The 57,158-nt window shown below is 39.8% G+C and overlaps 1 protein-coding gene across 1 annotated transcript; it reads left to right on the top strand.

Moving 5' to 3' along the window:
- Positions 1-9,550: 9,550 nt before the first annotated feature.
- On the top strand, positions 9,551-54,018 carry LOC136831219 (E3 ubiquitin-protein ligase RNF170-like). The gene is made up of 7 exons (XM_067091235.1): positions 9,551-9,664; positions 22,460-22,656; positions 25,369-25,412; positions 41,565-41,669; positions 44,681-44,754; positions 46,138-46,269; positions 49,333-54,018. Exons 2-7 carry the CDS (start codon positions 22,562-22,564, stop codon positions 49,597-49,599), a joined length of 717 nt encoding a protein of 238 aa, XP_066947336.1. The 5' UTR covers positions 9,551-9,664; positions 22,460-22,561; the 3' UTR covers positions 49,600-54,018.
- The last annotated feature ends 3,140 nt before the right edge of the window (positions 54,019-57,158 follow it).

Genomic DNA, 57,158 nt, shown 5'->3' with positions numbered 1-57,158 from the left:
TAGAGTACCAAAGCTCTAGTATACCTTGTACTTTAAATAATCTTTCATTTTGAGAAAATGTTGTATTTGACTTTGAGAAAATGTTGTATTTGACTTTCGGGTGTTTATTTTGTTCTTGCATAACTTTGTGACCAATCAGTTGACTTTAAGTCCCTAAACAAGTGGGGTTACTACTACTACTACTACTACTAGCGGTAGAAGTAGCAGTAGTAGTAGTAGTAGTAGTAGTAGGAATTTTGTCTGAAACAGCTCCCTTGTTCGTTCTATTTCGCTTTTGTTTGTGCGTGTTTAACCATATCTCCTGAGGTGTGCCTTGAGCAGTGCATTGTAGACAGCACTGGAAAATCTAGCTGTCCAGTGACTTGACCTCCACCTGCTTCAACAGTCTCCACTAATCTAAGGACAAATCCTAAAGGGATGGGCCTAGAAAATGTGACTCATTGCTTTGGTAATGACCACCAGAATGATACCTTTGGAATGTAACAGTATATAGCGCGATGATTATCATCCACGAGGAGGTGTTCCCTCAGATGATGGTCTTTGATGAGCAACATCCTCAGCGTCTCCGACTTCTCACTTCTGTTGCAGAAGCTCCTTAGTGTCTCCCTCCTCCCCTGTTGCTTCAGCTCCCACTTTTCTGTTATAAAGATGATGGAATGGTTATTGAGTATTGGCTATTGATAAAATAAGACCTTTATTGTGGGTAAGTCGTGGTACAGTATATTGTTAGAAATGCGTTTAAATTTGGAAATGCACTTAAAATTTGGAAATGCACTTACAATTTGGAAATGCACTTACAATTTGGAAATGCACTTAAAATCCTCACGCTTCCTAGGACGACTGTTCTTATCGGTAGAGGAAATTCCTGGATTTACACACGATATAGGGTCTTATTTTATCTTTGTCTTTAAGAACGTGGCTGTTCTTTATGGTTTTCATAATGAATATTCTTTGATGCAGAATCATTTTTCACATATGTCTTTATTAGTGACGTCAGTTTTCAATTTATAATCTTACAACGAACATCATCAAAACCAGATCTAATTTTTTTTAACGTGAAGGCTTATGGGGCTGTCATCTGAACTATCCATTTCAGGGACCGCAAGTCATCGTTTTTCTCAAATATCTTTCAAACTAACTATTTGATCGAAATGGTACTCTGACACAGTGCACAAGACGCCTCCAGCTAATTTTTGGTAATATGTTACATTGTCAAATGGTGTTTGCTCTTGACTTTTAAAGGCAAATTCGCATGAGTCAGCAGGCCTAAACTACCTAATCGAACGTCTGCTATCCCCCATAAACAGGAAAGGGGGGGCGGAGATGGGGAGGCCAGGAAAGTGGGTTGATGGAGGGATGGGGAGGGAGGGACGGGATGGGGATAAAGGACGTTCGAATGCATAGTATGGCGGTGCTTGGCAACACCATTTAAGTCAAGAGTAAACGCCTTAAATAAAACCATTTGACAATGCACTCTATTACCAAAAATTAGCGGGAGGTGTTTTGTACACAGTGTCAAAGTACCATTTTCATCAAATAATTAGTTTGAAAGATATTTGAGAAAAACAATGACTCGCGGTCTCTGCAATGGATAGTAGTACTGGCCCATCGTTTGAAACAGAGTCATTAGGAATTATTAAAAAACTTTGTTCAGAAATGCCTCAAATGCCGAGGTTCACATTTGTTTTTCAAGAGAATTGATGCACAAACACATCAGTTTTAAAAATGATAAATTACCATCTGTTGAGGATTCCTCGTGCTCTGCATATCCACTGGGCTGACTGAAACTAGAGGAGGAATAGATTATAGAAATGGTAAGTCATGCCTTTATTAATTACTTAAAGAGTTATCAAGACACACCAAGATAAAAAAAAAGTTTTTTTATAGACCAGTGTTTGTTACTTCTGATGGGATAAATCTTGAACTTTTGCTTTGCATAAACAATCTCTGTTCTGATATCTGAACTCATTCGCTAATGAAGAGTCAATGATTTGTTTTGAAACATCCAGATTCCAGACTAACAAACTACTTTGAAGTAAAATGGTGCTCTTCTAAAAGATTGGACCCAAATAAATGAATAAACCAATTATATATATTATATATGTATACAGTATATTGTATAATATATATACATTTGAATGTATGTGCGTGCATAGTCTTTGCAACCAAAACTGTGGAACAAAAGTGTTGGCAGAAAGGAGAGGAAAAAACAGGGAGAGAGGGAATATGAAAAACGAATTTAATGGCAAGTAAATGAGATAGAAAAGAAACGATATGATGAAAAAATATAATCGCTAAAATAAATCTCTGCAGAAATAAGTAAGCAAAGGAGTTGCGTATGAAAGGAAAAGGAGACTGAAGTTTTCAGGATAAGTTGCTATAGCAACGAATACCTTTGTTCTTTAAATGAATGATATTTCCGGGCTAGAAGTCACTGAAATTACCAAACTTTACTGAGGATATTTAGGTGTAAGTTAATCCTGATGTACGTAGGACAGTCTTAGCCCAAGCTTGATTTTTTCTTTACTAAAAAGAAAAGTTTTCCCTTAATTTTAAGAAACTGACACAACGACTAGTTTACGTTCTTGGAAATTCTAAGGAATACTGGTCACTAAGCCTAAAGTCATAGTAGGATGTGCGCCTGCGCTCGTGCACCTTACCTGAACAAATACACACACGAAAGCAGAAGCCATCCACTCAGAACAATCCATGCCAGTTTCATCACGAAACAAGTTTCCGTCATGAACTGTCCCAGTGAGTGAATATTTGAGTCCTCTATGCCTGTGGAGAGCAAGAATTATGGGTAAGTAGGCGGTCTACCCAGGGGATCAAATGTGTTTCGCCGTGTTTAGTACTAGCCCCTCGAGGATGAAGTGCGCTTAGGGACATTTGGTCCACTAGGGGCTAGTACTAAACATGGCGAAACAGTGTAGAAACACGCAGGTAGACCGCCTACCACAGTAGCACCGAATTATGATTAAAAGTTTTTCTTTCTAATCGTTTGGTGTTGGTTGACTAATAGGCCTACAGTATCAGAGGAAAAGTATATGAAATCCCATGGAAATCGTGTGACGATCTGTACGTAGGTCAGACTGGAAAATCGCTGGAAAAGGGAATAAAATAGCATAGAATGTGTAAGACATGCACAGAACAGCTGTAATTCTCACTCATGTAAGTGAAAACAAACATGCCATCAGCTGGACAGATTGACAGATGCTGGTTTTTTCATACCATATGCTGTAAAAATTATAAAAGAATCTAGTCTTGTAAAATAAAGCTTTTGTAAGAAGGTAAATATCATCCTAGGAATGTACAAAGTTGATCCATCTTCAGGAAAAGACAGGATTTGTTAATGGAGCCCTGACCTCTGTCCCTTTCCCAGTCAGGGGGGAACATTTTCTGTGTGTAACCATCTGCGTGTTCATTTGTTCAGTCACTCTCACGTATACATGATTTAGAATTTTACCTCCTTGCATCAGTCCTCTGGAATATATTTTAAAAACTAAAGGCGAGACTGGTCAGGATTTTACCTAGAGTTTGATTTTTCTCTGTGGTACATCTGTGGGTGAGCGCGTGCACACACACACACACATATACTTATAATACAATCTACTGGTCACTTTTTACCCGGTACATGTGACTGTGATAGCCACAATACCTTCTTAGCTGTACGAATTCTTCACACTTTTTGGATAAGCTTGTCATTACAAAGGCTGATATAAATGCAAGAAATATGAAGTAATTCTGACGTCCAGTAGGGAATCGAACCCGCATCCTGAGTAATCAGAATGACGTCATGTGGTCAGGTCGGCAACGTGACCTCGTTCGGGTTACTCGGGACACAGGCTCAATTCCCCCTACCGGCCCATCAGAATGACTTCATATTGCTTGCATTTAAATCTATATCTTCTTAGTGACAAGCATATCCAAAATGTGTGGAGAATACGAGAAGTTAAGAGGGCATTGTGGTTATCACAATTACACACACACACAGTATATGTATGTGTGTGTAATTGTGATAACCACACACACACGCACACAGTATATATATAACACTTACTTTCCCTTATTTTCACAACTCATCTTTCTTTGAATCAGACTCTGCATGAATTTCAAAAACACCACCTGCTACTGTAGCCTTCCCACCGGACAAGTGCCGGAAAAGAAGAAGAAGAAAGCTTTGCGCCATGGCGCACCAAAGAACTGTAAGGGTGCGGACCATGGAATGTCAATATCATGGAGTGGTGGTCTCTCTGCCAACCGCATTGAAAGATCGGTCCATTGAAAAAACAAGTCATCATTTTGATTTTTGCCCTTTCATTTAATTATCATACAGCTATTATCTTTTACAAGCACGTCAAACATTATGCTAATGTGTTGCAACAAGTTTCCGATGTCATTTAAAGTGGATGGATTTCCTCCTGTTTAATAGTTTTGAGAGAGTTGAATTTTCCACAATGGGGCCACTCTTCTTCCGGTACCATAATTTCTGTGAATATTCTAAAAGGAAAAATGTACCATTGACCTCCGGTACTTTTTTTCATGGAATGAATGTCTGTAAATTGGAGATATTACCAGAATTGCTTCATTTTTGAAATCTCCTTCTTCTTCTTATTATTATTATTATTATTAGTAGAAGTAGTAGTGCATAGGAAGTATTTACTGAAATATATACAGTGTAAAATCACTCCACATATTCGACCCATAGCATTCAAACGTAGGCGCTCATGACACATCCGTAACGGATACTAGGCATATTTGTAAAAAAAAAAAAAAAAAGAGCAGTACGTGACAAACATAAGTCTAAAATAAGTCTATGTCAGAACTGACAGAGATGGCAATTATCGGAATAAAACTGAACACATCGCTAATAACTGGTATGGACATCAATAAGGCATCGCTAATATAGGGGTTATTGTTAAAACAGCTTCTTTGATACGTTTTCTATTATATTCAATGGGCTGAATTTATCTGTCCAGTCTGTTGCAGCAAGTTTTGGTGGTTCCTGGTTTGTTTACCAGTGATTCGCCTCTTCTGGTTTTCTTTGTAGCCCTTCGTCTACTTCTTCTATCTTTCCTTTGTTGAACGCAGGGGCAAGCGAGTATGCAATCAATCCCACTTCTCGAGCAAGACTCACGAGCGAATCTGTGAATGGTTTAATGAGCTTTGCAGCAGATGTTTTTAATGATATGAGCTCAGTTCTATTTTTGGGGGTGGGGATGATCTGAAGAAATATAGGCCTATATATATATTTTAAATTTTCATGAGTGTTTCTCAGTCTAGTATCGTCATGAACATCTTGATTATCAGTTAAATCAACGTCGCATTAAAACATTTGCAGTCAATTAGAATAGCCTGTACGAGACTATAATCTAAAGTGTAAACACCTGTATTTTGCTTTTCAATCTAAATCAACACCTGTGCCTGCGGATTTTTTCAGTCATTTGATATATTCATTTCATGACGCTTTGGGATCTAATACCTGGGTTAGATTTAATAGCCGTTGTAGCTGTTCGTTTCCAAGAATATTCAGACTCTGATAAGTGACTACCGAGTTCAAGTCATTATATTTCCATTTGCTATCAATTATTTGTTATCTTTACACCGTTTTGTAGTTTTCTGTAAAAGAAAACTATTGTGCCGGCTTTGTCTATCCGTCCGCACTTTTTCTGTCCTCCCTCAGATCTTAAAAACTACTGAGGCTAGAGGGCTGCAAATTGGGATGGTGATCATCCACCCTCCAATCATTAAACATACCAAATTGCAGCCATCTAGCCTTAGTAGGTTTTATTTTGTTTAAGGTTAAAGTTAGCCATAATCGTGCATCTGGCAACGATATAGGCCAGGCCACCGCCGGGCCGTGGTTAAAGTTTCATGGGCCGCGGCTCATACGGCATTATACCGAGACCACCGAAAGATAGATCTATTTTCGGTGGCCTTGATTATACGCTGTACAGAAAACTCGATTGCGCCGAAGAAACTTCGGCGCATTTAAAATTTTTTTTCTTCTTATATCACCAAAGCCCTGTCCATGTATAGTCTCCATAGGGGTGCTAATGCTGTCAGTGCAACTCATGTGGTACACTGTAGTTTTTGCTAAAGGAGGTTTGCCGGTCCCGTCGGCACCTAGCTACGCCAACTTTTAAACAGGGTACTCTGTTTAAACATCTGGTATTTTTTTTTTTTTTTTACCGTAAAAACTTCGATATTTTAACTGCTATTTTTGATCCTGGAGAGCTTCGGACGGTTAAAACTTTCCTTCCTCATGTGTTTCTAGAAAATTAAAACCTCAGCCAGAAATATTCTCATATATTCAGATATATTTGACAGCTGCTTCGAACTTTCTGGTGGCATTTGCGCGTAAACGAACATAGGATAGACGCATAAACAGCTTAACAGGCAGACACCTGGACGCCAATCGCACAACCCTCTTGAAAGAAAAAAATTATACTTGGCGCTGTCGACGAAAATCGTTCTCATAAAGAAAAAGTATAATAAAAGAAGAAGAAATCAAAGATATGATAAAAAGTCTCGACAGAGTTCGGTGATGCAACGTTTTTCTCTTAAAATCTCTAGTAGCACACATGTACACACACCATGAAGAGAAAATTAGTTTCTATTTGGAGCGTGAGTGAAGATTACCTTTCGATTAAGGGTCACACTTGCATATATTAATGTTTAATTATCTCGATATCAAACCAGAGTTTTATAAAAATGAGAAATTAATATGTCACGAGTGCGAGATCGTGGCAAGAAGAGTGACACTAGTTCCGGGTTTGAGTCAAGTACGAAATCTCTCTCTCTCTCTTGATCACTGTTACAATCACCCAACTGGTGAATCATAGACGAACCTCTAGTGCAGAAAACCTCTACAACAATGGCAGCTTCATGTACCTACACAGAAGACTCACCAGCAGCATATCGAGGACATGACTCTACATACACATTGCAACACACTTCTATCTTGCCCTTGCCCTTAGGATGCCGAGGCTCTTCGTTTCCAGTACCTCCACCCCTTCCTCCCCTGTTACTCTCCATTCTTTCCACACGACCGAACCATCTCAAAATACTGACTCATTCTTTTACCTTCTTATACCACAAGTACTACACTTTTCTTTTATTCACATTTGAGAATGTACTGCTTCTGTTATATATATATATATATATATATATATATATATATATATATATATATATATACACACACACACACACTTTGTGCTTGTGTGCGTAAACTTAATGAACTTACGTATGTGTAAATTATTATTAATAGAAATTTTAATTCAATGGTTAAATGTTAACTGTCGTAATGTAAAACATTAATTGGTATTCATGACACTTTACTGTCGACAGGTAATTTACGTAATCGTCACGGTTGCTATACGTCTGTCTTTTGATTTTCAAGTAGAGTGGTGAAAATACAACATGTCTCTGTTCAAGTCCTATTTTCTTTAATTGAACTTAGGAGAGTTTCAAAGGATCAAAGGATAAGTCAAGTATCTCTCCGTTAAGTCTGATTTTTCATGGCTTTTGGATTCTTCATTGTCTCATTTTCACTTTCTTCTTCTTGTGACTTGCCTTTGTTAATGCTGGCATAGTCTATCGTTAGTGCATTTGCAACAGACCTTGGGAATCTGGTGTGGACAGCGATGTGTCTCAGTGAGCACGAGAGAGAGAGAGAGAGAGAGAGAGAGAGAGAGAGAGAGAGAGAGAGAGAGAGAGAAAGGGTTTATAAAACATGCTCAGTTTTTCTAGACCGTGGTAACATGGTTGCTTGATGTTGATTCCACAGGTGGCGATGACGCTGAATCAATAACTGCTTCCGAATCTAATGTCGTATTCATCGCATTCCTTAGTCTTGATGGTTATCTGGATATCTTCATCCGTTATCCTTCAGGAACCTCAGTAGGTTTAGGATGAAGGATTCCGGGCTGGAAGGGAAATATGGCCGAACCGCTAGGCCTAGGGTGGAGAATGATGCAATTCATTTTCTCTCGAATTTAACGGATTGCAGTATCATTCAAAAGTGTTGTGTGCCCATTACCTTGATTTTTTTTTTTGCTGTTTATTTATGTTATATATTCCATCTGTCTTTATTACTGTAGTTTGTTTTATTTTTCATTTTCGTCTCCCACCTTTTTTTTCCACTTACTTGATGTGAACATTCTATGATAGCCTTGTAGGTTCGTTCTGTATGGATATTTAAAAATAGGTGACAAACTGATGGACAAGACAAGTGTGGAAGAGGTAAATAATAACTAACACAAGTTCGGTAGGAAATCAATACGTGCAAATAATATCGTTCAAGCAAACAGGAAAAAATCATGAAATGCATAGGTCCAATATCATAAAAAAGATGATTAGAGTATTTTCTTACTTATTGAATGGTCCTGTAATTATAGATAATGTGAGTAAAATATTCAAGTGAAGGATAGGTAACCAATAGTATATACCATACCTTGTAGGCTAAACGCTTTTTTCCCCTAACAACAGGAAGCTGACGTTTATTTTGAAAAAAAAAAACACCACTTGCAATAACATGAACGAAGCTTTTGAGAATATCTGGAATCTAAATTCAAACTTTGACCAGCACCGTAATCTAGTAAATTATTCCCTGGAAAATAATGAAATATAACGATGGTAATAAGTCCTCGTTAGATTCTACGTAATACAGCTATAACCGACAGTTAGACCAAAACTAACCAAAAATTTAATAGGTAAGCATTTTCTGGTTTCAAATAAAAAAAAAAATTATCCAAAGCATGGCAACAATAACGATGAACCAAACGCTTCCAGTTGCAGGTCATCTGACCTGACAATTCATATAAAATAAAACATTACAAGTTTTACTGCTTGATGCTAAGATAGTTTATTTGGACAAGTGCATCCGAGTTGTAAGAGAAATGAAAATTCACATCTTATTCATTGGATCATTCCTTCTTGCAGAGGATGCAAGCAGTGCACTCTTAGTATTTTATTTATAAAAAAAGAAAGTTTTGTTTTCCGAGGTGGTGTAGGGAACGATGACATAGTCATTTTGTCTGATCCGTGGTTATTAAAATAAATAATGAATAATAATGATCTCTGGACCTTCTGAATGATACTTGATAGAGAAGGAAAATGATCCATATTCACTACGAATGGTAGGATTTCTGGCAACCATATAAATGTACTAGAACAAAGATGGACCCTGGGGACAGAGGGGTGATGCAATTGTTGCCACTTTTTGCAGTTATTGCGTTTGCCTCTTTTTTCCCCCCCCTGATGAAATGATGTCGGGATAGCTGTGTTTTTTAAAACAAAAATTGCATTTTTTACTTCAAATACATGACCACACATACCTTATGACACATTTCCTTATTTTAAAATAAGCGGCATAATGGAAACAGACATTAGGGAAATATTGTGAGGTTAAGCATATTTAATATATAAAGAAGTAGTTGATGAAATATAAGCAAATAATTTAGATATTAATAAATTAATTCATAAGTTATAGTAAGCTAATACCTTATCTCTTAGTTTTAATGAAAAAATAAATAGTATTACTAACGTCCTAATGTCTACGATATACAAAGCGGGCAAGGTGAGCAAGGGTTATTTTTACACATCTTTATCATCTCTTCAGTTATTTTGTGTTAAAAAGCGGTCTTGACATCTCAGACACGTAAGTGAACCCGAATTAATCTATTTTTCTGTACGCTTTAAGTTACTTGTAGAATAAGAACCTTAATTAAGAACAAAGATAAGCTGTGAGCTTGGTAAGCTACGTAGGCTATAGGCCTAGGACTTAGGGTACCGTAACCAAACTAACATGGCTAAAAAAGATTTTTTAATGTAATTGTCTGTTTAAGAAAGTGATTGTAGCGTTATAATTTAGTAAACTAACGTAGAATAAGATGTAAGACTTGTTACGATAAGGTTGACGCCTGGGGTATTATCGTGGAACTTGAGGAGAATTGATAGGCCTAGGTCAGGTAATCGTCCCTAGGCCTAGGTGTGATTACGGGTACGGTAGAATGAATCCATAAAAATTTAAAGGAAAGTAAATAAAATGGTATAAAAAATGCCGCATTTCATCCCGACTACCCTAGATTACCCTAGATTATCTTACTCGGTACATTTATATGATAGGCCTAGGAGCAGGCTCAGTAGGCCGAATATTCAAGTAATTTTTTGACTGACGGTGCAGGTCCTGTGAACACTTAATAACAGTGTATATAAATACCATATATTAATTAACGAGAAATTAATGGGCAGAACTAAGAATTATCTCCGCGTCGAGTATTTCCTTAATGATTGGCTTTTCGGTAATTCTAAGCCGGCCGTCCGCGGTGAGCTAGACTATGGCATTTGATGTTTTCCTATGTTATTTTACTTGCTTTACAGGAATTTAAATTAATATTTTGTCGGCAGTTACGCTTTACAAGAATTTAAAGTAATATTTTGTCGGCAGTTACGCTTTACAGGAATTTAAAGTAATATTTTGTCGGCAGTTACGCTTTATAAGAATTTAAAGTAATAGTTTGTCGGCAGTTACGCTTTACAGGAATTTAAAGTAATATTTTGTCGGCAGTTACGCTTTACAAGAATTTAAAGTAATATTTTGTCGGCAGTTACGCTTTACAGGAATTTAAAGTAATATTTTGTCGGCAGTTACGCTTTACAAGAATTTAAAGTAATGTTTTGTCGACAGTTACACTTTACAAGAATTTAAAGTAATATTTTGTCGGCAGTTACGCTTTACAAGAATTTAAAGTAATATTTTGTCGGCAGTTACACTTTACAAGAATTTAAAGTAATATTTTGTCGGCAGTTACACTTTACAAGAATTTAAAGTAATATTTTGTCGGCAGTTACACTTTACAAGAATTTAAAGTAATATTTTGTCGGCAGTTACGCTTTACAAGAATTTAAAGTAATATTTTGTCGGCAGTTACACTTTACAAGAATTTAAAGTAATATTTTGTCGGCAGTTACGCTTTACAAGAATTTAAAGTAATATTTTGTCGGCAGTTACACTTTACAAGAATTTAAAGTAATATTTTTTTGGCAGTTACGCTTCACAAGAATTTAAAGTAATATTTTGTCGGCAGTTACACTTTACAAGAATTTAAAGTAATATTTTTTCGGCAGTTACACTTTACAAGAATTTAAAGTAATATTTTGTCGGCAGTTACGCTTTACAAGAATTTAAAGTAATATTTTGTCGGCAGTTACACTTTACAAGAATTTAAAGTAATATTTTTTTGGCAGTTACGCTTCACAAGAATTTAAAGTAATATTTTGTCGGCAGTTACACTTTACAAGAATTTAAAGTAATATTTTTTCGGCAGTTACGCTTTACAAGAATTTAAAGTAATATTTTTTCGGCAGTTACGCTTTACAAGAATTTAAAGTAATATTTTTTCGGCAGTTACGCTTCACAAGAATTTAAAGTAATATCTTGTTGGCCGGCTGTAACTAAACTGTAATTGACCTTTGAAGACTACACTACCGACAGGGTAGATCTAAGCCGGCATTCCACGGCAAGGCCCCCCCACCCCCCTCCATAGCTAATACGGCAAAGTTGTAACCAGTAAACACCTCTAAAAATACCAACCTAAAGTACCGTAAGGGTGTTTACTGGTTACAATTTTGCCATATTAGCTATGGAGGGGGGTGGTGGGCTCCCCGCGGAATGCTGGCGTAGACCTACCCCGCGTTAGGTAATTCAAGTTGTGTAGTCTTCAAAGGTCAATTACAGTTTAGTTACAGCCACCCGACAAAATATTACTTTAAATTCTTGTAAAGCAAGTAAAATAACATAGGAAAACGTCAAATGCCATAGTCTAGCTCACTGCGGACAGCCGGCTTAGAATTACCGACTCTTCCTATAGTATTGTAGTTGCGTATTAACAATTTACTGTTATTTTTTGTCGGTCAACTGTAATTAACCTGTAATTAACATCAGAACTGATATGTTATTGTATGCTGGCCATCGTGGAATGGTATCGCGCATGCGCAGTGTTATAGGGAAGCTTTTGGTAAAAAGTGGAGTTCCCTTCGCTGGGGGGTCTGGGGTGGGTGCTTAAATAACACGGCCTGCTAGGTTAGGTTAGGTTAGGGTATGTTATGTTAGTATAGTTCCTTTTATAATAGGTTTCCTTAGCCAATCCCTTCTTGAACATATCGCTCCCTGATGACTTGCGCCCTCACAGAACCATTCCATAACAACATTCCAGTTCCTCATTGGAGGGTGGGTACTGTACTCAGCTAGCACTCTGCTGGCCCTGCGTTCAAATCTCCGACCAGCCAATGAAGAATTAGAGGAATTTATTTCTAGTGATAGAAATTCATTTCTGTATGTAATGTGGTTCGGATTCCACAATGAGTTGTAGGTAACCAGGTGGTCTTAGCCTCGTAAAATAAATTTAATCCTTCGGGCCAGCCCTAGGAGAGCTGTTAATCAGCTCAGTGGTCTGGTTAAACTAAGGTATACTTAACAACATGGAACTCCGGTCTTTCTCCCAACGATTTCCCCCACCCAAAACCCCGCGTTCCCAAAGGGTCCTCAACCATGTTGGGTACATATATGGTTAATAATAATTGACCGACAATAAACAACACCACCTCCTCCGTCAGCAACACCAAAAGTATAGGAGAAATCAATTTCCAAGGCAATAGTCCGTGCAGAGTTCCTCTGTAGTTTTACTGGTTATCGTACTGGGTACATTGATACGTTAGTACTAAAAGCTGCAGGCCTGGTAGGCCGAATATTCAGGTAATTTTTGACTGACAGTGCATGTCCTGTAAACACTGATAACAGGTGTATAAATACCATCTATAAATTAAGGGTAAATTAATGTTTAACCTTTACCCACTTACATCAAACCATATGGCTTAGGCTATTGTAAGTTGATATTGGCTTCTTTTGCTTTCTGGAATAGGCCTAGGCTAGACCTTGTAACATATGTTACCTAACACACCAATATGAGGCAAGGCCGGAAAATGTTAGTGTACGGGTGAAAATGGTTGTGGAAGAGATTGTTAAGGACATAAGGAGTGTAAAAGAGATTGTTAAGGACATAAGGAGTGTAAAAGATTGTTAAGGACATAAGGAGTGTAAAAGAGATTGTTAAGGACATAAGGAGTGTAAAAGAGATTGTTAAGGACATAAGGAGTGTAAAAGAGATTGTTAAGGACATAAGGAGTGTAAAAGAGATTGTTAAGGACATAAGGAGTGTAAAAGATTGTTAAGGACATAAGGAGTGTAAAAGAGATTGTTAAGGACATAAGGAGTGTAAAAGAGATTGTTAAGGACATAAGGAGTGTAAAAGAGATTGTTAAGGACAGAAGGAGTGTAGAGAGATTGTTAAGGACATAAGGCATGTAAAAGAGATTGTTAAGGACAGAAGGAGTATAAAAGGTTGTTAAGGACAGAAGGAGTGTAAAAGAGATTGTTAAGGACATATGGAGTGTAAAAGAGATTGTTAAGGACATAAGGAGTATAAAAGAGATTGTTAAGGACATAAGGAGTGTAAAAGAGATTCTTAAGGACATGAGAGTAATTGAGATGTGAAGTGTAAGATTCATTGCTGACCAAATACTTATAAATTTACTTTAAACCATTATTTGATACTAGATTTTTTATGCTGTGACCTTAAGTCTCCCTAACATGTTTAGGCGTTGCTGTTTTACCATTCATTCCAGTGAGGCGGGTACTGAACATGTTGCTCATGGGAGTGGTCTGGTATTATGCAAAACTGTAGAGCATAAGAAATAAGTGTCAGAATTCAAAGCATATATTAAAACATTGGCAAATGATATTTTCAAATTCAAAATTTGATAATGGTTTTAAGTAAAATTTTACCAACATGACACATTTGTCATCTTGTCTTCTTATTTCATGTCTTAGGCAATTTTAACCATTATCATTTGTGCATACCATTTGTTTTTATGGCACTCCCCATATCTATAAGAGTTACCAGGGGACCCCAATGGTAAATTGACATTTTTGGGTTAGGAAAACAAAAAGTGGGGTGGGGCCCTCACCTGCTACTCCACCCTGGACCCCCCTCCCCCTTAATTCATGCTGACCAAGAATGCCGTTAATTATAGAGTAAAATACTTGAATGCATCCTGACCTTACCTAGGATGCTGTTGTTAGGTGAAAAAATCATATTGTGCAAGGAAGTATGTGGCTCAAATCGTGCCTGTGTTTGGTACACTGGCCACTGTGTGGTGTTTTTGTTATTCCTCAGGCCACTTTTAGCAAGAGGAGATAAGGTTTGCTTGACACATTCTCTTTCTAATTACAAATATACATTTATACATTGACATACAACTACAAACATGCTGTATATGCACTTACAAACAAAAACACTGTTCCATTCAATATTGCTACTTTCAGAGTTTACTCAGCAATAATTCGCTGTCTCTTTTTTTCAGTTTTACAGGTTGCCTCATGGTAATACAGTAGTAGTGCATTTATTATTAAACAGGCATTTTCAACACTAGACCATCACAAACAGATGCATTAGGGAGCCCATATTTTAAAGCATCACTACTAAATAAATACTTATTTGTGATTTCCCAACGCTACAATTACTACAAATTGCTGAATACTAAATCATTGTTACCCTGTTATTTCTGAATATCAAATCCAGTGATACCTGTTAACTTCTGAAAACCAGACTTTCACAAACTAACTTCCTAAAATGTTGTCTGTCCATAAGGACTCATGAACCAAACTTTTTTGTATTCCACAAAAACAAAAACAAAATTGAGTCACAGGATTTGACTTCTGTGCAGTGGAAGGTTCAGCATTATTCATCAATCTGGAGAAGACGACAGTATTACAGTAGTGGAGAATAATGAGATGGAACACATACAAACGAAAAATAAAAGCTATTAAGACGGCCATGTTTTTATACTGTATAAGTAAAATACAGTGTATGGCCTGAGTGTGATGTGTCCCTCATCCTCTGTGTCCTAACTCAGGCACCAAATGAGCCCCTATGGGAGACCTCATGTGTCTTTTTGGTAGTTTTAGTGTTGGCAAAGTGTGTTGGCGAGTTACATGGCCTTTACTTTATTGTTTGGTACTCGGTGTGTTGGGAATCACTCCTGTTCTTGTTCGTTCCAGGTTTTTGGGTGAAAACTCAAAACCCATAAATATATGGTGAGAGATTCAAGAATTTTTCTATTCCTCCCCTCCCACCCCCACCCCCTTCCAGAACATTGATGATGCTGATCCACGTGAGCTGCTTTGGTGACCGCCCTATAGTCCGAAGGCCTGATAGTCCGAAGGTCTGATAGTCCGAAAGTCAGCAGGTCCGATAGTCCAAAGGTCCGAAAGTCAGAAGGCCCGATAGTCCGACGGACTGTAATCAGCCCCCCACCCCTCCATAGCTAATACGGCAAAATTGTAACCAGTAAACACCCATAAAAATACCAACATAACGTACCCTAGGGGTGTTTACTGGTTACAATTTTGCCGTATTATCCATGGAGGCGGGGGTGGCGGGCGCTTGCCTCGGAATGCCGGCTTAGACCTACGACTATCGGACCTTCGGACTATCGGGCCTTCGGACTAACGGACTGTAATCGCTGCTTTTGTGTCCTCTGCGAGTTGTATGTTGCTAAGATGGACCCAACCTTATAGGCCAGTGTCCCGATGCCTCTTTGTCAGTACGTGCACATTCAAGACTGTCTAGAACACCCTTTCTTTCTGTCTTGATGATGCAATTGAATTGGCCTATGACTTGTCTGGCAAAGAGGTCAGCATACAATTTGGGCAAGAGCTTATGAAGCAGAGTATTGACCATCCCTAGTATTTTTGAGGAACTTTTTGGGTTCACAGGTTGTGAGGGCATGTGTCTGGAGATGCCAGATCACTTTTCACTCTCTCTGAGGGAAGTTACCCATAAGTCCCAGATACTTTCTCTGTAGGTGATGGCTACTCAACTGGTTGCATAGTCATCCAAGCTCTTTGTGGACAAAAAACATCCTGTCCAAGGAGACATAAGGCTAAAAGAGGAATGGTTGAGTGGCTGGTTCCCTCTCTTCCTTCCTTTCTCAGAAATAGGGGCAAGGGAAAGAGGAGAATGAAAGTTTGGCAACAACAGTAATGGCCAAAATTGCTTAAAATTCAAGATTAGTGGTCAAAAAAATATATGGTTCATGTGTTAGGCTTTACGCATGAACATGGACCGGATTAGTGAATGGTGTAGTTGCTGGGGTATGAGGCTGAACTCCAGTAAAACAAAAGCACTGTTGATTAGCAGATCGTGTATCTTCTCCTCTCCATCTTTCCCCTTTGGGTGGATGGGACTTTACTGAATGAGTCTGAAGCTTTAACTATTCTGGGTGTAACTTTTGACTCACATCTTACTTTTGAGAAACATCTAATGAAAGTGTCAGCAGAAGCTGCATGAAATTTAGGGATTTTACGTAACACTGATAAAATCACTGCAACCTGTTTTAGGTCATTTGTCCTTTGTGTACGAGAATACTGTTCTCTGGTGTGGATGTGTGCTTCTGCCAGAGATTTATCTCATTTAGATAGAGTGGATCATGGTGGTAGGTTTGTGTTTCCTAATACTGCATTAGCAGTAATGACTTGCACCATGGATGGGTGGTCTGTTGTTTGTCAGTTTTTCACAAGTTGTATTTTAACAGAGATCTTTCACATTTACAGTTGCTCTCTGATCCCCTTTTTCTGCTGAGAGCAACCAGATTTACTGAACAGCAGCACCAGTATGCAATAAATATGCCTCGCTGTTGAACCTCTTGAGTTCCAGAGGTCCTTTATCTCTCACACTGTTGGACAGTGGAACAGACTTCCTGAGGATGTTGTGCAGTTGGAACTTCAAAAATTCAAGTGAAGATACAATGCATTACTATCTAAATACAATTTACTTACATTTTTATGTATGTATTTATTCATTAATTTGTAATTCATTTTTTGTTTTGTTAATAAATCATCTCTTTTGTCTTATTTCCTATTACCTTCTGTAACTTCTTTGTAATGACACCATATTCTCTGGAGGCTTGAATTTCAAGTCAGTGGCCCCTGTGGGCTTGCATCATATGAATAGGGTTCATTATCTGAATAATAATAATAATAATAATGATAATTAAGATTAATTTATTGATAGTACCTCTTATTGTGGGGACAAATTGTTCAATTTAGGTATTCCCCTTTCCCTATATTTTAGGATTAATTTGGGTGTCATGGTGGAAACCTGGGTGTTTTGGGTGAAGCAAACCAGAAGTTAGTGAACAGCACCTGCACAAGTGAGAAAAATATGCTCAAAACAAGATATTTCTGAGAAAGTGTGGTTCATGTGTGGTAGTGGTACTTAAAGATTACATCCTAATCTAGCTTAAACTAACCCAGGGCATTGTTTCTTACCTGAGCTTAAACTAACTTAGGGCTTTTTTTCCTACCTGAATGGTAGGATCATGGACCTCCTTTAACTTACTTTGTTACTAGTTGATTACCTTAATTTTGTTCCTACAAGATTACAGACCTTCGTCTTGTATGTGGATATACTGTACTTTAGGTGAAAGCTGGTCTAGTCCTTTAAACTTGGTAACAAGGTAGTTAATTAGTGACGTGAGTGACGAGTGGTTGGGCACTCAATAAACAATAAACGATGTCACATGTCCTCCCATTCTCCCCTTGCTTGGCCTGAGGAAAGCACAAATGGATCGGACAGTTTTGGAGTGACTTGCCTGGCTGGTGATGTTGCTAGTGTAATGTCAGTTCCTGCAACCTCCAGTGATTTGCTTCAGTCACCACTTCTCCTGCATCTTCTATATTGACTCCTAGGCTTTCTCATGAAACGAAGGAGCTGTTTGAGGCACTGTGGCCTCTTGGCATTCTGGGAAAGCCTTCCTTTATGCCTTTGAACACCTGGCTTTGATTAAAGTTCCCTGCCTGTGCTGATCTTAGTGGACCCCATTGCATTGGTGCATTCCGGTTGTTACTGTCCTTTTTGTTGTTCCTGCCATAGGTGCTCTGGCAGGTCCCCTTGGGGATGCCTGCTAAGACTCTTCTTTGTGGGCAAGGTCAGTGGAGAGACTGTGGTTGTAGGGGTTGAAGAAATGCCACTGTGCTCCCTCCTCCACCTCTTCCTTTGTGTCTTCCTCCTCCTCCTCACCTTTCCTCATGTCCTCCTTGTCTCTTGGTTGGTGGAAGTGTAGGAGGAGGACCCAGAAAATTGCCCTCTGCAAATGGGGTAAGAAGTGTTGTTGTAGCCATTGTTTTTGGGAGTGGCTATGTCATCAACATTAGGCTTTGAGATGGGCAAGATCTCTTACAAAGCCCAATCAGGTTTCCAGGTTTATCTTCATTGGGAAAGGAGGGTCAGAAGTCCTCCTGGCCCTTTCAGTCTTCCATCTGGGAGTTTTTTTCTGTAAAGGAGGCAAGGCGAATTTGGGAGGGGGATGCTGTAGCATGTAATCTTCCTCTCCTGCTGCCATGAGTAGGGAAATACCTGTTACACCGTTAAGCAATATGGCAGTGACAGGGCAGAGCTTTGGGTAGTCTGTGTCATTCAGGATGGTTAAAGACTTCTCTTAAAGGGCTGACACCTTCCTTTTTCTCTATGACAGATCCTATATCTTTCTTACTCTCCTGGATTGTCTAAGCTTCATGCCTTTTCAGTGGTAATACAGATATTGATAGAGGACATGCTAGAAGTCATAGGCAGCTACTCTCCAGGTTTCTACAGTTGTCACTTTTTTTCCTCTTTTTGGTGGAATATTCAACTGCTGGCTTGAGATTGGTCATCACTCTGTCAGAGAGGATGACTTCATGCTTTTAATAGATCTGAAGAATGTCCATTTTCATATACGCTTCCATCAGAACTAATGGAAGTGCCTTGTGCTTTGTCTGCAATGGGATAGTCTTAGCAGTTCAAAGCTCTTTGCTAGGGATTGTTGATTGCCCCACAGGTGTTCACAGGAGTATTCCTGCTGGTGTTGGTTTTGGCCCATTCACTTGGAATACATCTGTTATGGTACCTTTATGGTTGGCCTCATGTGGCATCTTCTGGGAATGTTGATCTACATGGTTGTGGTGATAACCCATACCATGGAAATTTAAAATAACAAACTCAGGAAGGTATCAGCATAGTTCCTGTTCTGACAGGAACAACAAACTCATCTGTGGCCAGGCCATCTTGGTCACCTGTTGTCTATGGAGAAATTTGTGTCTTACAGGTATACCCACTTGTGATCACTTGCATGGTGTTTGAAGCAGCACTGGTCATCCACATTCAATTGTACAGCACTCCCTGTTCCTTTAAGCTGGAAAGTGGAGTATTGCTTGGTAGTTAGATGATAGTTGATGGGACACTGATTTGTTTGTGAGTAACGACAGAACTGCAGTGTCAATCAAGGGTGGATACTCTCTCTCTTTCTCTCCAGAAACCCCGATGAGTAACTTTTATGCTAAACAGGAAGTTGCTGGTGTTCTGCTTACCATTGCCAGACCCTGGGCTTCACTGGAAGATACCTTCCAACATCCTAGGGACAACCTTGACATTTATGTTTTCCACCTTTCTGCCAGATCTTAAGCAATCAATCAATAGCTGGTAAATCCTGGTCTCAGAATGACCCTGGTGTCTCTTCACTGGTCACAAACTGATTGTTATCTAAATCTTCAGAGATGGCCTACATTGCTTTGGCAGCCCTGGTGGCTTGCGTTGCTATGGCAGCCACATCTGCTGAGTTAGTGCTAGTCTGAGAAGTTTGTTCTTCACAGCATCTCAGCATCCCTTATATGATAAAGACTTTTCTTGCAGCATTTCATTGGAAATATCAAATAGAGTTAGGAGATCTATGGCTGATATCTACCAGGCAAAGGAGGCAATCATCTGAGGTTAGTGTCATTAGAGTTATCTCTCCAGTTGGAGTAGCTGTCAGTAGATTGTCAAGTTTGTAGACTACCTCTGCCAACATAAGCTCCTCTCCATTTCAGCAGAAGGGGCTCCCACTCAGCCCTTTCTGTGGTCTTCTAGTAAAAAGACTTATACTGTACCTCTCTGTCTTGGTAGAGGTTTTTATGCTCGAGGTTATACTGTGATGATTAGGAACATGCTATCCAATAAAGGTTAGTGATGTCAGTGCTCCTCAAGTGGCACACTGTAGGCATTATTAAAAGTGTTTGCAGCAAACTTTCAGACCCTAGTTGCACCCACTTTTTAGCCCCTTATTAACCTCCCTTCCCACTTCTTTTCTTTATTATTGCTGTCCAATGTCTGCCTATTATGTACTTATAAATGCAGCTGTGGAGTTTTCCCCCAGTCCACCTTTAGAATCATGTGCTTCTTTATCCTGCTGTCCAACAACTCAAACTCCCACTGAATGGCCAAAAGTGCCCCAGTGCTTGGCTTGACAGCCTAAATTTCTTACAGTCAAAGAATGAGAACCTTCCTTGTCTAGGGATTAATGAAGCAGAATAAAACTCCCTTGCAGTTTTTCTTAGGTTTGGGTTTGAGCTATCTCAGGTTGTTAAGGAGGCATGCAGAATTCTCATAGAGCCTCAAGGAGTTGAGGCCAAATCCCAGGTCTGTGATGTGAACCAAATTTGCTGTATTAATGATGGCAACCTATAAGCTGTTTTGTGAAATAAGTGTTCTTAGCCTGCTTAATGCAGTTTGTCACAGGTAATAAAATACCAGACTAAGTCTGTGTGCTCCATGAGGATGTCCTCATGTACTCATAATGTAAATGGACAGACACTGTTTTTTATGAGGCTGGATTTGTAAGAGAATCCAAGAAAATCCAAGAATGAAGGTGCTCTAGGGTCTTTGTGTGAAGAGAAAAATCAGTGTTTTTTCCACTCTTTGTGTTAGTTTTTATTTCTGGTTAGTTGTCACATGCTTCCTTTCCACACAATTTCTAATTAGTTGTCATATGCTTCCTTTCCACCCAATCAGAAACTAGTACAGTAATGAACAAACTAACTGGCAGTTCATAGCTAAATTTTCCTTAAGTGACCCGCAGATCTACTCTACCCCTACCTGTTTATATGAAGATAATTTATCTTTCCTTAAATCGTCTTTCTTATTTTTTCAACCCTCTGCAGAAGCTTATTCTCAATCACACTTAATTTTGGGTTACTAGGTATTGTGTGAATATAGTTAGTTACTGAGTGGTGCAGATGACCAAATATGGTTTTGTTTTAATGTTGCAAGATCAGTTTCCCTCTCATATGTCTTTCTGTTACTCATGTTTTCTTAATAATATGTAAAATGTGAACAATAAACTTTTTGCTGATCAATCAGTATTTGTAATGCAGAAATAGTAAATAACATTGTCTTGTGTGAGTCAAATCATGGGAGTAGCTAAATCTTTAATAAATTGAGTCCACTGTTTAAGCTCTGCATATACTGACTTCTTGAGTAGCTCCTCCAGATTTATGTGGTACTTACTCCTCCAGATTTATGTGGTACTTACCTCTCCTTGAGTAGAGTAATTATCCCATATCGGGTGAGTTCCTTATCATGATATGGTTTTTGATAAGAATTGAATTAGTCATCTTCAGACACTTACACCCAACTTTGATTTGCTTCATAACTGGTGTAAAGCCACTGTTCTCTGTTCTATCTCTGGATGTTACTGTGGGTACTACTATCAGGAGCTTTCTGATTACATGTCACCTCTTGTCATTGTTGTAAGTGTTAAGCTTCATAGTCTCACTGACACAATGCAAAGTTGCAAAATTAAGGGTCAATCTGTTTACTATTGACGTATAATGTACAGTGCTGTTAATTTCCATAATTTGTAATTCTTTGTCCTCTGTTATAATTTTCTTTTTTGAGATGTACAGGTTTCCCACCACTTGACAGTTGTATTTGATGAAACTGTTATATAAAAAAAATGAGCAAGGGTCTTTATGGGGGTCTGTTGGTCTAGTTTGCTTTGCTATGCTGAAGCTGCAGTATTGTAAAGAAAGATTAACATTAAGCAGATATGCAGCTCTAAATGTTCCCTTCCCACCTCCTACTAGGTGACTGATTATTGCCAGAGTTAACAGTGTCTTCTTTGTTACCAAGTTTGATATTTGAAATTTGACAGAGGCAAATAACTGATGGAAAGAAAATGCCAGTTAAATTTGTATATAATATTAATACCACTTAACAGTGTTGTAACTGTTGCAGGTCATTCTGATAATACTCTTTGGATATTTATTCTAATGCATGTTTGGTTCTTGCACTTGTGAACATGTGATTTTGAATGCAACCCTGTAGGTGATTTGGTTTATGAAATCTGTTCTGTAATAACGAGCTTTCTGTCTAAGCATGTAATCATTGCCTTGATGTTGGTGGTCATAAAGGGGTACAAAGATTCATACAATTTACGTAAATGTTTGATTGACGCTTGCATTGTTTGTCTGTAGTTAGAAGATTTTATTTCCTCATGATCCTGCTATGCTGTTGTCCATTCACCAAACACAATGTTTCAGGGTGGCCTCTTCCCTTCCTCCTTGCTATTCCTTCTTCAAATGAGTGTTAAGGGCAACACCTAACCATTCAGTATTCATAAGATTTGTGATCATAAAACCTAGATGGAAGCAGCTGATGTTAGGAGTGACAGTTGGGTAGCAAGTTTGCTGCTCTTTTTGGGGACTCCCACAGCCATCATTTTTGCCATAATAGCAGGGTAAGTAAGTGTTTCTAAGTCCCGTATTCTGATAGGTTTCTTTAGAAAACACTTTCATGTTACATATTGTGAAACTCTTTAAGTTTATATATGTATTGGAAAACTTGTAATGTGATGTAGTAATTGTGTGTTCCACTGATGTCAGTATCTGCTGCATTATCAGATAGTGTTTTATTGACTGTGATATGGTCTAATGGTTTCATTTGACTGCAGACTCAAATGGTGTTTCTGAATTAGATCTGGTAAGTTAGAAATTATGCTCAATGGTGTTGTAATTATCCTATAGTCGTGTGAAAGTTGGAAAAAACTTTTTGAAACTTGTCATTCATGAATACTGATAGTTTTGAAATTAAATGTAGTTTCAAAGCTATTTTGTGGATTGAACAGAGTCGTTTTCTTGAATACTGTTATTGGTGTAAAGAAACTTCTACGTAGAAACAGTTGGGACACTTAAAATAGAAATTGGTCAGGAATACATATTTTAGTTTTATTGTGGTTATGACTATTTCTGTACTTTGAGTTTGAATGAAGCAAGCTTTAACAGAGCCAGTGTGATTAAACAATTGATAATCTGGTAAATAAGAAAATACACTGTAAACATTTGTTTGCCATATTAGGTTGCTTTAATATGCTGCTACAAACAGTGTGTCATTTTTCAGTATCAGGTTTAATGCTACTCAGCTTGTTAGGAGTTTTATCTTGGCTACAGCTAAAATGTGAAAGTTTGCTGGATAGTACCATGTTGTAAATCCCTGGCCATCCAGATTGAAAAGAGTTTTGATCTATGACCACAGCAGTTGACCCATAATGTTTTCCAGGTGTGCAGAAAAGAATTTTGAAGCAAGCACAACCAAGAAGAGACTGTTTAAAAGTTGGGTGACCAATTCCTTGAGTTTCAGTGAACTTATCAGATTTGTACTTCAGTTACTTAGCACATTGGAAAAGTTGGTCCCAGGAGGATGCTGAAAGCAACCATGCCATTCCAACTTTCCCTCACGTGGCTTGCACTACTTGAGATAAGTTTAAAAACAGTATACCTCACATAAAGCTACCTAGATCTATTATTGGCATCGGTAAGTGGTTTATCGGCGTCGGTAAGCAGTTTTCTGGCACTGTTAACCGGTTTATCAGCGCTTACGGCTTCGTAAATGCCATTTATTACCATAATTATTGTGATGGTCCAGTTAATGACGATTTTTGGTTATTGGCGCTCAGCCGAAAATTGAACCTCCGCCGTTAAGTGGGGACTACCTTTACATAGCATTTTTAGAGGGGGTGTTACCAATATATCACGGATTTTTGGTATTCATGGGTGGTTGTGGTCCCTAACCTCCGTGAATACGGGGTGTCGACTGTATTGTTAGTGTACCAGAGGAACCAAGAAGGGACTAAGTTAATATGAGTAATCTACCTTACTCATTATTATTAAATGTTTACTATTAAAAATCCAAAATACTATTAAAAATCCAAAAACTTTTCCTGTAGATCTTGGACTAAGCTATGAGCTTGAAATTTGTAGAAAATCCTTGAGCTTGTTGTACATACAGTGCAAGTCTGGGAATATCATCTATGCTTTCTCCTGAGACTAAAGTTTTAGCTTTCTCTTCTGGCCTGTGCTGTTGCCAAGGAAATATATGAAGCTGCCTTATTGTCATCCGAAACTTGGCCAATAGTCCTATTCTTTCCTTTCAATGCTATTAGACACTAAATGTTTAGACAAGCTGCTTATGAAATTATTTATTACGCACTTTTCTGTTTCAAAATTTTTTTAAGCATAACAATTATCATACCTTGGACAGTGTATTGAGACTTTAATCACATTTTTACTCTTGGAGGGCTCAGCTTGAGGATGTATTCTAAAGTGACAAGTGACAATTGGAGCAAAGGAAAGTGTAGCAGTTTGACAATCAGGAGAGAGGAGACCAAAGAATAAGTGAAGAGCAGATAGTGATGTAGTTGTGCACCAAAAGGATACTACAGAGAACCTTTAGCTTGTGTTACGCAAAATCTTCTGTAAGCAGTTCTCCCTACTTGGAACACAATTTGTTTATGAAAGACAGATTTGAGTTTGCAGAAAAGCTCTTTTTATTAGTTGTGGATGCTATTGTCCTTGATGACAACAGCCACTCTTAAGTATTCTAGGCAAATGGCAGCACCGTTTGTTGGGCTGTTATGGTTGAGGGTTGGGTTTCTATAGATTCTTGTTTACTGGCTGTGAAGGAACATTCTGTTGATTGAGAGAAGTGGGAAGGAGGCAGAGGATATATTTTACAGTGCTGAAACACTTTCATCTTACCTTTTATAATAAATTGGATGTTCATATATCTGTCATGCAGATGGACTAGCCATGTGCTGTATGAATACAAAAGAAATTGGGAGGTCTTGTACTGCGTATAGTACTTGTATTGGTTTCTTGCACCTTGAATTATGAGGTTATTGAGTTACTCTGGATACTTGTACTCAAGATTATTGCACACTTACATGTTTTCTCCATAGCTAAATTTAATTTGCATAACGAAGACTACTTAACTGAGAAATGCATGTAAAATGTAAATACTTTACCTAAAATCAAATTTGTAAATAGTTAAAATTTAAAATTAAAATACCTGTGTATTGTCTAAATGCTATGGCTACTGTTGTTCACATAGGTTACGGCATGAATTTACATTGTACTGTATATGTTATTACTAATAATGATTTTTCTTGTTGCAGATATCTTTTGGCAAGATTTCTTTCTAGAAGTCCAACCACGGAAGGTAATTTCTGTTACCTTTTCCATACATCACTGGTTTTTCTTGAAGATTATTTGTCCATTACAAACCTATAAATCATATATGATCCTGTTCTGTGCAGTGGTGTTCCAGTCACTGAAGCTTGGCAATTCATGAAAGACAAAAGATCATACTGCCCACGCCCAGACCATACTACTGCCTCTCGCACTCACAGAAGATTGTACCGCCCATGCCCAGACCATACTACTGCTTGAGAGAGAGAGAGGAGGCGGCAAATTAAGATCATTTTGAATCACAAGAGGACATTCTTCCTTCTGACTGTTGGGTGGTACAAATGAGAGAGAGAGAGAGAGACAAATTAAGATCAGTTTGAATCACAAGAGGACATTCTTCCTTCCAACTGTGAGAGAGAGAGAGAGAGAGAGAGAGAGAGAGAGAGAGAGAGAGAGAGAGAGAGAGAGAGAACTGTTTGGTGCAAATGTGCATCAAGCTCTCCCCTGCTTTATCATTCATTTTCCTTCATGTATGTCTTTACTGTGTTTGCCACACTCTGAGGTGTTGCAATAGTGATCGGTAAATTTTTGCTTTGTAATTGTTTTCGTATGCCTTGTGACTGTTGGCATCACTTTCTGCTATCACTTTCTGTTATTTGGATATATGGAATAATATCATGACAGTAAATAATTTTTATCCTTTTTTCCACCAGGGGACTGCATGTTCATCTTTTTTTGGGGCTTTAGTCCTGTCACAGAAGTTTAGTCATGGGATTTTCTTCAGTGATTATGAATTTCTTATGTATCAAATTTCAGAATCTGTCAGTGATGTGATATTTGTATTATTGTTGGTTCCATAGCAGTGGGTTACATTTAGTCCTCTATTTTTTGTTCTTGCCTTCTTTTTTCTTCAGTGAAGCAATTTCCCTTTTTCATGTTATTAATTTATGGTTAAATTTGAATTTTTGTGATATGTTACATTTTATTTTTTACTCTTTTGTTATTTGTAATTATCACTTGTTTATTTTTTCGGAATTATATTTGTGGGGTAGGGCTGATGGACATTCTTATTGCTGCATGCCCTACTTGGGTAAGGATCCTGATTTAAAGTGACCTTTGCATTGAGGGCTGCAGTTCTCTGCTGAAAACTGTGTACAGTGTGTGTGAACCGGACTGTAGATCAATGGAGCTCTGCCATCATTTGTTCAGTCAAGGATGGGGGTCTCTTTAGATGAACTTCCTATATCCTTCTCCTTATGCTAAGATTGTTAAGGTTGGGAAGGGTAGGTCTTTACTCAGTGTGTCTACTCATGTTTTGTGCCCGATGGAGGCTCACCACCTTGGAAATCCCCTTTCCAGCAAGCCTACCCTGCCACCCTGCAAGGGATTTGCTGATGGTCCACTGATTCATCCTTTGTTGAGTGTCTTAGGAAGGGGGAAATCTGTTTTTCAATATCAGTTTTTTTGCTATTACAGTATTGGCCCATGTAGACAAGTTGATTGTGATCTCTTAGACTTTGGAATTATCTCCAGTGTTGCCCCTTCTGCCTTCACGGATGCCTACTATATAAATATATGCCCTACACCTTTGATAGTGACCACTGTGGCTGATTTAACTCTTGTGAGACCATGTTATCCATGCCACCTTCAGGCTTTACTGCATGTGGCCACAACCATGGCTGTGTCTCTGGCTGCAACCTTAACTGTTTTTTGGTTGTGGTCTTTTGCTGCAGACCCCAAGATGCAGTTGCAAAGATTCGTCTTCTGAACCTGTTAGTAGCGAAACCAGTGCTGAATTTTCTGGTCATGGCCTCAATCCTTGTGTTGAGTCACAAAAAAATTAGTGTTAGTAGCATATCTGCGAGGGTACAGGAGTTGGCTGTGCATGCATACTGTAACTGTTGTCTTTGAAACGTTTCTCTTCATGCACCTGCAGAAGTATGTGATGTAATGCAACCCCTCACTTGGTATAACTGTACAAATCTTTTCTTTGTTACAGCATTCCTTTGATTATTGGCAATAATACATTCTAGGTCCTTGAGAATATTGGAAATTTGTGGATATGGTAAAAACATATGGATGTAAAAAGGGATTTTGACAAAGGAAAAATCTATTTCTGGGGGAAGACCTGTGTCACCCAGTGAAATGGTTCCATTTAGCACTCATTTCTAGGTATAAGAATTGCTACATATACCAGAGAAAAAGCTATCTAGAATGCCGGGGTTACCACCCCCGGGTCGAACACCTATAACCAGTGTCAGTATACACTAGGGGTGAGCGAATACCACTATCACAGGCCTTCGTCCAATAGATCTCTCTATTCTCAAAATCCCAAATTGGATGTGCCGTTACAAACCTGTAACCGAGGATACCCTCTCGCTCGGCCACTAAGCGTCATCACGAGATTGCAACGCCATCCCAATAATAGCACCCACCAAGCGCAGTATATCACCCGGGTGGGAAAGAAGTGTAGGGATGGGTCACTGGGTGACACAGGTCTTTCCCCAGAAATAGATTTTTCCTTTGTCAAAATCCCTTTTCTGGGCTCGACCTGTGTCACCCAGTGAAATCGTGACAGAGAATCAGCCATACAAGAGCTTGGTGGCACATCTCAAAGATTACACAATGGAGCTAAATAAAACTTAGAGAAAACTTCACTGAGAAAACTTCACTGTGTTTTAATACTGACAATTTATAAGATCAACCACAAACTCAAAACTAAGAGGCACACAGTTAAAAATTTAAAAATTAACCAAACCAAGACACTTAAGGCTAACAAAATATGACTAACAACAAGGTAACTGCGGAATGTGAATGGGTCAGGCTGTGAAGCAGAGCTGACCAAAGGCTAGACGCAGGGCAAGCAGGCGAGACAGGAAGGCTAGAGACTATACTAACAGGCAAAAGAGGGCAAGGAACAGTCATAAATTAAACTTGAGCTGGACCAGGAGGGACAATACTTCCTGCAGCAACTGTGGAATATTTAAGAGCCTCTAGAGACTTAAGATAGTGGCGTTTAAATACTGTTGGTGATTTCCAGCCTGTATATTTTTTAAGGTCATCAAAACTCATGGAAATAGTTAGTTGAGGTGGCCACCGCACGAACATCATGAACCTGAGGTACTGATTCCGGGTTTGGTTGTTTAATGAAATAAAGAATTTGTTGCCTGATGGCTTTTAGGGAAATATTACCTCCATTTTCCCTAACAAAAAGGGGGCCTGAAGTTCTTTTAGATGTTCTATTTAAATAAGCCCTTAAGGCATTGACTGGACACAAAGACAGATCCTGTGGAAGAGGAATAATCTTCCAAGGAGACCATCTATTCTGTGGATCTTCGTTCTTTGCTAGAAAACTGGGGTCCGGAGATAACAGAACTTCACCTGACGGGAGGAAATCAACATGATTGGGCTCTCTAGAAAGAGCAGACAGTTCAGAAATTCTAGCTCCTGAGGCTAGACTTACTAAGAATAATGTTTTTCTTAACAGACTCAGGTATGAACATAAACCGTTATCAGTGTCTGATGTCAATTTAAGTACGTCATTTAAGTACCAGGAGACCGTGTGTGGACGGGTTGTTGGTCTAAGACGAGCACATGCTCTAGGAATTGACGAAAAATAGGAGTCTGTAAGATTAATATTAAAACCATGTAAAAATATTCTTCTTAAGGCAGATTTTGTTGTAGTAACAGTACTAGTGGCCAATCCTTTCTCGAATAGTGATCTGAAGAAAGAGATCGCTAGGTTCGTGGTCATTTCATGCGCTTTGGATTCCCTCAAAAACAATGCTAACTTTCTAACTGCTGAGTCATACTGTCTGAGGGTAGATTCTCTCTTATCTGATTCTATGAATAAAGTATTAAGAGGGTCAATGTTAGCATCTTTTTGTGCTGCAAATTTCATGAAGTCCTTAAAGCTAGGGCAATCAGAATTCTTGAGGAAGCTGACACAGTCCGAGTTTGTACTACTTGTGTCAACTGTGGGTTGGGGATATGTTTGGGAGTGAGCTTCAACTCTAGTAGTAAAGGAAACCAACTGCTCTTCGGCCAGTTGGGTGCCACTAGTGCTACTTGACCTTTGAAAGATCTCAGTTTGTGTAAAACTTTCATTAACAAATTTATTGGAGGGAATAGATAGATCCTTTGCCACCTGTTCCAGTCGATTGACATTGCGTCTGTTGAATAAGCTAGAGGGTCCAGATTGGGAGCCACGTAACACGGAAGTTTGTGGTTGCTCTCTGTGGCAAACAGGTCTACCTGGAGACCCGGTACCTGAAGGCAAATCCACCCGAACGACTCCTTGTCCAAGGACCACTGCGACTCCAGCGGGGTTGTCCTGGACAGTGAATCTGCAATGACATTCCGAACACCTGCCAGGTGGGTGACTGACAGGTGCCAACAATGTTTCCTTGCTAGGGAGAAAATTGCGATCATCACTTGATTGATATGGCTCGATTTGGAGCCTCCCCTGTTCAGGCAATGTACTACTACTGTATTGTCCAGTACCAACCTGATGTGAACCTGTCTGGCTGGCCGTAGTTTCTTTAATGGTAGGAACACTGCCATTGCCTCTAAGATGTTGATATGGAACTGGCGGAACACTGTCGACCACGTTCCTTGAACTTTCTTGTGTTGGGAATACCCTCCCCAGCCGCTCAGGGAGGTGTCTGTATTGATCACAAGTGAAGGAGGGGGAAACTGGAGAGGTACTGATCTCGACAAACTCTTGACTGTCGACCATGGTCGAAGCCTTTTCCTCAATACCTGCGGGATCAGAGACAGCTTGTCTCTGTTCCTCCTGTTGGCTCGTTTCCGCCATACTCTGTTTATGTCCTTTAGTTGGGCTTTCAGCAGCAAGTCTGTTACTGAAGCGAACTGAAGAGAGCCGAGAATCCTCTCCTGGGTACGACGAGAGGCATGTTTGTTTTTGAGGAACTGTCTGGTAGCTTTGGCTATTTCTTTCCTTTTTGCTGGTGGCAGTGACAGTTTATGTGTGCTTAGGTCCCAATGAATTCCTAACCACTGAAATTGAGCTGCTGGAACTAGGCGTGATTTCTTTCTGTTTATTTGGAAACCCAGGTACTCTAAGAAGTTGATTACTATATAAGTTGCTCTTTGACATTCTTTGGCATTGGATGCCCAAATTATCCAGTCGTCCAGATACGCGGCCAGCATGATCCCTTGAGTCCGCAGCTCTTGGACTACTGTCTCTGCCAGCTTGGTAAATATTCTGGGCACTATGTTGAGCCCAAATGGCATGACTCTGAATGAGTATGCTTGTTTTCCTAGTCTGAACCCCAGTTAAGGGGAGAAGTTTCTCGCAATCGGGACATGATAATATTCGTCTGTAAGATCTATAGAGGTGGTGACGGCCCCACGAGAAAGTAGGGTCCGTACCTGCGAGATTGTAAGCATGCGAAATTTGTCGCATTGAATGAATGAATTGAGACGGGACAGATCCAGAATTATTCTTCGTTTGTGTGAGTCCTTCTTCGGAACACTGAACAGACGGCCTTGAAATTTCAAGTGTCTGACTTTCTTTATTGCATTCTTTTGCAGGAGTTCTGTTGCAAAGTCCTGTAAGTCTTGGGATGGGTGTTGATGGAATCTGACTGGTGGAGGAGGCCCTTTGCTCCAGCTCCATCCCAGACCTTTTGAGATTATGCTGTTGGCCCACGGGCTGAAGGTCCAATGGTCCCTGAAGAGATACAATCTCCCTCCTACCTGGGGTGTCTCATTGATTGGGGGAGGTCCTACTTCCTCTGATTCCACGGCCTCCTCTTCCACGTGAGAGGGGCCTGGATGCTACCCTACCTCTGAAGGCGGCTCTAGCCCTGCTACCCTTCGCATGTCTATTGTAGCCTCGAAATGTCCCAGAGCTCTCAAACGAGGCGTTGAAAGCTGGGGACGTCACGAAAGTTGGCGCAGCGGAAGCATGCTGAGTCGGCTGCATCAGTACGAACTGCTGAGGTTGCGCCTTAGATATAGAAGGCTGGCCGACCTGCGAGACTGGTACTGCTTGAAGCACGGTTGGGGCTTGAGGTCTCTTAAAGCCCTGGAACCTCCTGAACCTTTTCTTTTCCTTAGGTTGAGGTCCGGAGGTCTCAGAGAATTTCCTCTTGAAAGGAAGGCCCCAACGAGAGCGGAGACTCTGGTTCGCTCTAGTACCCTCCGCCATAACAATATTGACCTCATCCTCTGGAAAGAGGTTAGGTCCCCAGATAGAACTTCTCACCAGTCTATTGGGCTCATGCCTGATGGTGGCCTCTGCGAAGATGTGTTTCCTGCAGTTCTGTCTGGCTATCACAAAGTCATAAAGGTCCGATTGGAAGGAAGCCAATAATGACTTCGTAAGGACCTGAAACAAAGGCTCATCATGTAGGCTAATGCCGATACCTCTGAGATGGTGACTGAGTGCAGGGAGCGACTCAACCTGCACTTGGCCTCAAATTCTGCTTTGAGCAGAGCTTCCGGAATTTTGGGAAGTTACTCACTAAACAGGGTGGAGGCACACTCGGGGTCGAGTTTCCCCACCGTAAAGGTTGCCGGAGCTCCCAACCAACACTCCGAATCTCCGGGGAAGAGAAGAGAAGTAGAATCCGTTTCCCGGAGTTGAGGCATAGGCTTGCCATCTAGCCCCGCTTGAAGGGTCAACTCCGTAATCTTAGTAGTGCAAGGGGTAGGAATGGCGTCACCAACAGAGAACATCGTAAAACTTCCCTTGAAAGGGGTGAGCTTCGTGTTCTCGCACTCCCAACTTGTGAGAGCACGCAACAGGGTGGATTGAGCTTGGTCCCTTGGGAAGATAACTGTCTCTTTAGGGACCTTATCAGACCTAACCCAGGCTTCTTCTGTTAACCTAGCAAAACCTGGATAGGGGGGTACTAAGTCGGCTGGAAAGAACTCCAGTTCCTCCAGACGACGAGTGCCTAAACCTTCGATGGTCAGTGTGCCGTTATGCAGGGGGGCATGTAAGGCCAGTTGCCACGGGTTTCCCTTATCAAAGGGGGTTAGTTTGGAGGCATCCGGGACAACATGGGACTGATGTGCTGCTCCGGATTGAATGAACCCGGAGAGCAAGCTTTCCTGGGCCTGCACCCATTTTTGCCAATGATTGCATTGACTCTCCAGAAGGCTGTAAGGTTGTAACCAGATCCTTTAGCCTAGCTTCCACTTTTGAGTCGATCTTCTGCATTAGCAGATCGACAAAGGCCTCAGAATCAAAACCAGGCTGTGGAGACTTAGATTTTGAATTTCTGGACCTCGACCCCTTATAAGAGGGAGTAGCCTTACTTGTGGACGCCACCGGTTTGGGAGCCAGAGACGGCTTAGAGGGAGCTGGCGGGTTAGACCTTTGAGGTTTAGAGGACTTTGGTAAGTCCTTCTTTTTCTGAGATTTCACCTTGGGTATAACAGACCGAAATCTGCCCCCAAGGTTAGCTGGATCCGGAAATCCCTGGAAGGAAGAGGAAGAAGAAGAAGGTGAATTAATAAAAGAACTATCCAAACTAACCTCGCCTGCCTCACTTACCACCCTACCTTCTACCTGATGGTCATCAACACTCATGGGCTCCAGATGGATGTTAATAGCCGCCACCTCTCCGCACAGGGTGTCGTCTTGGGAGGGTTGCGTTTCAAGTCTGATCTTTTCAATGATCGGGGCGGCTAATTCCCTCGGTAATGCGGCGGAGATTCGGGCACCAAGGTAGAGGAGATTACAGATCTCCTCCGAGAGCACGTAAGGTTTGCCGGACGCAACATTCCTCCCGAATCCGCCGACCCAGATCTTCAGGGACGACAGCGCCGAGGCACGGATTACCGGGCTAGACTGGAAAAGAAGGTAGAATTAACTGAAAACATTCTTCTCATTTGTATGTTTCTATATGAGGCATCAATACCGAAAGGGGCTAAAGGTTAGCAGGCTCTCATTCCTTACCGACTCATCGGACGCCAGTCCGTAAAGAGCGTAACAGATTTCACAGCCGTCTGGGTGCCAAACGATCACATCCCCAACATGCACTGCACAGCTGGAGTGCAAGTGGCACACTACGTGTCCGCATGATTGCTGGAGAACGGCCGAGCACCCAGGTTGCTGACAACGTACCATCTGTAAGCGGAATGATGGTATATGAGTATCATTAAAGCAAGAGCCGCCAGAATAGGACCAGCGATGAGAGAATATCTTAACTTAGCTTATAAAACGATACAAGTGGAACAAGGCAAAACCCCTCCGGGACTGATCCCGGCAGCAAATTCTAAACTATTGCTTAACTGACGAATGTTCTAACTGGAAATATAAATGTTATAAACAGGTACTCTATGATATTCCGCCGTGAATAGCCACTAAAAACTTATTGTGTCTTATATGGGGGCGGTGTCACCATGGCGGAGTAAGGGGGGGGCGGTGTATGGCCCCTTATCAACCGCCAGGGCGGAGACCAGATATTGGGAACCGCCAACAGCGTGACTCATACCACCAGGGTGATTAATTGAATAAGAACAACGAAAACCTGGACTAGACCGGCGGAGAGATGAATTCTAACATACCCTATCTGTTATCATGCATTCACGGAACAATGTTCAACGCTCCAGCTACCAACCAGTGAAACGATTTGAAGCGAGCTAACGAAACACCGCCCGTATGGAAAAGGTAGTAAGTGACGGAAACCTGGCGAAACAGCGACCGGTCGGGTGGGTAGTACCTTCCAGACGCCGAATATACCCACCACGTGGGTGCCGAACGTAAGCAAACGGCTTCCCCCCTGTTAGGATAACGCTCAGGTGACGTCACCAAATTCTAATCATTAAGGTAAAGGATGGTAACTAGGCTAAATACACGAGAGTATGGAGTTAAATGATCGTAGCCTACTCTCCAAAAACCAAGCCTCTTGGACTAGTCAGGGAGGCCAGGGGGAATGCCACTGGTGTGGGGAGAGAAGGATCTAGGTCCTAGCTCAGCCACCCTCACAAGACTGGAAAAAACTTGGATAGGAGGAAATAAAAAGTGAGGATCCCTCATGCTAAAGGAACTCGCATACAAGACTAACCTAACCTCCCAAACCTAATGGACTGGTCGGGAGAGTTAGGAAGCCTGAACATCGTGTAAGTGCGCTGTCACGCCTAGCCTAAGTAGGATAGGCTAGTTAACTACCTTAACTAGTAATAACACTACCAAAAATAGGGACAAACAAAATATCATAGAAAACATTCGTGAAATGGGGTAGCCTAGGATTAAACATATCTAAATACCTATATAAATACATAGTTGAGTCGATGACAGGGAAAGCCAGGGAATATTCCTTAGCTTCGGTCATATTTGGGTACATGTAAGGTATCCAAAATGGCCTCCCTGACACCGAATCAAATGCAAAACTTAATCTAGGAATATATATGTCATCCTTCCTTGTACATAACAGCTAACATCATGAATAAATAATTTACACCAACGAGAAGGAACTAGAACGCTGGAGGAGAAGAGAGACTGATAAAAGGACCCAAATTCTATTGTCAGAAATTGGGGGGCCAAATGCCTTCATGATAGTGAAGAGGCAAAAACTCGATTCTCAACCCCAGCCAGCGACACGGTAAATTCTCCACAAAGGCTCCAAACTAGATGGAGTATAATTAAAAACTAGGAGAATTCGATCAATTATCAAAAAGTTGGATTGAAAGTCGAAAACGAGAAGAGGCAAACACACAGCTAACGCATGGATATGACACAGCGCTGTTGTAACGGTAACTAAATTCTACGTAAAACCTAAAATACGTTGCCTCTGCAACAAACAATCCAACCAGAATTAGTACTCAACTTAGATGGTGAGAAAATCTCGGTGGAAGACATGATGAGCTGCCAAAATAGGGAACACAATCACCAATCAAAATTTTAACGTGTTCTCGCAGATGTGCTAATATTGGAATGACGTTGCGGTCTCGTGATGATGCTTAGTGGGCGAGCGAGTGGGTATCCTCGGTTACAGGTTTGTAACGGCACATCCAATTTGGGACTTTGAGAATAGAGAGATCTATTGGACGAAGGCCTGTGATAGTGGTATTCGCTCACCCCTAGTGTATACCGACACTGATTATAGGTGTTCGATCCGGGGGTGGTAACCCCGGCATTCTAGATAGCTTTTTCTCTGGTATATGTAGCAATTCTTATACCTAGAAATGAGTGCTAAATGGAACCATTTCACTGGGTGACACAGGTCGAGCCCAGAAATGGCAATTTTTGTCACTACACAGTACCTTAAATGCTTATGAAAAAACACAAAATATGCTTTGTAGTACTGTACACAAATAAAAATGAAACTTTGCAGTATACTGTACTGTACTGTAGCCTATATGAAATGTATAAAAAATTTCCACAATGAAACACTCTCTCTCTCTCTCTCTCTCTCTCTCTCTCTCTCTCTCTCTCTCTCTCTCTCTCTCTCTCTCTCTCTCTCTCTCTCTCTCTCTCTCTCGTGCATTTTGCATGATTATTTTATCAGAAGTTTATATCTCTCTCTCTCTCTCTCGTGCATTTTGCATGATTATTTTATCAGAAGTTTATATCCATTACTAAAATGTGATCTATATAATTGTGTTTATCAGTAAATATATTGCATTGCCACTTTACCCAAGGCTTCACCCAGCAATAAATGACTGCCTAAGTTGAGTGTAAATTAAGGTGTATTTTGGGCAAGTAAGGATTCTTAAATTTTTGTTTGCCATACAGTATAATTAGCAGTAAAGTATAACCCAGAGAGAGAGAGAAAGAGAAAGGTGTTAAGTTACTTCATAATCTGTTCAAGTTTTTCAGCTTATATAATATTGAAATAATTTTGTTTGTAAGTTTAAACACTCATAAATTCATTGTCACAGTAGGACTTATACATTGGAGGAGGGGGAGATGAAAGGCAGTGAGAAGGACACACATCATTATCAGCCACTCAAAAGAAATTAACAAAGTGACATTTTATATAACTTTGGTGCTTTTAAGCCAGTATTGTTGCAGAACCTGTCATGCAGACAAGGGCCCTTCGATCCCTCCCCACTTACAATCCCGCTTCCCCCTAAAATGCTTACTACACCCTACAACCTCCACAATATCCCTTTCTCAGCGTGGCATATGACTGTTAACAGCATTGCCAACCATATGGAAAGTTTTTATTCATGTTTAATTATTGTTTGGCTATTTTATATATCTATTGAGGTGCTGAGGTCCTTGTAAATAATGTTGATGTGTGGATAATGGAAATGTAGATAAACAAGTCTGCTTTTGCTTTTCCACTTTTGTATTTTATCAGCTCCTTTCTTAATTTTTAAACATCGTTTTAAGCAGCTGCAGCTCATTGCTTTGGCAAAATTCCAGTATTACTTCTCCCTCTGTGGCGGAATTCAAACCCACAAACAAAACAACAAACAACACTCACCCTGATCTTCGGTTGCTGGAGATGGATAAAGGTCGCCGCAACAACCACAACCGCAAACAACCACAAACACAACAAGGAAATACAAAAAAAAGAAACAGAACACACACACAAATAAACAGCACACCAACAAGAAAACCAACAACTCCCAGAAAAGCATACGACAAAAACTGTCCCACACAAGAACCACTGACCGGCACTAGCTCTGACTAAAGACTGCCTTCAAAACCGAAAAATCCTCACATATATTCCACAGACAGACAGCGCCGTAAACAAACTAACGACCTCATCCCTCTTCCAACAACCGAAGCACTCACTAACGACAATTACACTCTCTCTCTCTCTCTCTCAAAAACGTTGGGAAATGCTAAATAAAAACAAATTTATTCATCCCTCTATATTTCTCCCCCCTTTTAGCATTTCCCAACCAACACCTTTCACACCTCCTTCAAATCGCCTTATGCAACACCCACGGATGCTCACTAGCAGGTCCTCTAGATCGCGTTCGCGGGCACGCAATCATTCTCTCAGAATCATTCTCTCTTCTAGCAACATTCAAACTCACATTTCCTCCATTCTCTCTCAGATTCACGCTATCTTCTTCACTATTACCACTCTCAATTTCATCCACAATCTCATCTATACCCTCTAACTCGTTCCCAAATACCTCCCCCAATTCTTCAACTAACCCGTCCCATTCGCTCATTGACCTTTCCAATTCTTGCAACGATTCATTCATGCTTTCAATCACTCGTATATTACTGCTACGCTCTCTTACTCTTACACTTTCGCCACCTCCAACCGTTCACTAACCCCTACACGTTCAGTCAACTCAGTTATATCAAACCCGCATATGCTATACGTTCTATTCATACCATCCCATTCATCCGTATTACACGCTTTATCACTCATTTTCACTTTGGCACTCACACCCTATCACACAACTTACGACCATTCAGTTAACTTAACGTTCTTCCCTTTCTTACGTCTCCTACCATACTCTATCAAAACAAATTGCTGATCCTCATGCAACAACCCCTCACGTACATGCATCACACGCACCGCTTGCATCCTGGAGGATCCACCCATTTGAACCCCTTCACACTCAGTTTCCCGAATTCGCTGTCACAGTCACCCTCTTACGTCTACATACACTTGATACATGCCCTTCCATTCCACATTCGACACACTTTGCTCTCGGTTCTGAACACATTCTCGCATAATGCCCATTCTTACCACAGTTGCCACATATTACATTCACTGGGTACCCTACAACCATTAGCAATATGACCCACCTGTCCGCACCTGTAGCATTTAACCCCCCTATCTTTCGTACACTCCCTTACCAAATGTCCCGATTGCCCACACCCGAAACACGCTCCTAAAGCCCACCTACACTCATTCTTTGTATGTCCTTCCTTTCCACATCTAAAACACTTCGCTCGACTTCCACTCATCGACCTTCCCCTTTGTACACTACTATCCCTAACCCGTCCAACCCGTTGTTCCCTTACAAACCCACCATTCATCCTCCCTGGCACCTCCACATTACTTGCTCTTACACTCCTATCTATTACACTATCGGCCATTGGGCCCCTCAACACTGCATCCCTAAAGCTTCCAACTCTGGTACCCTCTCATCTACCCCAGCCCTTACACTTACACTTCTGCTCTCTTTATAACCCTGTCAAGCTCATAATCTTCTACAATTTCCAAAATTTCTCCCCAGGTCAACCTTTCATTCGTCCATCTTTTCTTCTCCTTCCGCTTCAAGTTCACAAATTCTCTAACTCCATCTGGCACTGTCCCTAACAACTTCCGTACTAACTCCTTACATTCATCTATCCCATCATCCCCAAACTTCTTCCTTGCCAACGTCTCCAGCCTACAAGCATACAGTGACAAGGTTTCCCCAGCTTTCATTCTTGCCTCATCAAATTAATTCTTCCTCATATACTTAACACTCGCTTTCATACGCCTCGCTTGCTCAACTAGTCTAGCTTTCACCTTGTCATACTCAACATCCCCACACTCATAATAACCCTATACATATCAAGCAAAACCCAGTCAAATATTCTCCTAATTCTCATGCCCACACTCTCTTACTTTCCCCATACTTATCCTGACAAAACCTTTCATACTCCCTAAAGAAATCATGCACATCCCTACTTCCATACTCATTATACTTTTCACACCGGGGTACCTCCTCACCTACATAGCCTTTCTCACTTCTTTCTCACTTTCACTCTCACTTTCGCTACTTTCACTCTGTCCTTTCATACCCTCTTCCGAATACAAAGAGTCCACTTCCGCACTTACATTCATCTTACTCATTACACTCTTCTTCCCCTCTTTTATCCACTTTTATCCACTCGCCTCCATCCACCTCACTATCACTACTGCCTTCACCCTCTCCCTTCTTTCCTGCCTTTCCCACTTCCTTACCCTTCTTACCAGTTTCCTTTCCCTTTCCCTTCTTCCCTTTTTCTTCCCCTGACTTATCCTTACTTTCCCTCTGTTCCTTCCCTTGCTTTTCATTCCCTTTTCCTTACCCTGCCTCTCATTCCCTCGTTTCTTACTTCCTACTCCCATATCACTTTCATCACTCACGCTTCCATTCACTTCTTCCTCCTTTTCTTTCTCTCTTGCCCCTTCACACGTTCCAGAGAACCTGCCTCCAACAGCCCCTTCCCCAAAAACACCCTTGAACATACCTTTCACCATTTCTTCCACACCTTTCATCATTCCCTCCAACTTTTTATCCACCCTCTCTTCCATTCTCTCTTCTGACTCTTTCATCTCCCCTTTCATTTCTTCTTTTGCACTTCTTAGCATTCCCCCCATCTCCTCCAACTGACTCCTCAACTCCTCATTCTCACTCCTCAGCCTCCCATTCTCCTCCTCCAGCCTGCCCTGGAGTTCCCTAGCCACTCGGAGTTCCTCTCTCAGTTTCTCTATCTCACTCATCCTGACCTCTTACTCTCACTCGACCCACCACAAACAATCCTAACGGCTATTTTACAACAGCCCCACGTTGGGCGCCAAATTTATGTGGCGGAATTCAAACCCACAAACAAAACAACAAACAACACTCACCCTGATCTTCGGTTGCTGGAGATGGATAAAGGTCGCCGCAACAACCACAACCGCAAACAACCACAAACACAACAAGGAAATACAAAAAAAAGAAACAGAACACACACACAAATAAACAGCACACCAACAAGAAAACCAACAACTCCCAGAAAAGCATACGACAAAAACTGTCCCACACAAGAACCACTGACCGGCACTAGCTCTGACTAAAGACTGCCTTCAAAACCGAAAAATCCTCACATATATTCCACAGACAGACAGCGCCGTAAACAAACTAACGACCTCATCCCTCTTCCAACAACCGAAGCACTCACTAACGACAATTACACTCACTCTCTCTCTCTCAAAAACGTTGGGAAATGCTAAATAAAAACAAATTTATTCATCCCTCTATACCTCCTGATTTCTTTCTCTTAGGCTATAACATCCTCAAAACTAGCTCTGTCTATTGTATGTGGCCATTTAGGTGTTCACCTGTCAGTAACTCCTCTGTCATTGCACATGATAACCTTTCCCAAAATTCTTGGTTATTCTTCTTCCGATCTTCCTGATTGCTGTGAGTAAATGAAAACTCTTGCATGACATTCTTTCCTGAGATCATTTGATCATTACTGTAATGATAAATTTTTTGTATATCAGATTCATAACAATATTCCTGAAATACACCTTTCACATGCTTGAAATTTCAGTAACAGAACTGGATATTCACTAGTAAAAGACATGAGATGGTATGCTAGACTTAGTTTCCAAGTTAGGTAAAGGCTGTCATTATAACTTAGAAAAATGAATATTATGATGGCCAGACTTTTAACATGCTGTACAAGTTTTACTATTTTTCTTTACAGTAACAAATACCATTAGCTACAGTAAGCTTCAAAATAACCTATAGTGAGGAGGAGTGAGGCTGTCAGGAAGAAGGGGATATTCTCATATTTCCTAGAATATGCTCTCCAAAATTTGTATGCCAGCAACTAGAGTAATAAGCACAAAATACTGGGAATCAGCAGTCTTAGAAGCATGATGGTTCACTTAGTGACTCTAATGCAGTGTTCTACCATTAATTAGAGGAGGCCATTGCTTAGTACCTTCACTGGATTATGATTCTACTTCTATATTATTAGAAGATTGCCGAAATCACTTTACAAAGTTTAGAATACATTTTGTAGAGTAGCTCTGCTATGTGATATACCATTATTTATTATAGTAGGACCATATGCCAAATGTTGATAGAAAGAATGTGGTAATCAGTGCCTCCTAAGATCTTCAATCCCTTCTCCACAAGTGAAGTGCACCTGTTTGAATTTTGATACATTGCCTTTTTTTTTTATATTAGCAAGTAACTGTTTTGCTTGTAGTGGTCAAGTATCTATGAAGCCTTTTGTATGGAAAACATAATCCTAAGCTCTGTGATTACTTTTCCATAGCTGGTGGTGTTTGAAAAATATTGTTTTATTTCACAAAATAGGTTTGCCTTTTCATAGATTTTGTAAATAATTCCGTTTTTAACAAGAAGTGGGTTTAACTTTTCTTCACCATTTGCACTTTAAAATTATATTAAAGAATATAACACTTACTAAGGATGGAGGGGATGTTGAATTTCTTATTTGTAATATTGATCATTATTTTGTTGCCCGTTTGTGGATGCAGGTTTAAAATTGTATAATTTTTTTTCCCTCAAGAAAACATGGTTCGAGTAAGGAGGCCATCCGCACGAAATGATTGTCCAATATGTATAGATCCAGTGAGGTTTGCAGTAGAAACTAACTGTGGACACATATTTTGTGGTAAGTGGTTTGTCTTATGTATGTGCATGTTACTGTTTAGGACTAGTACTTTCCCATCTTTTGCAGTGAATGAAAAACTATTCAGAATGATTGTTATACTACAACAAACCCTTATTTTATGTAAATCTACTCTGGCAAACCAAAGGTTCCGGGACAGCCAAAATATGGTCTCAACTGCTTGTTCTATGTTTCCAGATAGCTTATGAGTGAGAAAATTTAGAACAGTGTTCCCAACCTCATTTCCCCAGACCCCACTATAATTTTCCAGAAAAACATGTGCCTCACTGATGGTTGAAAAGAAATGTCAAAAATGTTAAATTTATTTTTAATAACATATCTTAATAAGCGAGTACAAAAGAATCTATTTATTGACTGTGAAATGAGTGAATCACTTTAGTTTGATTAGAACTGTGTGCCATTTAACAAAATTATATAAAAAAGGATTCTCATTGTCAAAAAAATATTCTTCGATCCCACTTGTATGTCCAACCAAAGTTTTCACACTTCCCACTGATGGGGCATATGCCCCACTTTGGGAATCACTGCTGTAGAATACCCAGCTCTACAATTTGGTCACTGTGTGCTGTGTAGCTACATAACATAATTAAACCTTTTCTTCATACCGGTACTGCTGTCAGTTGTATATTTCTGTTTATTACAGTATGCAGTTGTGGGGCAAGCATTTATTCAGTGCACAGTAACTGACTTTGTAGTTAAAGTGGATAGTGAGTTTTTATGTAGATATTTTGTATTTTCATCACATCACACTTTCACTGTGCCCTTTGAAAAATTGAAAGCTGAAAATCCTCATGAACATCCCAGATTAGAAGTGATACAATGACAGTAGCATGAGAGCTGGTCGTTGATAAGCTTACCAGAATCAGTGAAAACATACCAAAGGAAGAGATAGGACCAGAAGAGTAGGGAAAGTCTCATAGTAATGCTTTACAGAGCCAAGGGGATGAGCCACACAGCAATGGTATACTAATGATAAAAGGGGTGTTTTGCAATGTGGAAATTATAGAGGAATAAGAACGATTGAGCATGCTGCGAAAGTATTTGGGGAAGGCTCAGAAAATATGCTAAATTTGGTAGTTGTCAGTTTTGTTTCATGCTAGAAAGGTCAATAACAGAAACAGTCCATATGATAAGGCAACTCCAGTTACAGTACCATGGACAGAGGAAAAGATTTTACCAAATATTAGTGGATTTTGGTAACAGCAGAACCTAAGAAGTTGTGGAAATGGAAGAGCAGAAGTGAGAGGTGAATGGAGATCAAGATAAGTAAAACAAAATTTATGTTGGCTGCGAAGGAAGCGAAGGAAAAATAAAGTCAGGGAAGTAGTGACATACCTGCTGTGTGAAAGTTGTGTGGGTGAACTTAGTACTGTAGTGAATATAACAGATGGTGTCACAAGAGATGCTTTGGATTGCAAAATATACATAGAAGAAGAGATTGCATGAAATGATTTAGAAGAACAAATGGAGGAGTATGTGGTAGAAGGTTATACCTTGGGGACACTCTGGACCGTGAAACAGGGAATCAGAGGGTAGTGAGTCAAAGATTAACCTCAGGTAAATTACTTATAAGTAAGAATATTCAGTTAATTCAGAAGAAATATTTATGATGTGTATAAGTGATGGAAACTTACAGAAAATGTAGATGATTTTAAAAGGTGTGACTGTAGAAGTTTGATCCATGACCAGAGTATGGCAGGGATTGTATTACAAAGGAGTAAATGAGAGATGTTGTGTCCAGAGGCTGGAAAAGACTGAAATCTCTGAAATCTCAAAAATGAAGTTGGTTGGACTTTTGAGGAAAAAGTAATGTCAGAAAAAACTTATACGGAAGTAGGATGACAGACTTAGAGTTAGGCTGATGGAATTATGGAAGAAGGGAAAGATGAAGACCTTAGTATTATGGAAGTTCAGGCTGAAAGTGCATAAGTTATAGGGCAGTGGAGAGAACCCATTTCACATTCAGCCTCATAAATGGTGACAAAAGCATTTATGATACTGATGTTGGTACAGTAATTGGAAGATAAAGCAAGTACATTTTTCTTATATCTTAGTTCTCAACTGACTTCTTTTGTTTATGAAGATAGATTATGCTTTGAAGTAATTTTATTTTGTTAATTACCTATAGTAACTGGGTAGTGAAAGAATTTTGTGCTGTTGATGTTGGGTGCATTTTCACATCATAGCCACTAAAACTTTTTTCCTTTATGGGTTTAGATATGAAATGAATTCTCTCTGTCTCTTCTGTCCTATAATCTTTCTGCCTGAACTTCTATCAGGTCTTCTGCTTAGTGTTTTTGACTTGTAGCTTTGGTGTCAGTGAGCTTAGTTCTGCATGTTACTGTTATGCAATTCACAGTGCATTTTTGAGTGATAGTTTTCTACAGTTTTATTAGATGTATGTGTTGATAATTTTCCGTAATACCTGTAACCTAAGTCTGAGGTTTTTCTGTTCCTTTTCAAGTTATAGGTGCCTTACTTCTCAGATTCCCAGGAGCTTATGTGGTCTCTTCAGAACTTTTTCTCCTTATCAGGATGTCAGCTGAAGAACTAAACTTTTTTATCACAAACTCATTATGGTGTCAGGGATTTTGTGCGATGTATGATGTAAGCTACATAGTGGATTTGTTATGGAAAAATTTAGTTTAAAAAATGTATGTTTTGCATATAAATTAGCTAGCTTGTTCATATCCGTAAGCACTTGTGCTCCTTCGTTTGAACTGATTTTTATCATCAGTATATCATTCGAACTTGCTTGAGTTAGGGACCATCTCAGTACATGTACGCAGGTGTTCCTTGGCTGACCTATGGGTCATTTTTTATAATTGTTTGCTTATCTGACATAAACTGAGAGTTGCATTCTCCAGCTCATCTTTTATTATGACAAAACCTGTACTGTATTAGGAACATGTCACTTATGATTATTGTTGTAGCTTTGTACTTCACGAGTTGACAAATGTATGACAAGAAAGTAAAGTTGCATTCCTTTTCAGCCAACTGTCTCATCCAGAACTGGAAATATAACCTTTCCACATCGCCTATGGCTTGCCCATTTTGCCGACAAGAGGTAATGTGTTGTGTTTTAAATGTAATACATCTTGGAAAATACAGAATTAGAAGTTTTGTCATATATCATTTTCATGGAAAAATACTGTACAGTATATACTTGTGTATCATGTGACTTTTGAAGACCTAATTTTGAAGCTAATTTTAAGGGGGTCGTATCATACACGAAATATAAAATTAGGGTATGTAATATTCACATATTAGTATCGTATTATAAATTACAAACAATGAATATGCATCTTTTTCATGGTTTTTTAAAAAAATTTATGCTTTACTTCACTGTATCCAATAATATATGTACTGTATTCTCTATTACTGTTGTATTATACAAACATAGCGATCAATGTTTTGGCTTAGAAATCAGCTGAGGGCGATTACGAGGTAAGTTTATTCGCCTTCTTTAACTCAATTCAGAGCGATTTTCTTGCTTCTAGTAAGCATAAAAGAATCTCTAGATATCTGTATATATGGGGCAAGGTAATTTTTTCATTATTAGATGGCATTGGGGACATGTTTTTGTGTAAAAAAGTCAACAGATTCTGTTTGCTATTTTCACCTGATTTCATCATAATACGAGCTTTACGTATTTATCTTTTACTAACGTGAAAACAATAGTACTTTGTGTTCTTTCATGCCCAGTAGTTTACGGGAGTTTCATCCATGTTGCCGATGCAAGATAATTTATAGTCATTAGCAGCTTGAACATTGTTTTCTCAGCTTCAGCTACAACTTGCTGCTTAAATTTAGCAGTATATTTCCTTGCTGATCTTTTCTCAATAGCAAATAAGGGTATAATGTAAAATATATATTGGTCTTATTCTACTTAACGTCGTTTGTAACATAACTACGTTAATTTTTTAGTGGCGTACAATGGTTGAAATGCAAGCAAGACAGCTGTTGTTATTTGATTTAGTTGTTCACAGCAAAACTGCTGTTTCTCTTTAGGTTGTTGATGGCTGTATGTGTTTACGCAACGAGTATAATGTTACTAACGATACTTTTGTCTTTTTTACTTTTTTAACTTATTTAACTAGCAGATGGGATAGATAAAGAGATGGAGGAAAAGAGGTTAGTCTATTGTAATTTGGTCTTTCAATGAAGGAACTCGCATGATACACGAGACACATGATAAAATAATTTTTTAAGGGTGAAAATTTGGGGGTCGCATGATAAGCGAGATTGCTCGTTACATGAGTATATACTGTACTCGTATTTGAATTCAGTTATGTAGAATTACACAGGATTTTAAAACTGAAGATATTTTAATTTGAGTAAACTTTTACAGATTGTAAAGATTGTTTCTAAACCTGAAGAGTAGTACGGTTAGAATCATTAGCCAATATTTAAAGGATTTTCAGTATCTGTTTTTTTTTGTATTTGGCAGGTGACTTTAATGCTTCCATGCTTCACAGAAAGAGAAACAAATACAGCAGAATTACCAGAAATTGAAGAAAGAGAACGTCTTTTAAATGATGTCAAACAGTACAATCGCATGTACTCTGAGCATCCAAGATCTGTGAGTTTTTCATTAACATTGAAACTATTTTTGTGTTTGTAAGAAGTTATTTTACAAATTTAATTTTTCACCTGAGTTAATTTTAATGTCTATCTCCTGGAGATCAATGCTATACAAGTGAAGTTTCCAGTGTCTGGAAAATTTCCAGATCATAAAGCTGTGATTTTTCATGTCAGTATTTTCCTTGTCAGACATACTTTTAAGGGGCTCATACTTTTTGAAGTTAATATAGTAGTAATAGAGCTGTGGTACATGGTAGTTGACAGATATCTTATAATTGCTCTCAGTTATTTATGTTGTAATAATTTGTAAAAGTAGAGAAACTATTCAGCATGTTTTGTTGTTAGAATATTGTATGAGAAACTTTAACATATTCAGTTAGTACCATTTAGCTAGACTTACCTTGATCGGCAGAAAAATCAACCCTGGGGTGTGTCTCACTCCCGTTCTTCATGTAAGTCCTTTAGTCATGATGATAGTTACCATTGTTAGTACACAAGTGGACTCTGTCAGGTATGTGAAGAACGTTAGCGTGCAGAATTTACAGAATTTTGTGTGTTACTTTTTAATAAGAATTACGTATGTTACTCTTTAATTAGTTAATTTTTTCTGTTAACATATCTGCCAGCTTATACAGTAAGATGATTTTTTTCTAAGAAGGGTCAAGGAAATTCACTTGGAAGGTGAAGGTCTGGTAAATTTTTAATGCTGTGGTTATAGCAAAGTTAGACTTGAGGGATATAAAACCATGCAACAAAATATATTACTTTGCAATCTGAAGCATTCCTATTATTTAGATATAAGCAAGTAAATACAGGTAAATAAAAGATGAAATAAAATATGACAAGACAGGTTACTACCGAGAGTGAGCTTGTCCATTGAAGTGGATAGGGTCTGGCTTCCTATTTACTTTCTCCAAAATGGAGAACCGACAGTCAGGATTCTTATCCACTGTGCCGTCTCCATGAGGTTCCATCATGACTCACAAAGGGCACTGCAGCCAAGCTTTGGAGTTTGGTTAAAAGTAGCCAGTGATAGTCTAGCGAGCACTTAATTCTTGGTTTGGTGTCAAAATCATTGAGAACACTTATGGGCAAATCATAGGTAGGGCATTCTTCAGTGTACCCATGAATAGCAATAGGTGCAAAGTTAACCAAGGTATCTAGCTTCCAAGGTATCTAGCTTGTTTGTATGGTGAGACTCTGTTGCCTGCAGCAGTGCAGAAAAAGGTAAACCGATGATTCCTCTCGCTAACTGATATAGGAGAATGTGCAGAAAAAGGTAGAACAGTGATTCCTCTTGCTAACTGCTGTAGAATTCAGGTACATCCAAGCATTTAGGTCTGAGAATTTTATCCATCTCAAATCAGGTGCTGATTGTTAGTTCAATAAATAATGGAATAAGAGTAGACACCCCTTCAAGCCTGTATTGAACTTGTGGAACAAATCCATAATCTGTAATTAAAACACATGATTAGTAAGTAGCACATTTAAGAATATAAAGACTATATTCAAGTATACATATACAGTAAATATATAGACAAAACTGTACTACATTATGTGGGATAAGCAAAAATTATGGTATCAGTAATATATAAATGAAGGAGGGAGGGAAAGAAATTTTTTCAGAATAGTCAAATGTTGGGAAGGTTGTGTTAATTCAAGTATCTGTGATGTGTTTTGCACTGTGATGATATATTTATCTTATGTCATACCACATAAATGACAATCTTTAATAGGCTTAAAATCATAGGTTCAGTTATGAATGCTAACACTGAGAAGATAAAAGGTTCAGTTATGAATGCTAACACTGAGAAGATAAAAGATGGTAGTCTAGGTTAGTAAATACTCAGAAAAATTCCTATTTTATGAGGGGGCAGACACCCTAACATGTCAAAAACACAGGTCTTACTGTCCCTTCACTTTAGAGTAATACTGGTAGATCTTCCCTAATTCACCTTTGTTTGGCATGATTTCCTAAATCTAGTGCTGCTTTAATTTCAGATTTCAAAGCACTACATCAACCTGTTGCGCATTGTTTTGGTGTAAAGTAACCAATAAACCATTTTTTTTCTTTAAAGTTATTACCATTAGTTAACTCATTCTATGAGTCTGTCATTTGTTAAATGCAATACAATACGAGTAGCTCCCGTAATGGATAGTGCTGTCAGTGCACTGCAGGCATTACTTAAGGTTCTTTGCAGCTTCCCTTTTGTCTGGATTTTTTGATTTGATGACTTGCTTTTTGTCATTTTTCTTCTCACAGAATGCTTGTGCTGTGCATACTACAGCCCTTGAAAATATCATATCAATTATGTTACATTAATTGCAAACTTTCAGATTTATCAACTACAGCATCAGCAAACCTTTCAAAACAGTATCTTCTTTTTTTATATAAAATCAAAATTCATTGACATAAGTCTTGTATAGCATAATCTGTCGTTCTTCCCTTAGTTACATCCCAGGCATCTTAATTGTTTGCCACAACCGATGTCTTCTCTTGAGGCTGTTTCTTCATCACTGCTATCAGTGTTTTCAAAACTTCATAATTACCTGTATCATACTTGAGTAGGTTTTAAAGAGAGAATGCAGTCAAAAGCAGTGCTATATTCATGTAAAAATGCCATCTTAAAATTGGCAGGAGTACATAATTTGCTTGTGTTAACTGGAGGCAGGTTATCAGATTGAAAACTTGCCCAGAATCCTTATCAAAGAACAATTTTGATTAGACATCTAGGCTTTAGTGTATTTTTTATGCTACAGTATTGTACTTTTAAATTAGGAAGCATCATATATTGTAGATATTTGTAATTGGTATTTATCAGATTTTCATGTTATTGTTAGTATAAAACCTGGTGTTTAGTTTGTATAATTAAATTGGATAAAGTGTTCAGTTCTATGAATATGTAGTCACTGAAATTAGTAAGCTAACTAGATGCTGAAGTTAGTATGCTAATTAGAACTGTGAATACTAATAGGGCAGGTTACACAAAGCTTAACCATTCATTTACTTTCTTGTTATTTGTAAAAAGTATTAGTTCTCAAAATGTGTATTTCTTTTCAGCTTTATGGCCAACTTCAAGATCTTCCTACAATTTTACGTCATATCTGGGCAGAGTTATTCACCTGGAGGGGCATAGAAATAATGTCAAGATTCCGTGTTATTGTATGTCTTGCCACAGGGATCTTGTATGCCATTATGCCTGTTGATTTAATTCCAGAAGCCTTTTTGGGACTGCTTGGTCTTATAGATGATGTTATAGTAATAGCTTTTTTATTGATTCAGGTCAGTGTTGTGTACCGTACAGTGGTGGCGAATAGAGATTGGTAGAGTGGTAGGAGTTTTGAATAAGTGTTTACCTTTCACTCCAGCCATTTACTGTGAATTTAGATTTGCACTAATTTTGATATTTAATGTCTGACGTCATAAATTAAAGTGTGAAAATAATTCCAATAGAAGACTGAAGTAGGAGTTGCTGATCAGTATCTTTGTTATAGTACAGACAGTATCAATACCTCTGTTATAGTACAGACAATTTCCTATGTAAGGGAGTTGGATTTTAAAAATAACGTAATGTGAAAAAAATACCTATCCTAATGTTTTTACTGCTTATGTAACTATGCCCAACTATATGCAGTTGATGCATAATTTCCACAAGGCTTCCAACTACCTCTTCCCAGTTCCAGCATGTGTCTACATGTTTTCTTTTTTTTTTGTATTCTGATATTTTGAGCGATGGGTAGTACAGTATTATTTAAATAAAGGGATAGCTTAACCAGTCCGCCAAATTAAAATTTGTAAATCTTGCATGAATCATGGATCATCTTGTAATAGTAATGTAATCAGTTTATTATAACAGAGTTGAAAATCTAAGTGATAGGAAATTACAAAGGTGACCAATTTCAGTCCTAAATAGTAACTTAACTTAGGTGTGTGATAGCAACTGTAAACACAATAGAATAGGCTGTTACTCCCACAAGGGAACCAGTGGGAAGAAATAGCATGCATAAAGTCTAAAAACGAAGAAATTTGTTCAGTAACCCAAACAGAAAATATGGAAGTTATGTAGACAGAAGACTAGATCTGGAAGCAACTTTGAATAAATTTGCTTAATGACATAAGCAAATGCAAAATTTGTAGTTAAAGGATCAGAAGGGAAAATATCCCAAAGGAACCTGTGGTGATTTGTTTTTTAAAGTTTAGAAACATGTTAGATTTCAACCATCCAGGAAATTTCTGAAGTGCTTAAAAGAATTAATTGATGGTTCATATGTACTTGAGATTTTATATGAAGGTGGAACAGGCCTGGCTTTTCAGGGACTTCCATGTTGCACAGTTATTTAGGACGTAAAGCATATTATTCGAGGTTTAATGAGACCACTGAGTGACATTTCAAGATTTTTATAAGAGCGTGCCAAAAGGATTTGTTCATAAATGAGCTAAGGATGGGGTGATTTTTGGGGAGGCCATAGGACTACCTGCTGAATTATTAGTAGCCACTGCCTGGTTCTTTCTTGGTGCTGAGTATGTTTATTTTTCAGTTTTTAGGACACTTGCACCATAGCAGTGGCCTGTCCCATGCCTCTGTCACTTATGAGCTACTTATAAAATTTTGAACTGCAGTGCCTGTGAAAATTGCAAATTGAGGCCATTGAACTTTTGTCTGTATTTTATTGTTCATTTTAAGTCTCAATTATTAGAGTACTTGGCTTGGCTATTCAGTATTTGTGTGTTTTTTTACTATGCTACATTTAGTGTATGTTCTTGTGATGCATGCTGTGCTGAGAGAGGGATAAGGGAAATTCTGCATGCACAAATTTTTAACAGCACAGCAAGTTCTAAATTGGTGGTCTCACGTATGTAAGATACTGTCTGTAATGAGATATGTTTGTATAGGTTTAGTTTTGGCTGTGACCTTTTACCAATTGATTTATTGATTTGATTCTCAACAGTGAACAAAATACATCCCTCCCAGGTTGCAGTGTACGCTCGTTCACACCACTTTTGCTAACTTCTCGTGTATAACTTTATTGATAATTATTAGCACTGCATTTCTTTGTTCTGATTGTTACATTTAAACTGGAAGATGTACCTTGATCTTTCCAACGGGGGGCTGTCAATGACTTAGGATTATCCCATCTCATACAAAATTAAACTTTTACATTTGTTATAAATAATATACTTTAGAGAATTAATTTAAAGTGATACTGTACTGGATATATCCATAGTTTAGACATATTCATCTTGGACGCTTCTGATTTTGAAAGGGTACACTGGTTTGTTCCTACACGTATACAAACCCTTGGTCTTTGAGTATGGGATTTACTTCCAGTGCAAGCTGGAGCCAGCTGTTTAACTTAAAACAAGGTGGACATTGGTAGTAGGTGACTGACAGAAGGGAAGGAATCCCCTCCATCCAGTTGGTAGGCATTCACTTTCCTTTTTGGCCGCGTCTGAAACAGACGTGTTTTATGCTGCCTGCCGTTCGACTTAATTCTTTATTATTCTTTTTGTTTTTGAATATAATTTTTTTTTTTAGATATTTTGCCTATTTTGAAATAATGCAACAAGTTCTATTCTGTTATATTTTGTTATTTTTGCTCTTTCTTGCTGTGTAGTTTTTCCTATACACAGTTATGTTACATAGTTGTTTGCAACTCATTTTAGCCTATGAGCCTTTCTCTTAATCCCTCTCCAACTTGGTTTTGCCTTTTTTGATATGACGCAAACCCAGCTTGGTCTTAGCCTTGGTGTTTGTTCTTTTATTCTGTTATATCTCTTTTCTATTATGCACCCTAGGAGAGAGGCATGTCTCTCACCTGCCAACCATTCTCTTTTTAGATGTCTTCTCAACCTTGTTTTACATCCTAATTCTACATGTACAGGCAGTTCCCGCTTACCGGTGGCATCGGTTAACAGCGTTTCAGTGCTTGGCTAGCGACGTTGTTAACTGGATTCTCGCCGTCGATCTCCGGTTAACGATGCCATTAAGTGGGGATTTCGACGCCGATCTCTGGTTAACAGTGCCAGTAAGTGGGGGTTTTAGTGCCGATTTCCGGTTAATGGCACTGTTAAGCAGGGTTTTTGGTGTTACAGGCAGTCCCCAGTTATCGGAGGTGGTTCCGTTTCTGACAGTGTGATGATAACCGAAAAATCGCCGATAACTGAAAATCTGCGATAATAGCACCAATCCCTGATTATAAGTGCGATAAGTGGGGATCAGTGCCAATAACCGGGGATTGGCACTGGTAACTGGAGATCAGTGCTGAAAATCCAGTTATTGTCGTCACTAGACAAGTGCCATAAAACTGGATTGCCGATAGCCGAGGCCGCCAATAACCGGGGACTGCCTGTATTATCGCTGATTTTCAGTTAACAGTGCTCGGCCGGGGACGAAACCCCCGCCGTTAACTGCCTGTATTTCTGTTTGTTCTAAAGTGTTTTCTCTCTGAACAAGCAGGGTTTTTCTTTCGAGTACACAATTACTTGGAATATTGTTTTTAGTGTTTCAGGTAATGTAGAGATTGGGAGACATCGAGACGGAGGAGGGTTCTCTTGCTAAAGTGTGGTGGTTTCGTAACCATCACACAAGACCTCTGCTTGTCTTCCAGCATGGCTCCCTGTCTCTCTTTACACAAGGAAGAAGTGGAGGTTAGTGTTGCAAGACCTTTAGACAGAGTTTCTGATCTCAACAAGTCATCTCCAAGACCAGTGGCTGTTCTGTCTATGATTCCTGCTCCGTTGGGGGGGGGGAGGGGCATTTCCATGCTCCCTCCCTTCCTCTCGTTCCTATTTTGAAGGATAAGCTCTGGGAAGCTTTCCTTGATGAAGTTCCTTTGCCTCCCTCGCTCTTTTCGTCGTCATATGCTCTATCATAGTTTCTCCGTCGTCTTTATTACCCTTCTAGGGGCGTTGGCTGGAAAAAGACATTGTGACTGGAGAAAGATGACTCGCCATCGGAGCTGCAGCCAACGAGCGAGTTCAGCCAGCAGTTTTGGTTTGTGTGTGTGTGTGTGCTTCATTGCTTTGTGTCATAGCTTCAAGAGCTACTTCATCCCTCCTGTCTTTCGACGTTGGATTTGGAGAAGTCAAGCCTTCTCCTTCGTCTTTGCTGTGGGCCACGACCATGTCTTCCATGGACGTACCTCCCCACCGTGTGTCTGCTGTCAGTGCTGCCCTGCCCAGGTTGTCTTCTTTCCTCTTCCTTCCACTGTCGTTGGGACATGGATGAGCATTTCTTCAGTGCCAGAGTAGTTCCTAGTGTTCTAGGACTTCTCTTCCCTGCATTTTCCTTCTAGAACAATACCTGGTTGTTGTTTTCAGCGATCCACCGCAGTTTCCAGATGCCTAAGCTGAAGATATGCTCTCCAAGGAAGGAAGAATTTGTGGCCGTGCAATGTTGCATAACCTTGTTTTTTGCTTCACGTTGTATGAGGAAAAAGAGAGAGGCCCCGGGTAGGCAGATGTAGCCTTGCCCTTGCCACAGTTTGCAAGGCCGTGACTTTTTTTGAAGTTACAGCAGTTTTCCGTTCGTCCTTAGCTAAGATTCGCTCTGCAAAGATGAAAATGCATGTCCATGCAGATGTTGCACTGCTGTGTCCTTCCTACAATTGCTGCATGACCGAGATACAACTCTTTTTGGTTTTTTGCTGTTTCCTTTGTTCGCTGTTTTCTTCCATCTTCTGTCTATGAACATAGACTTGGAGTTTCTTCTCCTTAGCCTGAGTGAGTGTTCAGTATATGGATGTTTCTTCATTCCTTCACATTCCTGCTTGAAAACGTTGCCACGGCAGGGCACGCTCATTCACATTTGTGTGGAGGTTTAGAGAATAACGAGACAGCTCTTCTGAGAGTTTTCCCCCCCGCTCATGTGAAAGTTTCGTAGTGGATGGATCACTCTCCAGAGAACGTTCCCAGGCACAACGATGGTGTGGACGGTTGGCTGACATCCATGGGATATCTGCAACAGCCCCCACCCCCAGTTCACGAAGTTGCAATCAAGATCATCAACATCTCCATGACTCTGTGGGGGCTGCTCCTCCACTCTACTTTTTAAGAAGAATCCCTTGGCAAACGAGGTCGCCCTTCTGAGAGCGATTCTACCTCCACAGTCAGGAGAATGGCATCAATGGTGCTTCCATGAAGGTCATTGGTGGGATTCCTACGAATGTATGGAACACAGCACCCACCCAAGTTCGTATGAATAATGAGCATGTTTTGCTTTCCCTTGTGAGGGGGTGGGAGATGTGGGAACAGTGAGCAGCAGCTGCTGCTGCTGCTGCAGTTTCCAGTCGATCCATGGCCTGAGAGAGAGATATGTTTGTATCCTGCTCACGTCCGTGAGTTTGCAATCACATCTGAGTGAAACCATATTCATCCAAAGGGACTTCCTAGAGCGGCCAACGTCCATTTCCAGTAACGACCATTTCTGAATGAACAGGATCGTTCTCCCAGACCCTTACGACAGTTGCGAATGAGTGACATCCTTTCACAACCGTGTTCATCCATGGGTACTTTGACATTATACCGTTAGGATATGGATTTTAGTTTATTTGTTCCTACTCAGCTTCGGTTGTTCCTACACGTATACAAATCCTTGGTTTTTCCACATGGGAAAGTAATCCCATACTTAAAGGTCTAATTGTTCCTACTCACTCTTGGTATTAGAATCTCCTCCGGAGTCGGGATGATTCCAGTTTTGACAGCACGGGTTTCTTCGGATCCCTGTACGTTTCCAACTCCCTTGAGAGCGGGCAGCTGAAGTGTCTTCTTCAGTAGGTGCTTTTCATGGGATGAAGATGTAGGCCACAGCCACAAGAAGATGAACCAGTCGCCCCATAGAGACAACATTGTGTCTGAGGGACAGCTTCGGCCAACCTCGTCTGATCAAGACCGTTCCTGAAATTGTGTTTGAGGTTCAGTTTCAGACATCCTTTCTTGCCTGAGTCCATTCCTGATGTCTGAGGGATGACCATATGGCTGGGATTGCTTCCCTCGTATTTTTTCACGGCCATGTTTTATGACCGTCCTTTGGTACCTGTATAATGTTCTCTCTCCACAGATCGTCCGTGGCCTTCATCTACCGTCTATTCTTCAGTCTTTGGACCACCTCGAATGTACTCTACTCCTCCCTCTCTGGTTCCCTCATCCTCTCTTGATGACTCAGTTGTATTGTTGGATGGAGTCATTTGAAGTTTTGTATCAAGTGTTTGAGACTTGTGACTACCAATCCATTTATGGGGGTACACAGGGAACCAAGAATGTATTAGGTGGAAACATCAGAGCTAGGATTGGTCCTCTCCTTTTTTCAAGTCACCCTCAGAATGATACGTTCTGGAATCGGTCTTAGCCAATGGCCATTGTACAACCAAGTCTTGCAATAGATTCGAGCCAATGATTTCATCGGGCACTTTGGATCACAGAAACATGGTAGGTGTCCCTTTCAACTCCTTCCCTTTCCTGAAAGGGAAGTAAGGTTAAGAAGAAGGAATAGGATGCTAAGACTGGTTTCCACACCACGTGCAGCCTCTGGTGGGGAGTGCAGTTAGACTTGAGGATGATTTTACGGTGGATGGTTTCCACACCACGTGCAGCCTCTGGTGGGGAGTGCAGTTAGACTTGAGGATGATTTTACGGTGACTGCATCTTGGGTGGTAGATGTTCTTCGGTAGGATATCAACTTTCCTTCAAGTTCCTACCACTCCCCATTAAACATCTGGTCCACAAGTTCGTTCTGGCTTGTTGAAGATGTAGCGAAGGTGTGAGTAAGAGGCTCCCAGCTTCTCTTGTGAGGCAACCGGTTTGCTCACCACTGACGTATCCGTGACCCTCTTGCAAGTTTTTTTTAAAACAGGCAGCCTTTGTCACATTTGCAGGCCTTTTTTCCAAATCTCCAATGGAAGAAGCACATTCCCTCTGGTGGTTTGTCATTCTTTTGTCTGGTCTTCCCCTTGATGAATTTTATGGGGAAGCTCCTCTTGTGGATGGGGGCGGCTGGTCCCTCTGGGTTGCTGTTTGTTTCCATGTCGGTTGACTGGTGGGACTATCGTGCTGCTGCTGCTGCTGCTATGGGTGGCTGGGTGGGCTCCGCTGTCTTGTGGGCCATGTGCACTGCGTCGACCAGTTTTAGGAATTCTTTGATGGGTATGGTGGAGGTGTTGGGCATGGCTGCCACTGTTTGGCAGGGCAGTTTTGTGAGGAGGACCTCTCTCATAAGGTCCAGGGTTGATAAGGATTGACACTTCACCTTGGCTTCAACTAGGGCACCTTCGTTCAGGGTACGCCTCCTGATGTTTAAGAGTCTCTAGGACAGACTTCTTGGTTTTGGTCACAGCCTTAGAGTTACATGTTCCAGAGAAGCCCGATCTTTTACCCAAGCAAGAATAGTATCTGCAAGGCTAACAGGTATAGCAGCAAGGTTGTCCTTGTCTCAACAGGGGCAACCAGCTCAGCAGTTGCAAGCCCTGCTTGGTCACCTGTTGCAACTGGGAAGACCGGTTCTTCATGGCTTTGCATCAGTGATGTTACCTTCCATTTATTTGAAGGCCCAAAAGTCTGGCAGTTGGACATCACATGTCCAACAGATCAGAAGCATGAGGAAAGAGCCCCAGGTCAGGTGAACTACCAGTCAGTACAGAGATTTGCTCAGAATCCTCCCATCAAGGATAAGTCCCATATGTAAAGACCAAGTGTTTAAAAATTTGTCATTTGTTCCTACGCGTATACAAAGTAATTTGTATTTTTCCTAAAATAAAAATCTGAGGTCTTTACATAAATGGCCCACCTCTAGTCACCCTTCATTCTGCTCCCTGGGCCAAAAGGTAAAGCGAATGCCTACCAACTGGATGGAGGTATTCCTCCCCTTTTTTGGTTGCCAGCTACCAATATCC

This window comes from Macrobrachium rosenbergii, chromosome 48, assembly GCF_040412425.1.
Source record: "Macrobrachium rosenbergii isolate ZJJX-2024 chromosome 48, ASM4041242v1, whole genome shotgun sequence".
Classification (NCBI taxonomy): Eukaryota; Metazoa; Arthropoda; class Malacostraca; order Decapoda; family Palaemonidae; genus Macrobrachium; species Macrobrachium rosenbergii.
The sequence above is the reverse complement of the archived record's forward strand: the minus strand, read 5'-3'. Positions and strand labels throughout refer to the sequence as shown.

What these genes read in the sequence shown, in the direction of transcription:
- LOC136831219 (XM_067091235.1), top strand. Translation starts at nt 22,562, where the DNA reads ATGGAAGCAGCTGATGTTAGGAGTGACAGTTGGGTAGCAAGTTTGCTG. An exon ending in ATTTTTGCCATAATAGCAGG is followed by an intron (nt 22,657 to 25,368) that starts GTAAGTAAGTGT and finishes TTCTTGTTGCAG; the next exon opens with ATATCTTTTGGCAAGATTTC. An exon ending in CTGTGGACACATATTTTGTG is followed by an intron (nt 41,670 to 44,680) that starts GTAAGTGGTTTG and finishes ATTCCTTTTCAG; the next exon opens with CCAACTGTCTCATCCAGAAC.